Source organism: Anoplopoma fimbria, chromosome 21, assembly GCF_027596085.1.
Source record: "Anoplopoma fimbria isolate UVic2021 breed Golden Eagle Sablefish chromosome 21, Afim_UVic_2022, whole genome shotgun sequence".
Classification (NCBI taxonomy): Eukaryota; Metazoa; Chordata; class Actinopteri; order Perciformes; family Anoplopomatidae; genus Anoplopoma; species Anoplopoma fimbria.
Window position 1 is genome coordinate 20349417 of NC_072469.1, and position 72089 is coordinate 20421505.

At 39.9% G+C, this 72089-nt stretch overlaps 2 protein-coding genes across 2 annotated transcripts; one reads left to right on the plus strand and one right to left on the minus strand.

The window, feature by feature from the left end:
* Positions 1 to 248: 248 nt before the first annotated feature.
* Positions 249 to 8054, minus strand: fbxo15 (F-box protein 15). The gene is made up of 9 exons (XM_054623303.1): positions 7954 to 8054; positions 6283 to 6387; positions 4968 to 5207; positions 3436 to 3639; positions 3100 to 3229; positions 2903 to 2985; positions 1730 to 1875; positions 996 to 1120; positions 249 to 708 (listed from the first exon to the last, which is right to left on the minus strand). The coding sequence occupies exons 1-9, from the start codon at positions 8052 to 8054 to the stop codon at positions 442 to 444; spliced, it is 1401 nt and encodes a 466-aa protein (XP_054479278.1). The 3' UTR covers positions 249 to 441.
* A 2933-nt stretch (positions 8055 to 10987) lies between these two features.
* On the plus strand, positions 10988 to 13439 carry cbln2b (cerebellin 2b precursor). The gene is made up of 4 exons (XM_054623222.1): positions 10988 to 11117; positions 11466 to 11931; positions 12739 to 12858; positions 12929 to 13439. The coding sequence occupies exons 2-4, from the start codon at positions 11644 to 11646 to the stop codon at positions 13124 to 13126; spliced, it is 606 nt and encodes a 201-aa protein (XP_054479197.1). The 5' UTR covers positions 10988 to 11117; positions 11466 to 11643; the 3' UTR covers positions 13127 to 13439.
* The last annotated feature ends 58650 nt before the right edge of the window (positions 13440 to 72089 follow it).

Here is a 72089-nt window from a genome sequence, read left to right on the forward strand (position 1 = left end):
GTAAAGAGTATGCTTCTGACTTAAAATAAGTCAACAAATGTTCCAATTGAAATATCTTTCCAATCCTTCTCTGTTTAACTCTGTCAAAATGCGAAAAAAAAGAAGAGAATTACAGGTAATTACAATTGAAAGGAAATCATTATTTATTTTATAAATACAATCAAAAAGTATTTATTTATTCAGAATTAAAGACAAAATAATGATAAGAATCTGTGAAATCGGCTTTCGAACTGTAATATTTTCTGCGTACAAACAATATCAATAAATACATTTCTGTTTTCTTTTTTGAAAATGTATAAATTATTATCGACCACTAAGAGGGGCACACTCTTTTCTCCCTATAAAAAGGTAGATATGCTCATATAACATAATCCAAGAAGATCATGCGGTACAGATATATGTTTTATTGAAATGTTAAAAGCTTATTCATAGTATAAGGCTTCAGTAATGTGTACTGAAATGCTTGTTGACTTTGCAAACAGTCACGTAGACTACTAAACTGATGAGAACAAACTGCTTCTGTTCCTCCATCCATACAAGTTTCATCTTCACCTGACCGTCTGAGTCCTGACAGTGGATCAGGAAGTGCTCACCATCATAGTCATAGGAGACAGGCGTCTTCTCTAGCTCCATGGAAACCGGAGAGCTGACACACCAGAAAGGTTTCTTGAATTCGTCCAGTAGAGTCAAACTCATGATGCAGCAATTCTGGTAAGAAGTTGAGGAATAAACTAATGTCAGGACCTCTTTTCTGGACTATCGTTGTTGTGATTTCATTGGGGTTCCATTAAGTTTGTATTCTTGAAAAAAGTGAAAACTGTCAAAATGCATGCTGAAATCAGAGATAACGATTGTATTTGCCTTAGCCAGGAGATAAGAGAGAATTATCTTAAATGAAGTCAGTAACATACCTGAGATGTTTGAGGCATGCATTTCTTTCTTCATATAACACATAGTGAAAATAGTGTGTAAGTAGCCAACAGCACAGGCTGTACCTTCACTGAGCCCTGCAGGGCCTCACCGCTCCAGGGAAGGTTGATGCTGCTGGGTAGAGGTGTGTGCTGCGATAAGATTGTCCTGCTAATGGCAGTCAGCTGGATTAGGCCATCACAGATCTGAGCTGGTAAAAGACAAAAACATGTGACAAGTAGATCAAAAACATTTGAAATTAGTGTCAGGTCACTTGATTAGTGGAGGCTTAAAGCATCAAGTCATTCAATCTATGAGCTATATAATGAGCCTTAAATACAATTAATGTTTCAATGACCATAGCTAATAAAGGTTATCTCAAATTTAAAATGCAAAGGTTTTATTTGTCACATGCAGCAATGTGTGTATTCGTATATAAAATTTTTAAAATGTACATATATCAGAGTTGAAATGCATACTGTACAAATATGGTAATGTGCAGGATGCTATGGAGGATTCACAGAGGACAATGTGCTAGCTGGACAAGGCAGAAGATGTAGATGTTTACTATCCTGATGGCCTAGGAAACAATGCATTTTTAAAGTCTGTTTTGGGCTACAGAGGCATTATAACCATATGTAGAATGAGAAAAAAGACTAAGCAAACTGATTATAGACATTTTGCATTAACCTTGCTCCGTATTCCTCTAAAAATGACTGTACATATGAGTCCCACCTGCTCTAATTAAAAATAGTTTTTTAATGACCAATTCAGCCCATTATAGAGTGTGACTTAGTGAATATAAGTATAAATGAATTACTTCTTCTGCAGAAAATCTGGGGGAAGCTTCCGGACATGATCTCGCTTGCGGTGTTATGGAGAACAATGTGTAGTTGGTAACCATGGAGACCGTATTCAGAGTCAATGTCATCAGTAGGGGGTTTGATTATTGGCTCCACGTAGGGGCTGGAGGAAGAAAGAAAAAAAGGGAAAATGAAACTGAGACTATAGAGAATAATGAACATATTAAGGAAAAGGTAATTCATTAAGGAAGTATTTCAGAGGTTTATTACTTGTGTGTACTGGAATCATGATGTTAAATTAGTTCTCACATGAAACCAGAAGAGGGGGCTATGTCCACACCATGCTGAAGCGCTAACTCACAATAGGTGAGCACTATCAAGAATGCTGTGTAGTCGTGCTGATATTTTGTCTCTCCTCTCAGAGGATCAATGAAGCACCTTCAAGACTACACAGCAACTCCAGTACTAAATATCACATATGTTGGATAATTAATTCATTTTTATTTTCAGATGCAGGGAAAACAAAATATGGACACTTGTTTTTGTCCCAGTTCCAAACATATGTGGTTTTGTCCCTTTTAAATAATGTCTACGTGTGACTCCTCATTACAGGATTTCTTTAGGCTAGAGGGGTGATAGTATCCACTATTTCATGAGAAACACAGCAAAATATGAAGAAAATATACATTGTTTTGTTTAACAACTTAATCTGTTAATCTTTTATTTCATCCCTGGGGCCCTTCAAGTGGCCTACAACCTTCTATTGACAATGACTGATTAAGCCAATTGGCTTTTAATTCAAACTAAACACTACAGAAGCAAATTCTCCAAATAATTTCCCTGTGTGTTTAAAGCTCTGCTAATAATAGTCAACTGCTTGCAATTAACACCTGCACTGTGTTTGTGTTTCCTTCTGGCAAATTATTAAAAAAAGTAACTGGTGTAACACATAACTACATCTATATATAAAAATGAGGTATAGTCACATTATTCATTATAGTGGTGATATACAGGTGCCAGTGATGCTGACGCATCAAATCTCACCCTGCTGTGCATCACAGATGGGTCACATCAGGGGCATCAAATCAATCTCATCCTTTGAATCTGAAGCCCTAACCATCTGATAGTGATACACTGCACGCCATGGAACCATGTGAGCAAAAAAAGATGCCTGTTCAAGTGCAGCCTACCAAACTGAAGATCCCTGGATGCTTCTTTCCACCAGCCTGTGGAAGTGAAGGGTGAACATGACAAAGGCAACTGAGGACTGGTCCTGCAAAGAGAGCCATCACTTAAATTTCATGTAAATTCTTGTCATTTTTAAAAAAAACTACCAATCTAATTATTTCAGCTTCTAAAAAGCCAAAGCAGCCTGTGAAGTAGTTACCCTCCAGACACCGATGATGATGCCGGGCTGTAGCAGCTTCAGTTCAACCAGTCTGTCCTGGCCAATGACCTGCGCGCTTTCAGTTAGAGCCTGCATGTCTAACTTGGCCATGAGGGACCTCCAGCCAGGTCTGACAGAGTGGACAAAGAAAACAGTTGGATTCACTGAGAGAAAATAGGAAGCAGAGACATAGAGACATATATATATATTATATATATATATATATATATATATATATATATATATATATATATATAGAGAGAGAGAGAGAGAGAGAGAGAGAGAGAGAGAGAGAGAGAGAGAGAGAGACAGAGCGACGGACGCCGGCTGTCTCACTTCTTCAGGCCGGGGCAGTTGAGGGCTATCCTCCTGACACCGTGGAGTTGAAGGGTGGAAATCTGCTGGTAGTTGGGCAAGCAACCTCCTCCGCTCCAGCACAGAGTCACAGCAGTCTCACAGAACTGGGACCAGATCGGCTCATGTGTGCACTCGTGCCCCGACTTATCAGACACTGTCAGCTCCCAGGTGACGTGCAAGTTTCTAGAATAAGATAACACGACGCAGGGTTATAGCAAAGAAGATATGACAGATATTTCAAAATAAAAGCATGTAAAACTATTCATAATGTAGGGTAAGGGAGACCAGAAATCTGAAATTAACTCGCTTCATACACTCACTAAATAAAATGAAATGCAACGAATGAAATGAAAGCACAGCTGTTGTGAAAAATCTCTTGATCCAGTTCTGTCTGAAATGTGATTCAGGGCTGTCCCTATGATGCAGCCGGTGTCTTGCTGCGGCACCATCCAATATCAATTAAGTGGAGGAACAAAGCTAAAAACTGGAGCAGCCCAGGAGGCCCCACATGACCCTGGGGATTTCTCTCTGCATTGTCTGTGTGTGTGGTGTCTTGTGAAATGATTATTACCAAGATAAACTGCATGCTCCTCAGCGTCTCTAACAGACAAACCCCCCACAGGGAATTGTCTGAGTTGGTGGGAGGCAGGAGGAAGGGGAGGGTATGTGTACATGAATGTGTGGGTGTGTGTGGGTGTGTGTGTGTGTCTGTTGCAGATGAGGAGTTGGGGGGGAGCTGAGTAATTTATTTCAACAATTCAGACAGCTTCTGCAAGGAACACAATTATTTCGACTTCCCCTCTGTACCACAGCGACTGCCACAGAACTCAGAATTGAGTGCTGCACAGCCTCTAATCAGAGGTTATAAAAACACAGCAGAAACAGCGACGAGGGAGCTTTCTCCTGCGTGCTGGCATCCCCCTGAGCAGACATCTCGCTCAGACAGAGACCTCCTTTCTCACCTTTAATAAGAAAGTGTCATTAAGTGCGATATGAAAAACAAACACCGCTTTGTATTTGATAGCCAGCGGCTTGAACTGTCCTCTGGTCTCTACCTTTGAACTTTCTTGACAGGATGGATCTCCAAAGTTTTACTGTTTGCTAACCACAAACAAGGCAGGGGTTCGCATGATACCTCAGAGAGACGCTTCCAATTGTAAAACAGCAATACACACCAAACAGATGGCAGAATACGGCATACAAAGTATAATCAACTCCTTTTGGCTGAAATAAAGTAAAGCAGCACACTGTAAAAGATTTAACTACATGACAAGGATTCCCAGATAAATAATTATTTTTTTTTTTTTTCTAACCTCAGTAACTAAGGGACTCAAATGCTTCAAAATACACAGTAAGCACTCAATTAGCTTAACTCCAAGACAACACTTGACAGTCTACTCAAGTGTCTGGTAAGTGAAATCAAGTGCCTGGTACATATAACAAACCATACACCTCAGGTATTTCATCTAAGTGGTTTTCAAAAGCAGTTTCTTCCTCTCTCCATCTCTTACCTGAGGACCCGCTCTGTTTGGCTGGGCAGCCCAGTGTGACGGCTGATGAGTCCGAGATGACTTTTCCACTTGTTCATGTCATATGCGTCCACAGTTTTGAAGTGCAGCCACTTCCAGTAGCCCGCGGCCCGATCATGCACCTCCATTGTGGCCATCTTCAGCAGCAGCTCGTCCATGCACTTAGGTTTCCGCTTTTTATTCTTGCCTAACTGTGCTATGTATATCTTTTTCCACAGAACACTGAATTGATGGTATTGGAAAGTATAGAAAGGGGAGAGGTCACTGTGAGTGAAGACAACTTAAAATGATTAACAGACAAATTATTTATTTATATGAAATAATGCCTGATATGCTTATTTGTCACATTTCTGCCATTCTAAAATGACTTCTCTGACTTGTTCTTTTATGCAAATGTTCATTCTGATAAAAGCTTAATTTCCTGTTAAAAGTGCTTCTCAGAGGTTACATTTCTGACTATATGTATAATTAAGGTTTTGCCGAAATTATGCTTTGAAAAGTTAAATATGATTTTGTATGTTTTATAAGCCATAAAAGCAGAAATTCAAAGGAAAGTAGTCATTTTGAGCAATACCCAGAAAAACGTTGCGTCACATGACATCACATAAGGAAGTTGGTTTCCTGACAGCTCAGTGTGCAGTAGCAGGTGGCAGTGGTTCTTTTTTCACTGGTTTTAGTTCCAATGGCTCCATTTTCAATCATTATAACTGCACAAATTACAGCCTGTCACGACATAGAGCTGAACCTTGAACATTAGTTTCTATTGTAAGTATCATTACTCTTTTCAGTTTTATACAATTACTTCTATTTTTCACAGCCTAAAACATTTTAGAGAGTTAAGCTACCCACAAGCTACAAGTGTAGATATCTCTGTACAGTATATAATATATATATAATCCAGTTTCTACATTATTTTCCCAGGCGTCAATTCATGTGGGACGCCAATTTAAAAGGTAATCTGGCACCCTTTTAGCCTTTCTGTTTTTAGCTTCTAAAATGTAAATATTTTTAGTAAGTTAATAAGTTATATGATAGTAAAGTCAATGTCTTTGGGGTTTGGATAGTTGGTCACTTTGGGCTGTGCAGTATTTAAGACCATATAATTAACAGAGAAACTGACAAACGGATTAATCTTTTATTAAAATAATCCTTAGGTGCTGCGTTTTAGTGGACCGGCCGAATTTTCAAGTTTCAAGAAAATAAGCCAAAAATACTTTCTTTCTGTCGGATTGAATTCCTAACTGATGTATTTAATGTTATGTGTATGTTGCATTAACAAGACCTGGTTGGTACTTACTCATCATTGGCAAGCTGGTAGAAGAGCCTATTGACGTGGCCGATGCTGAAAAGAGCGGAGGCATCTAGGCAGGATAGAATCTTCATCAGGATCTCAGATGGCAGTCTATGGAGAAAGGTAATTAGACATCACTACAAGGAAGTGACACCGGTGTTTTCATGCCACCTGTTGTTCAACATGCAGTTCTTCAGAGGCACTGATGTATGAGACAAATGAGCTCTCGACAGGCTACTTGGCAATCTGATCATGTACTTCTGGCAACAAAATGAAATGACCCGTGTGTGTGTTCTCATTCAGTAGATTTGGGATAAAACAAACACAACATTAACTTCAGTATTCTCTGTTTCGTAAAGTGCTCATATAAAAAAATGCACCTAGATAACAAAGCAACAGAAGAGGGTGTTACACACTTTACACTTCCAGTAAGTCCATCACATTTGGTCGCATAAAATTCTGGCATCAGAAAAAAGACCCTTCTCAATATGCAGGACGTGATGAATTAAAGTGTGAATTACATTAAATCTCAAATCACAAGACACCAATGTTAGATCTTTTATCTTTTGTTGGTATAAGTATATTTGTTCCTTTTTAAAAAATGCTGGAAAAAAGTCGTTCTACATATTTTTTAATGAGAAATATTGATCTGGTGTGTCAGGTTGCACCTGTCCTGCTTAATGATGCCAACGCCATCTAATTCAGTCTCTTGAGTATGTAATCTATTCATGTTCACATTACGTGCCTGGTCAATCACTGACATTGCACTGCATATCAAACAACCCCATGAAAACACTTCTGAAATGAGACACAAAATAAATAAATAATGTTTGATGTCTATTCGAGCTTTAAAATCCCAATCACTCAAATACCTGTCAACATAGAGATATTGGATTGAGTAGTTTTTTTTTGTATTTCTAACAAATGTCAAAAGGTAGTAGAGTTGATGAAAAGCAACACAAATCACAAGTTATAGTATATCCACAATTTTGCAGGTCAATTCGGACATAAGACAACACTGTGTTCATCTTAAACCAATGTCCCTTAAAGTCTAAAATGAAGTCTAAGATTCAGACCAAGGCCACCTACGATTTAACTCAATTATAATAGAAGAGAATGGCTCGTAAAGATTTTATCTTTATGCTGTCTATAGACTTCATAATATCCACTTTTCATGCAGAAAAGAATGGAGCTGAAAGGAGCAGTCGATTGATTTATGGGGGGATTGACAGAAAATGAATCAGTGACAATCTAAACTCAATTTAAAAGCAAAAATACAAAACATTCTCTCGTTCCAGAGTCTCCAATGGGACAAATTTGCTTTTTGTTGTGTCAAACAGCAGAGAGTTATTTGTGCGTCTTGAAGTAGTTTTAGAGTTCATTCTAAATAAATTTGAGTCTTAATAAATAACAGACAAAGACACAGTTGTAGTGATTGTGCTGCTACTGTCCGATGGTGTTTAATCACTATATTTACTACATTTAATGGAGACTTAGATTGCTTCACTTGAACATGTAATGAAGTGTCTTCCACCTCTATTGATTTTTGTTTTTGAGGCTGTGCTTTGATTGTGTTTTGCTGCAAACACGGTCCATAAATCCTTTTAGCTTGCAGGGCAATAAAGCCTTGACTTGGCCCTCACAGGTGAACAGTATGAGCATGTTTTCATAGATCACCTGTCCATAGAGTTCAGAGTGGACGCTGGAGACGACCTGTCAGCTCTTGATGACGTCATCACTGCCCGCATTCTAGAACGAACTGCTTTTGGTGCCGCCATGTTTTTTTTTTTACTTGACCTCTTTGAGTCAGATACAATAATTTATATTTTTTATATATATATATTTTTTTTAATCAAATCAATAAACCGTCGTTATGTAAACTGCATATGTTAGATAAACAAATATCGTCTGTTTTTTTTCCCCGTTTTTGTAGCCATCCATATGTCAGAGAATAACGCGAAACGTCGAATTTCTGAACTGTCCGCGTCCAGTCGCCATGGTGACGTCCAGTCACTTCCGCTTGAGGAAACTACTCTTCCGGTGGCGATATTTCCCTTCAAAATAAAAGCAGACAAACGAGCATAAACTATACTGTTATATTGTAATGGAGCAGCTTACATACAGTATGTATGAAATAATGTTGGACATGGTCTGCCAATTGTCGTTCTGCAACTAGGTCAGATTTTTAAAAAACAAAACTCTTGAGGACAGATAGCTGATGACATAATCAGGGTTATTTTCTGTTATTTAAAGATATGTAAACCTAAATGATGAAAACCACTCAATGACTGTCATCATCCTGTTGCAAAACAACAACAATAGTGTAACATGTGGTTTCCAAAATACTCACCAAAAGAGATTGATTGCATCTAACTTAGATAAGAACAAATCTTCAGTTTCACATGACATTGTAATAAACTGTTTGCATATGAAGATATACACACAAATGTTGCACTTTGTCTGCCTATAGGCTCAACCATAACCACAATATACCTAACCCTAATTCAAGTCTTACCCTCTAAAATGTTATGGTTTACCCTCAGGAAAGCTTACTTTTTTTCTTCAAATGAAACTGTCTTTGGTCTGACTAAACACATACACACACACACACGCATACACATGCACACACACACACACACACACACACACACACACACACACACACACACACACACACACACACACACACACACACACACACACACACACACACAAATGGGCAAGCAGGCAGATGGACAGAAATATATTTGTTATAAAGTGGGTATTTTAAACCTTGTAAATCATATGGTCTTGTGAGCAAGCAGGATGGGCCTCTTCTGATGTTGAGGAAATGTATGCATAATATTGTTAACAGAAGTAGGACAAACTGTAATAGGTTGTGACAGCGAGATCACTAACAAATGACCCCTGCATTAAGCAAATCCAAGTCAAAGGTATTCTGCTAACATACTGTATACGCAAGTGTCATTTGTACAGAAAAACAAACAAACCATACTGCAGTCGTTTTCTTTGTAAAAGCCGATGGCTCCCTTTAAGACCCACCACATAATCGACCTCCCCGTTCCTGGAAGCCAGTAGGCTCTGCTAGCTGTCAGGGAAAATAACCATAACACTCTTCTCAGTCCAGCCGATCAGCTTGCCTGATGGAAATGAAGTCCCTTTTAGGGCAAAGGCAGCCCCTGGTATGGCAATGCCATGTACATGTAGGCCACATCCCTTTTCCTTGCATGTCCCCCGTAGTTGACATTTGATGTTTTCTGTAGCTATGTGTCCTTCTAAAGGCCTGGGGTCAGTTGTGGCTCTTGGATACCTGATGTCACTCTTCCGCATGGCTTGTCAGCCAGCTCTGACAGTGCAATGTTTGTCAAATGGGGCTGGGAAAGGGAGAAAGGATCCACACAATTAAGGCTAAAATAAGGTCTCTGCAAGTTGTGTATCATTATACAAGGGCGTTGCATGTACTTAATGGAGGAAGAAGGAATGATTTGGTTTTGTCCTCTCCGCCTATCAATTTGCTAGCATGTATTCAAAATGCAGCTTTGATTAATTATGTTCAAAGAAAAACAGACTTTACTCCCACTTCTTTCTTGAGCTGATGAAGTTGAAGACAGTCCATATACAGTGGCCTCCCCTGCAGATGTGAGTGCCATGCATAATGCAGCCAGTTAGCATATCTTTGCGTAGGTAAATGACAGCTCATTAAAAGGTCTAACGTGAAAGTTCACCCCTTATGAGGCCCACTCTCAAACTCTTCAGAGGTGTGGAGCACTGATAAGGACCCTCTACACGGCTCTTCAAAGGGATGATGACATGTCAAGAATTTTTAAAAGAAAGGCCAAGGGTGGTACAGTGAGGTGCAGGACATTCTCTGTGAAGTGGGCATTTTCTGAAGTGTCACCTGCTTTCAGCCAGCTTATGGAGTGTTTGTTAAATGTGATGTGCATGTGAAATGATTTGCTGATATGCCAGTACAAACCAAGTAAAAGAAACATGCCGGCCAGAACCCCCACATACGTTTGGGCGGCTGTGGCGTAGTGGAGAGCAAGGTAGTTCTCCAATCAGAGGGTCAGTGGTTCAATACCCGGCTTCAGCAGTCGATGTGTCCTTGGGCAAGACACTTAACCCCAAGTTGCTCCTGAAGGCTTGCCATCGGTGTGGACTGGATGATGAATGTTAGTTAGAGTCTGATGGTGGCACCTTGATGGTAGCCTGTCATCAGTGTGTGAATGGGTGAATGATATGTAATATACTACTGACTGTAAGTCGCTTTGGATAAAAGCGTCTGCTAAATGACTGTAATGTAATGTTTGTTATTTTATTCACACTAGTGCTTACATTTCACTTCTGGTAAGCACTCTGCAGATGTAACATCCGCCACTGGATGGCGCACAAGTATCTTTATTTGACTTATTATAAGCTCGCTTGTTTAAAGTCTCAAATGAGTAACATACAGCCTACATGCATGCTGAATGTAACATGCAACAGCAAGGTTATCCTCTGCAACCCGCATTCATTTCAGAGCAATCAGGGTAGAGACGTGAGAAATCCACAGCATATAAATGATATGACAGCAAGTGATGTCTGGCTTCCCGAGGGGACCCTGAGAACCACAACACCCAGCTGATTAACGTGTAAACAAACCAGTCAGTCCACACATGTGCTCTTAATTGCAGGATACTTGTGAGGAGTGTTGTTGCAGAGGCTACACACAGAGAATGGGCGTGTTGTCCCTCGGAGAGGAGCCCAGAGGAGAGACTCCTGCTTGTTCAGCACCGCCGATCTGAGCTCTCAGTTCACAGTCTGCAGACACGGAGAGCATACCAGCGGGATGGACTGCACAGGTAGGTCTGATTTACCTTTACTCACAAGAAATGACCAAAAAGTGCTTGTTTTAACATAAATACCAATTAGAAAGAGAGGGAAAGATAAGTGTAATATCATTTCCATTCCACACTATAATGTGTTGTTGCGCACAGTTATTGGAAACAACCTGCACTGGCACACTTGAATCGACCAATAATTAGAAAATATGTGTTACTACAAGATTGTAGATGTTGTCATATATATATACTGACATTATGATATATTTTTTTTACGCACATAGACATTTTACGCACACAAGTTTAATGACTAAACTATTTGGTTTTCCTACTGCTGTCTGATATGAACATTTTCATTTTTTATCTCAGGATTCGCAACAACAGTTGTCTGAATACTCTCCCAAAACCAACTAAGGAGGGAGGGAAGAGTCGGAGTGCGTCTTTTGTGTCAGAGGGTCTTTGAGAAAGAGAGAGAGAGAGAAGGTATCAAGTCTGGACCGGGTGATCTTGTACTAACAAACCTCCAAGGGGCTGAATCAGTCCGACCATGGTGCCAGCATGCTGCCCGGGACCCTGTGCCACACTGGCCCTGGTCCTCCTCTTGGGACCCGGCTTGGTTTCATGCCTCGGCCAGAACGACACGGAGCCCATCGTGCTGGAAGGGAAATGTCTTGTGGTCTGCGACTCCAACCCTTCTTCTGACGGAGGGGTCACCTCTTCACTGGGCATATCAGTCCGATCTGCTGGGGCAAAAGTGGCTTTTTCTGCCGTGCGTGGAACCAACCATGAGCCGTCAGAGATGAGCAACACGTCCATGACCATCTACTTCGACCAGGTCAGATGTTTTTTTAATTTTATTTTTATTTGACCTTTATTTAACCAGGAAAGTCCCATTGAGATTAAAAACCTCTTTTTCGAGGGAGTCCTGGCCAAGAGGCAGCAACAAATAACATATGTACACTCACAATATTACACTCACAACATATAGACAAAAATTAAAATGATAAAAAACAGTTACAAGTAAATTAAAATTCATAAAAAACATCTACAAGTAAAAGAAGTGGTCTGAAATGCTCTCATCGTAGATTTAAAAGCGTTCAAAGAAATCATTTCGGTTAATTTAAAATCTTTTTGCAGCCAGTTCCATGTGGTGGGAGCAGAGTGGACGAATGCCCTTGTTCCAGATATGGCCAAATATCACAGCTCCAAAACCAGTTTCTCTTTTTTTTTCCCTACAATATACGTGCCATATATTCTTGTTTAAGGTCATGTTTCATTGATTTCCCATCACTGAGATCTGAGTATTTCTAACCTAAAGAGCACAATGCTGTTTCCTTTGAAAATGGCCCCATTCAGGGATGTGCTGTCAAAACGAATGATCATCCAAAGCAGGATCATTGATTTAGGCCTGTGCCGGATTAACATGTGCATTGTGTTGCTTTTACTGGGATGTTCCATGTAGTTGTTTTTTGGATACGCATCACAATGGGAATCATCCCAAAATAAGAATGAAGCCTTAAAACATTTGGCATCCCAGACTGATGCGCCTCTCTGGAGGAGAAACAAATCCTAAAAGCAGATGTTGTGTTCAGTGAAGCATGCATGTGGAGAATAAATAAAGTTCTGCTCTTCTTGTTCACAGGTTTTAGTGAACATCGGCAACCATTTCGATCTCAAAGCAAGTGTGTTCCTGGCTCCAAGGAGGGGGATCTATAGTTTCAGCTTCCACGTTGTGAAGGTCTACAACAGACAAACCATACAGGTGAGCAATGATTAAGCAGTCAGGATTCAATAGAGAATAAGCATGAGCTGACCTCTGACCTCTCCTGCAGGTGAACCTGATGCAGAATGATTATCCGGTGATATCAGCCTTCGCAGGTGACCAGGACGTTACGAGAGAAGCAGCCAGCAACGGAGTACTGCTGATGGTTGAACGGGAGGACCGGGTCTCTCTGAAGCTGGAACGGGGCACCTTAATGGGCGGATGGAAATACTCCACCTTCTCAGGCTTTCTGGTCTTTCCTCTATAATCTAAACTGCGAGGATCCACGTCGCAGGAGACTCTGCTTAGGATGAGGAACAAAAAGAAAAAAAAAGAAAAAAGAAACAAAAAAAACATGCCATTTATTTTCAACTTAAATACCTGTCAGCCAAGGAAGCCGACGAATATCTGTATACCTACACTCGTCCACTATCTAGTCAAATATGAACGTTTCCTTGGAGTTTCATATATTCAAATCCATCAGTCAACTTTAACGCAATCTGGATGATTAAACTTATTGATCGGCCAGCTTGTCGGAAATGTGGATTTTTTCTTTTTCTTGCTTGGGAAACAAACTTTGCCAACAGACAAACAGGTTAGTACCTGGGAAGAAGTGGAAGAACTTACGTCCTGGACATGCCGAGTGTGTTAAGCTCTATTTTATGTTTGTATAGCCTTAAAGAATATATGGTTTTCGTCCAAGTGAAGTATATGGAATTATGGACAACCAGAGAAGAAGTGCTTTCACGCCCAAGGCATTTTTTTGCACGAATGGAAGTTTTTACTTTATGTTTTGTGCTGTCAATGGTGTTGCGTTTGGATGCTGAACATATTGAAAATAAGCCAAATGTAGGCCGCCGACGAGTTTATTAAAAAGAGAAAAAAGGCGACATATTTCAGCCACCGGAGACGCTTTAGAGACCTTTTATTAAAGGATAATGATATCATTTATAAAGTACATATTCACATTATTGTGTGTTCTACATTTCGGAATCTGCGTAGCTTTGACTGATTTAATGTTCAGTGACGTTGCTCACCCAATGTACATTGTGGAAATAATAGAAGAATCCCTATATGTCCCGCTTAATAAAAGATATTGTATTGTATAGGCTAAGCGCATTTATCACTGTTTATTCACAGGACTTTGCACTTAAAGGGAAAACAATGCTTGTTTAGCAGGAGTGAGAGTTTTGTAAATTGCGTTAAGCCAAACCAAAGGCCTCAGGAGGAAAACAGACAGTCGCTGTCCGAGGTGCTGAAGTATGAAAAGAGATGCACTGATGTTTATAGAGTAACATACATGGAACGGAACCACTGAGCATTAAGTGCAAATCTAGAAAAATACAGAGAAAACGCCTCCGTTGATGGAGCATAAACGCTCCCCGGATCAAGCAAACAAAACCATGTGATTCTCCATTACCGTGGATACGATTCATACGATAAAACAAGGCAACATAGTCTATTCTGTAGTTTAACAAACGCAGAGAGTCCTCACTCAGGTGCATTTTTTTTTCACATAATTGGCATTTTGTTTGAAAATCAACGCACGCACACACACACACACACACACACACACACACACACACACACACACACACACACACCACCCTTCCCACACTCCTTCATGCACTCTCTCACACACACACACACACACACACACACACACACACACACACACACACACACACACCACCCTTCCCTCCTCCTCCTTCATGCACTCTCACACACTCTCTCACACACACACACACACACACACACACACACACACACACACACACACACACACACACACACACAAACACCACCACACACAGACCTCCCCCCCAACTAAATTCTAGGCCATCTCTGAATCTGAATCAAAAAGGACTCTTTTAATAAATTATCAAAACAAAATAATTACTACACTGAAATCAATACAATACAGCACACAGTTTAAGATAAATATTTCATTTACAGCAATTTACGAACAATAATATATTCAACTGCCCTGTTTTAATATTTTATTATAGGTTAATCCAGGTGAACCTCTTTATCCCTTATTGATACCTGTGTTAAATATGTACCAGTCGCAGATGAGTTCGGTGATTGAGGTGTGGACTGAGAAAAAGCAAACACACAGCTGCAACTGAATATCAAAAAGTTGCCAGTACAGTTGGATACCGTTCTGGAAGTTGCATTTAGATTGTCTAATTTTGCAGGTCAACATGCAATTGCAACATACCATAGCTGATCGCTCTGATGTAATACTGTTGGATCAAAGGAAAAACTTTGTTGCCTCAGCTTTGTTGGGAAAATTCCAAACTTCAGAATGACCTTTTTTAAAACTGTTGAGGCAGGCGCTGTTGTATTATAAACTTTGTGGTGTTAACTCTGGGGACACAAGAGGCACACCTTTTAACTTCCTGTACGGAAGTTGGATTGCTTGCATGTGTCCTTACTGAGACCGGTGCATCTCACAGAGGACATTTGGGAAGAAAACACTAAAGAATAGTCGCTTGTGAATATAAAACATAGCTTTTTGTGTGAAGACAAAAAGAGGATATCCCGCAGAAATTTTGAAGATTGGTTTGAAAACCATGTATTGCTTTTCTCAATCAAGCTTACAACGGCTAAAGAAGTGAGGTTGTAAAGCTTTAAAAAAACATATTTTTAATTTTTTTTTTCATAAATCAACAAGTTTCTTGAGTGACTAAGCCCTCTTGATTGGTTCAACTTCAGGAAATCCTGGCAAAAAGTCATTTTATAGAGAAAATGTCTATTTGAAACAAAGCCAGCATGACATTGGCAGAAGAAAATACTCTATTAGTTTATGAGTAAAGGAGAAAATCTGCTTGAGGAGTTAAGAGCCTTATTGCAACACTTTTTGGTAAACTGTAGCTTGTTGAAACATATTCAAGCGTTGCGCTGTGTCAAACACAAACATGAGAAGACTGGAAGTGATTGTTTGTTCCTGTGGCGTAAGAATGAAATCCAACAGATGCTGATCCTGGGAATCATTTGCATTTATAATTGACCATATCTTACGTGTGAGCATATGGAAACTTGAGTTTGCTTGCTTCTTCTATATGGCCATTTGCTTTTATTTACATATACACACCTTCAGCTTGTGTGTACCAGAATGCAGCTGAGAACAAAGAGAAGGACCTGCTGATAGCCTGCTGATGCCAGCAATTGGAATGCACATAGCAGCAGAAACTGCCAGCGAATCAGAGTGATTCTGGAGAGTAGGCTCAACTGGCCTATAACGTGCTAATTGTGCCCATACTGGATTGAAATGTCTGTTGTTCAAATGATCCCCTTAGATAATTAAGATAGTCGTTAAACATGTACTCCTGCACACGGCAAATGAGGAATTGAAGTCAAAACACTTTGGTTATTGCTTACTATAGAATAAAAATAGATCTATTCCATCATGTAAAGAATATAATTTCCATAGATGGGATTTTTTTAAAGTGCAAGATGAGAGATATTTGTTGATATCCTTATGTCTTATAAGGAAAGACTGTTTTGCACCATGATACAACATTATTGTATAAACGTTACCATTAATCTTCCAGTTTGCTTGGCCCAAATGGTATTTTTTGTTGGTAGCTGTAAATAGATTAACCCAAGTTTTCAGCCATGTTGGAGAATTAAATGTGTCCACCCCAAAGTACAATTAGCCTTCAAATATGGGCTCCATTTTTTATGGCAGCACAGATGGCATTTTTACTGTGCTTTGTAGGCCACACGCACAAAACTTGGGGTCATTAAAAGCCATTAAAAAGCCCTGAACTCATGTGGCCTTTTGCTTTTTAGAGCATTATTTGTTCGTCTTTGGTCTCTTCTAAGATTTCGACCTCATCCTTTGAGGATTGCTCCTTTAATTGGTACGACTCTAGGACACAGCACACGCAGGGAGAGCACAAGCTGGTTGCACCGTGGAGGTGTTGCAATGCTCTATGCATTGGGATCTAAATTATGTAATAGACTTATCAGACAGATGTCATCTTTGGTTCCAGACTCTTGTGGCGAATGTCATTTATTTGTTAATGAGGTTGTTTTAGAGTTTAAACACCCACGCAGGCTCAAACACGGATGCACATCCACACTTATAACCATTATGTTCACGGAACGCACACACACCCAAGTGTAATGTCAGCTCATTCAGCCTTGAACAAAGTGGCTCATATTTGGAAACAGCTAAACATATCTTCAATTTGCTGCAGAAAAAAACAAATTAGAATCATTTTAGCAACAAGAATTTGTTGTTGGTGTTGATTTGAAAGCTGTCCTCTGAAGATCAAGACAGCTTTGACATTCATTTCAGCTCCTCTTTTGGTCTCTAAACATTTAATTACATTGCCTTTGCATATTTTCAGTGGGTGTTTTGTTCAGTTTTAAAAAGGATGATAGTTGGCAGGTAATGTGTCATCTTTTCTCTGTTGTTTTACACTTCGACAAAAAAATGTATTTATCATTTTTGCAAATGCCACCCTCCTCCTCCTCCTCCTCCTCGCATCAAACCATCACCACAATTTTTTTTATTTGTTGCTATTGACGAAGTCCTTTAGTTCAGTAACAAGCAAGAGCAATGTTTCATTTTTGTCACTTCTTTTTTCCAATTGTTATTCATAATCTTGCTTTTTGTGGCACAAACAAGTGTGATAACACTTCCTCTCTTCATCCACCCAGACGTTATGCACCTCTCGTGTCATAGCTTAGATGCTAATCACATTAACAATTTGGTTTCACATCAATTAAATATTTTTTTCCCACACATCAATAATGTCACATAAAATATCTTGTTTCAGATTCAGTGCTAAATACCCCGACATCTAAATATCTTAATTTGTCTAATGAAAGTATGAAGAAAAGGTAACTTCACCTTGAAACATCCCATCACTCGTTTGAAGAGCTCAAACCTCACAGACTTCAGTATTAATGTAGCACACTGAGGATAAACTTGACCTCGACTATAGACATTTATTTTCTATAGCAGTGAGAAGCAGTCTCCTTCAGAGCCAACATTTACTCTTCCATTCAGAGACCCAAGGTCAAGAAAACATGTTGATACTGCTGGCACACTGTGAAACCTTTAAGAAATTGTTTCCTGATCCGTCTTGAGCATACTTGAGCACTTTGCTTTACTCGCTTCCTCTCCGAGCCACAGGAAAAAAATCTAACGAGAAGCAACACTTAACAAGTCATTATCTCTAAATGTCCATTTCACGGGCCGGCCAGTTCAACTAATGAAGCTAATTTCGATGCAATATTTGTGTTTTTGATATTTCCTCAATTTTCTATAGCTCTTTCTTCTTTTCAGGTGAGTGGACGTGCACTGTCATTCTCAAGACAGGCACTGCCAAAGGAGAGAGACCCTAACAAGATTTTCAACCTTTCCTTTTGATTGCAGATGAGCTAAATTCATTGGTATGCATGAGGGGGGGGGGAAATCCTCAGAAAAGGTGTCTTTTGCAATAGACTCATTTTCTCCCAGTCCTTGTCCCTGTTATTGCTGAAATTGCCTTAAGTGTGATTGTGTGGGTGAATAAGCCTTTCACAGCATTATTTTTATTCAGGCTGTTCCCAGGCAAACCTACAGGCAGTTCCTTTTGCGTCTGAAATGACGCTTAGGGGCCTGCTCAATCTAAGATCTAATGTGGCTTCGAGTTAAAAGGAAATGCATACTGAATGTCAGGATTTATCACCACTTTTAATGGTCCAGACCTCTTTATATCATCTTTAAAACCGTCTTCCATAGGCCTCCTTCCAAATGAGTCCTGCTTAATTTCACGGGCCATAGTAATGGTGGCATTTTGTCGTCAAAGCATGGAGACATAACCTCCATGAGACATAAAACCACCTGTGCCCTCTTCTCCTGGGTAGAAAAAGACTTAAGCACTTTTTGCACATTGGGATATTTTCATTCTCAATCACAAGACTCTATCAGAAGACATGGTTTTCACTATAGACTTTGGTGTCACAGTTGAGGCAGTGCAGTGACCCAGCTCATTTGCACTTGAATGGAAAGACACTGATGCAAACGGAGAATACACTGAGAGGATAACATGTGGCAGGGTCTTGTTAATAATACATTTGTTTGCGAAACAAATAAATAGACGCATAACACAGACAAACATCAGTCACAGAACCGCCTCTGTGAACAGGCCCATCCCTGAAGAAAAAAAAGGGGGGGTCTGTTTATTCCTTCTGCTACAGCCTGCAATATCCATACTGCTGAAACACGCAATTCCCCAAAGAAAATACTACCTCGTCCAAGCCCACCCCTCAGCACACCCCCCACTGCACAGACAGTAAGCAACTCGGAGCCAGGCAACCCAGGCTCATATGAACAACTCCTTGATGTGATGGTTCCAATACATCATCTGTCTGCACATTAGATTCAGGCACAGCAAGCCTGAGAGAAAGCATCCCGGACCCAGCTTTATAACCAGTTTAACTACATTCATTAGAATGGGAAAAACTGTGCCTCAGCACAACTATAGCTGGGGAAGATGACAAAACACACACTGTGAGTTGTTGATCCTTTGGATCAGGGACACATACGGAGAAATACACACACACACACACACACACACACACACACACACACACACACACACACACACACACACACACACACACACACACACACACACACACACACACTTGTGTAGCATGAGCATATTTACAACAACGCGCACATACATCGCTGCAGCAGCAATAAGACTATTTTTACAGGTGTAGGTGTGGATTCTGGTTATGGTAATTTTATAGATCATTTGGAAGGGATATAACACTGGGTTTAATAAGGTTACATTTCTTGCCACAGCAATTGGAAATAAACTATCACCAACCACAGCCAAGAAACCAATATGTTAAATTGCTAATGGAAACCCATACATAACTCGATAGCTGCGGTATTTCATCCATCGTTTGTAGCAGAAGGGACCAGAGAGACCAAAAATCAGGTGACACATTTGTTTTTGTTTCTTTATTATATGCATCAATCTTTATATTTGTAGTAAGAAATGTGTTTTTTGCATATATATATATTCAGCAAAAGACACAGTTAAAACGAAAAAAAACTCTTTGTTACTGTCTGTTCTGCTTTATAGATAATTACCAGCTCTAAAGGTTGAACACTATGACCATACCAAAAGTAATCTATTCATAATAGAACACAAGGTGCAGGGATAATTAGTATCTAGAGAATTATAATTACAAGTATATGGGTCAATATTGATTATGGCTCTTCGGATAGTTGGTTGTTTTTACATGTTTCATGTCACATTCCTACTTAAAAAGGAGTTACATTTTCTTATTTAAAAAAAAAAAATGGCAAAAATGAATGCAAGAGGAAACTTATTTCCATGATCATCATCATTTTCAGGAGCAAAATTTAGTTCAGTCTGTCAGTCTGTCAAAGGAGCCTCATCACCTTATGAGTGATTCTCTTTAAAGAATGTACCCGGTGTAGCATTTAGGTTAAGCACAAATCTATGGGTGTTGAAAATAACTTTTTTTACATTTACATTTTAAAAATATCCCTGTGAATATGAGATGCTACATGAAATGTTGTAAACCCTGGAGTTGTTTCCTAAATCGATACTCTTTATATTATATTCTACATTCTGATTGTCATTTACTGTTTTAGCAAAAAAAAAAAGAAAAGAAAGAAAAATACCGTATTCTGCCTTCTTCGACCGTTCTTTAATAAAACTTAGAATCAGTATGTTGCTTGGATTTGGGAAACATTCATTGATTTAATGAGTGATGCATGCTTGTGCATTTTTTATAGAGTCCGTTACATTAACTGATGTTTTCTGACAGATATGTAAAGCTAAATTAAGACAGCCTAGTCGATATGGAACTTTTTCATTGGGGGCTGTAGTTGTGGAACATCTTGACTAACAGACTGCCATGATACTGAAAGTCATTCAACCTACTGAAGCATAAAATATAGTGCATGTGATACTGTTGTTTTCCTCTATATTTCAGGGCCTTAGTGGGTTTAATTGCAGCTGCACCTGGTGCTACAACAGCTAGCTAGAGCTTTGTTGTGGTTACTTCTTCTGTGCTGTACACATTCTGCAATAGAAGATACTGTAAGAAACTTTTAACGGGTTATGAAAAAGTCTAATTTCAATACTGATGACTTTACAGGTCTGACATAAGTAAACGTGACCATCAGTGGGAAGATTGGCTCTTTGTATATAGTTATTTTTAATTCCAGTTATCAGTGCCACAGGATTGAGTCAACATGTAATCAGATGAAATCATACAGGTTAACCGGAAACTCCTTCAGTTTAGAGCCCAGAGGGGCCTCCGGCAGTGACCAGTCTGCGGCAGACGGACCCAGATGTGGGTTTGCTGCTACCTTAAACCTGCAGTCGGAGCTCGAGCAGTCGGAGGTGAGCCCCGCAGCCAGCAGCTATTGCTCCTCATACAGGCGAGGCAACACATTCTCATTACACCTCGTTGCTTACTGGTGCTATGTCAGACCCCTAGGCTTCATTTTCTAACACATTGGGTAGCTCAGCACACTGGTACAGAAAACAAGTGGGTTACGTTGTGAATTTAGACAAAAAAAAAAAAGCTTAGGTTTAGACAATAAAACCACTTGGGTTTAGGAAAAACCTCATGGTTGGGCTAAAAATGTTGGCTATAAGTTTGTGCACAACGCAACATAAGAACGGAAAACACGTCAAAAACTAGTGTAACAACGTTTCAAATAACTTATCACTTTGGGAATATGGTTTCCCTGTTTGTTGGACCCATCCACCTCCACTCTCACCCACTAACTCACTGTGTGTGTGTGTGTTTTTCATTATACTACGTCATCACACTTCTGTTAACTCCAAGACTCAATTTAAAAACTAGAGATTAAGGTAAATATTTCGGACAGGGGCTTTAATTGATTTATCCTAAACAGAGTTTACGTATATAGATTTATATATATTGCTTACATATAGAGTTTTCATAATGATGTAATCATAGTGAAAAGACAGCAGGGCCGGTTTATTTCGTCCCAAACATTTTCTTTTTCATTTACAATAATTAAATTGCTGCATGGTTATCCGACAATAAATTAGAGAATGCTTGGAGAACGAGGTAGGACTTAATTATTACATTTTCATCATTAGAATGAATAATGACATCCAATCAGTAGCATAGATGGTCAACAGAGTCCGGACTCTAAAGATCTTATGAGGAAAGATGTCAGCTGATTGGTTGAGACCGTCCTATTAGGTCATAACTGGTGACAAAACAGTTAGTATAGTGTATTGTTGTTTGTTATGCTGAAGAAACCAAGCAGGCGCTGCACAATCTTGTAGAAATATTGTACAGCAACTAATAGTATTGCCAGCTAGCAATGAATTAGAGGAGCTGCTTTAAGTCCTTTCACAAGCTCCCACTAACTCTCCTCATGTACTGAACATAAAGTATACTTTGACCAGGAGTGGTGCTGAAACAAGATGTCCTCATACACAGAGCATCTTATCATGTGGACAACCTCAGGCATCATTATTTCTCTCTTTAATAAGCCATTGTCCAGGACTTTTGGATGGTGCAGCCTTTTAATAATGACACATACATGGCCTCTGACTGCTGTTTTTGGGCACATTGTCAGTCACACCTGCATGTGGTGTTTTAGACAATAAGACAGGTTATGAAACATAGGGGATTTTCTACACAACTTTACAGATGTAGTAACCAAACCTAGAAAATGTAATCGTGTCCTGGAAATATACAAGAGCTGTTGTCATGTAGAGACCCATTTATTGGTAGATTCTAGCTTCACAGTATACTCAGAGGTATTGTAAGAGGCAGGGAAAATAGGAACGATTCCAGGAGCCCCTGTAATTCTCAATTAAATGTTTTATATGGAAAGTATACATTTCAAGAGGGTCAGTGTCATATCTTTTCATGGGACCTGGAATTCATGTTATTATTCTCTGCCTATACACCTTCTAATAATGCCAATATTGACAAATTGCATGTTGCTGCAGGTCAGATCAATGTCTCAGCTGGAAAGGAAATAAAAAGCCTGAACATGTCAAGCTCATCTCATCATAAACATATGGGTGGAGAGGCTTGGTGGGGGGATTGAATTGAGCTCATATTCATCGGAGTTTCTCCACAGCCTCAGGCATCACGGGGGCCTTTGAGGAATGCTACAGGCACATTTAAGGGCAAAAGAAAAGCGAGAACTTTTTCCGATAGGCTGGAGAGTTGAGGTCCACCACGGTGAGGATGGAAATTCATCTCACCATCAGTAATCACCTTCATTTTTCCCCACCTGACATGAGAAGCTCAAGGAGGGAGTATGAAGTGAAAGAAAGGTCATTGTTTTTTTTATAGTAGCCAAGAGAGCTCACTGCGCTGCATCAGAAAACACATGCAAATAGAAAACAAAGCCAAGGAAGAAACATCTTCACGAGATGACAACAAATACGCAGCATAACATAATGTGCTGCAATTACAGATAACGCAACCAAATACAAAAACACTACCTCCTTCATATGAAGGACTTGCTTAGCTTAGCATAAAGACTATAAACCAGGGGAAACAGCTAGCCTGACTCTATCCAAAGGTAACAAAATCATCCCACCAGCACCTCTCAAGTTCACTTAATAGAACATTATATCTTTTTAATTTAGTCCATTGTACAGGGGGTCATGTGCCAGAATATTTCTTGGCTGGAAGCAGTTGCCAAGCAACCAGCAAAGATTCCAGGAAGTATATAATGGAAGCTATAAAGTGCGATTTTGTGAGCTTTAGAGGTGCTGAATTGTGGAGTATTTTTTTCCTATTGGACAAAGCCAGGCTAACCACTTCTGTCTCCACTTTTTATGCTAAGTTAAGCTAACTGGCAGCTGGCTTCAGTTTTTAGCGTATTTAGCGTACAGACATTAGAGTGGTATCAATCTTCTCATCTAAATCTATATGCAAAAGAAGAATAAGTAGATTTCACCAATGTTGAACTATTCCTTTAATTCATACATTTTACAAGGTTTAAACCTGAGTGGTGACCTTCTGTGTATATTATTAATGTTCTGGTCACTGAGTCAGAGTGCTTCTTTTTAAATTGCAACTGATTAAAAATAAAAATAAAAATTTAGTTTGAACACCCTTATCCCACAACATCTTGAGAGTTCCTCCCTTGGCTTGCATATGAGCTTGTGTGTTTACTCTGTGTGCTCTATGGCTGACAGTAAGAGCCTCTTGTTGGAGGCTCGAGCGTGCGTTGGCTCAGATAGCACGTTTAAAGGATGCGTTAGAGCCAATCCACTTTGGGGAGAACCTTATGCAGGATCAATGCTGGCATGCTAATGAGCTTTGCTCAGGTGTTGCCAGAGGCACCATGATAATGGTCAGAGCATGCAGAATCATTTCAGGAGCACTGATGGCTCAGGAGGAGGAGTAATTAATGAAAGACACACCCAACCACACACGCTCACACAATACAAAGGCTCACCATTGGTAATGCAGTGACATCACTCTCTGTCCAGGAAATTAAAAGCAGCCATCACGACTGGCCCCGAGATTGCAACTCAAGAGCTGAATCATCCGCACAAAGCGACCCTCTACAAAGTCAAGTAAAGTAAAGTACAGTTCAATGCCGAATTTCATCATTTTGTATACTTTAATATTCAGTTTATTGAATAAAAACTTAATTCAGAATTATTTAAAACCATTCAGAATAACATGACAGCAGTGCTTAGGAGAACAATTTTGCTCTGATGCTACTCTCTGGTTTGTGTTGAGATTTGCCCAATCACAGTCCCTCCCCATCCCCTCTGCCCCAGTTCTCGAATAGTCCCCATCTGGTTTGACAATCTGTTTTGATGGAAATCAGTTGGTTTTTTTTCTACTCTCTCATCTACACTCTCTGCTCTTGTATTTTTTACTTGAAGTTTCCCTGCGATCACCGCTCAGACGCTTCAAATGAAACTTGGGCATGATCACAGTCTCTCCTGCATTGCCACCAGAGGCTCACAGTGCTCGCCTTTCCTTGGGGGTATAACGCCTTGTACAATAGGATCGCTTAGCTTTCACCTAAAATAGGGCTCAGATTATTGGATGGAAATGTAAGTGTCGGGTCTCTGTGCCACTGTAAAAAAATAAAAGCCTTTTTTACCATCTGTTAATCTTTAGAATCTTGATTTCTTTTTTCACAAGCTGTTTCATCTTATTCATCTTACAACACCATTAGTCGGGCTAATGGTCTTGTAGATCTTTATATCGGAGCTGGATGATTGATGTGGCATTTCATTTTCTTCTATTTTTCTCTGAAATAAAGAAAGACATTTTTCTCTTGAATAGTTAAGTGTCTGACATGTTAGCTCTTAAAAAAAAGGACAATTTAAATCTCTGACCCATGAATTAAAAACACAGAAATAAATGATGATCTCACTGTCTGTGTCATTGAGTGCTAAAGGTGACAATACTAAATGTAACATAGTTATTAATGTTACAGTGAATTATCCAATTCGGTTTAAATATTTTTCTGGATTAAATACTAAATGAACACTGTTTTTTGTGCATTAATGCTTTTCTAACCTTATATTGCTTCGGTGTTGAATTTCAGCTGGCAGGAAAGTTTTATCAGCTCTGCATACCTTTGGATGTCAGTGTTGAAAGAGTAAACACAGTTAAGAGACTGAGCAAGAAAACAAGAGAGGGAGTCGACTCCCCATCACCCCTCCCTCGTCTAGCTCTATGGAATAACTGTGACTACCATCACAAACTCTGTCTCTGTCAACAACTGCCAATGCATCTTCAGACGGTAAATCGTGATCAACGTGGAGAGACTCTACCCTGGCAGAGAGGCGAGGAAGAAGAAGAAACAGCGTCTTTTTTTTTTTTTTTTTTTTTGCATTGTGAATATTCTTTTGTGTCCTGCCTTCCTACTCCTGCCTTTTATATTGCAAAGTTTTGGAGTGTTTTTAAATGCAAAGGTGGTGTGCTTTTTCTACTCCCCAAGTGCATTCCCATTCCAAAACACTTTCTGTGTCTACGCCTCCACCCCCACCCCCCTTCCCATCTCTCTTTTTCCTCTTCCACCCTACACCTCTTGATTTTCCATCTCCCACAGGTTCACCAGATGATACCACCGCCTCATCGTATTTTCTCTACCCCCCCTCCCCATCTCCGCACACAGAAGTTTTTTAGGTTTACTTCAAAGAGGTTTTAAGGCAAGTGGTTCCACCTTTCCTGTCTTTTATCTGAATGTGCATGAGGAGGATACAGCCAGACTGAGCGTCTGTGCACTGAAACGTCAAAACGCCTCGCAGTCTACAGCTGTCTAACCCATGGATATACAGGACATATGCACATGTATGCAAAAACAATCAAAAACCTCTCCAGTAGGACATTTCTGGCATTCTTTGCCACTGCTTTCATCCATCTAGAGAAAGGGAAAGCCAGGTTCCCTTTAGTCACTTCTAGCCTCCTTCAAGCCTTGTGTGCAGGAACAGAGGGATGAGGGGAGATAACACACCACACGTGAACCTTAAAACATGTCCTACATCCAAAGATCCGCCTGTTTTGTGTTGAACCCCTTAGATTCTTAGAACACAGTAAAACAGTTCAGTTAGCGGTGGGCAGGAAGGAATGAAAAGAGCGCTTGATCCATGTTCGACAGTGTGGGCTGTTTTTAATCCTTACCACAGACTATACAAGAATCCTGTTATATCCACACATCATTCTAAATAGCAGGGTTTTTCCCTCCGTCATGGGATGTCCCAGGTGATCTCGCATTTATGTGACTTAACAATTTGAGAGAAAAGGAATAAGTGCAGGGGAAGAAAGGGAGTCCTTGTGGCCACTCCCCGCACCCTCAGGCTGCTCCTCTTTTATTGTACTTCCTTTGCTCCACAATGTGTCTGATGCTATTCTTTACTTCTCTGCTGTATGGGCTGTTCCTGTTCAACTAACAACAGTCCCCTGGTGAATCAAATCAGGAGATTATAAGAACATTCAAACAGATCAAATTGGCTTCCAGGAGGGCTTAAATCAATCTAAACTTAAAATTGTAGAGAAAGAAGCCTTTGGGATATTTATAGGGAAAGGGGGGAGATCTAGACAGGGAGGGTGGAGGTGGAGGTGGTGGTGGTGGGGCCAAGGCTGTTTTGGGTAGTAAGAGTGTGAAATGCCACAGCATCAATTACTGAGTGATTGAGGGCTATTCAACTGTGTGCACTGCTTTTCAGCAGGAGAGGAGGAGGATATAATGGATAAACAGTGATTATGCCAGGGCCAGATTGAGAATGCTCATATTTGCAGTGTGACACTGGGACAACAACAGCTGTATTACCGCCTGTCCTTTATGCAATATGTTTTGCATTGTACATGTCTGCAATTACCTAATTCGCGTAAGGAGCACAATACAGTGAAACCTGGCTGATGAACCTGAAAGATTGTGGTCTGTTTCAGGAGTCACGTTGTCATTTGTCATGATCTGTTCAGTTCACAGTGAAAGATGATGTTGACTTATTTTCTGTGAATAAAAAACAAATGTGTGCCACATTGCTACAGCAAGTCATGTTTTCTTACAGCATGTGTCAAATCATGATTTTAAATCTGCCACACTTCTGCTTGAAATTCTGAGAAGGACAGCCTTCATCTGCCAGGAGCCAAACCTGCACAATCCCACCTCTGTCTCCCTCTGTTTCTGTATTTGTCCCCCCTCTCTCTCTCTCGCTGTCTGTCTGTCTGTCCAACCCACCACCCCCTGCTTAGTTAAGCTTGCTAAGTGATAGGCCATGGCATGGGCTTCTTCGTTCAAAAGACAGGCGCATCATTAGAGAGCTGAAGAGTGCAGTTCCTGCCCCCTGGGGAGGGATGACAGTCCGTAAGCCCTAGGGCTTACCTTACTTTGGACTATGGAAATCAAAGATGGCGCTATGAAATTTGAATAGAATAGGATGAGATACTCACATAGCCCTTTTTTTCTCTGTCCAGTTTTAATTCTACTGTTGAGGGAGAGGTAACAAAGCTCACATCATTTTGAAGTCAAATGATTAATCATTGAGCGAAGGCCAGGCAGCTTCACAGTGAAAGTGTGTCTTTGAGGTTAGTGAGAGTAAATACCTTGAAACCTGAGCAAACGAGCAATAGCAGGTAATGACCGTGACAGAGGAGTAAACATATTGATAATTCACAAGACCTAAACACAACTGACATACTTGTACACACCATTTGTCACAAGAAACGAACAAACTGTTTTGATTTTGTCTTTTGAGGGTTGCTTTGAGTTAGCACGGTGCAGCATCTTTAGGCGGTAACCCTGTTCCGTCAGTGCCATAGTTTTTCTCAAGCTCGTGCAAGGTACAGAACTGATCTGCCGCTATTCATGCCAAACAAAGACTCTCATTTCAACTGAATTGTAGCAGCACAGAGAGCAACAGTTTAGTTCATGCCTTGAATCACTTTGCTATTGTACGGCTCCCTTCACTCCAGTTACTCAAAGCACTTACTAGATAGGCTCATACATATGCAAATATGTGTGATATGAGAATGTAAGTGCATTTATTGCTATCACACTGCAGGTACTCACGTGCCTGAGCAACTGCGAGCTTAGAAAATAAGACAACATATGGGTGTACTATATGTGTAAATGTGTTTTGAATGTGATGAGTTTTTCTTAATTTCTGCAGTCTCTGGTCCGAGCCAATTATATCCTAATGGCTCATTGACAGTTGGAACTCAAGCTACTTGTCAGTTTGATAAGATGATGCGTTGCTTTGCTTGAGCAGACATGTTAATGGTAAGTAATGCTTGTTATCTTAATATGATGCACCACTAAAAGAACAAAAATGTTAACTATAATATTAAAATGATCATAGTTTTTCTTTATGTGCTAACTAACACCTAATTACACATATTGTGTCCCTAGCAATAGTTTAAGGAACTAAGTTGATTATCACTAGGTGGCTGGAGCAAGTTTTCTTTTCCTTTTTTTTTATCCCATGAAAAGTCTAAAATCAACAATGAATTGGTCCCACTGTGTTGCCTGTGAAACCAAAACCTGATGTAGTTGTCAGAAACTGTTAAATACTAATCTGTGACCAAACTGTTGCACTAGTTTATGAGTTCCTTCATTACGACCAACGGGGGCTATGGGGCCCTGCTGTGTCTCGAGCCAGCCCCACATGCACCACCCTGTTGCCACAAATACTTATTTGTTAACAAAATTCAAATATATAAATCAGTGGCTAGAAAATAAATAAATAAATTAACTTCTTACTCCTCTTTGAATAAAATATTCTAAAACTACATGGAATGCAATATCATTCAATATTAAATAAATAAATAGGCCTACATAAATAAATAAATAAATAAATAAATAAATAAATAAATAAATAAATAAATAAATAAATAAATAAATAAATAAATAAATAAGGCTATGAAATAAATCTTGAATTCAAAAATGAGGCCATACATATATAAATACATGTAAATATATGAAAAAAATTTTTATTCAAAAATGACATTTTCAAAGGATTTGTTTCAAAGGATTTTTATTTCCTAATGCTCCATTTATTTTACAGCTCTTTTTATTTGGGTTTAATTTATTGGTTATGATTGATTAAATGAATGGGGCGTGGTTATCTAACATATTCAGACCAAAGCACAAGAATTAGCTAGTTAGCTACTTTTGCCTCAATCCCCAGAATCCCCACCACCCGCTGGGAGTCTACCTTGCAAGTAGTCGTTTGCTGATCCAGCGAGGAGTCGGGTAGGTCCAGGATGTACATGTATATGTTTATGTTTGTTATATTTGTTTTTCATAAGTATTATTTTTATGTTTACAGGATTTATTTTATAGCTATTTGTATTTATTTCACAGTCATAATATATCTTAATAAAGTATAGTATATACTGTTGTGTGATTCACTTTTTCATTCAACAAATTAACATTTTCTTCAGGAACAAATTAGTTGAGTCTCACAGACAGGCTGGGGAAAACTTACTGCTGGTTGGTGGTCATGGACTATATATATATATATATATATATATATATATATATATATATATAGAGAGAGAGAGAGAGAGAGAGAGAGAGAGAAAGCTGCCAGCTAGCAGCATTCTACAGGGCATTTAGTTATCCCGCATAATATAGTTTGATAAGGCTACATTGCTAGCATGACAATTATGATGGTAATTTATCCAAACATCTATGCACATTTTTCATCATTAGCGAGTGCACTACTAGTCCAATAGAGGATCACTCACCTTCAAATCTGTTCTCCGTGCGAACCAATATTCCCCCTTATCTTAGAGTAACTGCTGAGTTCTGCAACCTTGGTGCTACTCTGCTGCCTGCTTTCAGAAATGTACTGCCAAATTAAAAATGCATATTACTGCAATAAATGGTTAAAACCTTTACTAGAGTGTCCTGGCTTAAAATGACTATATAATCCTTAATTACAATTGTTCAGGTTCTATTTTCTAATAATCAATTAGCAAACTCTTGATTGTTCCTTACATTGGTAGAAGACATGTGTACACCCATGTATTCTCACTCAAAATATAAAATGTTTGCACTACAGACTCACAAGCATATCTACACATTAATGTAGCAGTCCACAGCACTATTACAAACGTGTGCGCATGTAATTAAACAAGGTGTGCAATGGTAGACAGCAGGCATATGGATATGAAGGTTGCTATCCTACACCAGTTTCTTGATTTAAAACCATTATTCAGTGGAATGGTGGGGATTAGAGGACCCCCCACAGTGCGATCCATTTTAGCTCCTGAACAGAAATGTGCTACCTGGGCCTATACACGCGGGAGTCTTTCTCAATGCTAATTGGCCAGCCTACCGACTAGCGAAGTGGAACACAGCTTCCCAAACACATCACGTGGTTTGTTATTGAGTGAATGCAAGAGGTTCTATGCCCGTGGCACTGTGGAAGCCACCAGCAGCTCCAGGATCTGATAGGGGGGCTTAACCTGTCATTTTGTACCTACATGCGGCACACTGGTCATGGGGAAGTCGTCACTTCACTGATTGCAGGTTGTAGAGAGAGCAGCTCATCCTCTCACGCACTAATAGCAAAACATTAATTCACTGACATTCAATTCATCTCAATTTATTATATTTTGTTTCCATGGAGAACCTATTAGCACATAGCTACATGCTCATTCTAACTGCCAAAAAAACACAGTGAAAAATAGATTCCTCTCAACTATTCTGTGTTTCCCAGCGTAACTGTCGGAAGCGGCTCGTTGGTGGTGAGACAGCGAATGCCCCCATTTAATGTGTAGTGATTCTTACTGTGGCATTTTGCCTCCTCCTGTTGTCTCGCCTTTCTTATTAACATGCACTTAAATTCCCTTTGTTCTCTCAAGTGCTCATTAAAGAATTCAGTGCCTTCTGATGTCTATAGTTTTACATAATTAGAACCCAAGAGGGTTCCACATGTGCACTAAAGTTCTCCCATTTGTTTTACTCTGCATTAGAGGAGCAATTTGTTTAATTTCTCTGGAGTTTAACCTTGCTGACTGTGATGGAAAAGCACCTGCAAATCTTGCATTCAGTCAGATCACTGGTGAGAAAACATTGCTTGCGAGTGTTGTCTTCCTTGTAGTGTCTGTGGGATTTTTTACATCCATGGCAGTTCTACATTATAATTTGCAATATAAAAGTGTCATGATCTTTGTCTTAAAAGCATTAAGAATATTTAATCAATGTGTGTGTATATCTACTACAAACTCATAAGTATGACACATTTGAAATAATTAAGAGGCTTTTTACAAATAATGGACTTTGCTGATGTTATGCTGTAATTATGTCTATTCTTGTGTGAAAAAACATTTGTTTGTCTGTCTGCATCTGTATTGGATGACAAAACCCATGCTCTTCACTGCTTCAATAAATAATATAATTTGGTACCTGAAAACCTTGTATTTTCAAAAGGTTAAAGGAATCGGTTGACATTTTGGTAAATATGGTTATTCACTTTCTTGCCCCGTTTGATAAGAAGATCGATACTTCTCTCATGTCTGTACCACAAATATCGAGCTACTGCCGGCATCTGATTAGCTTAGCATAGCATAAAAACAGGGGATACAGCTCGCCTGGTTCTTTCCAAAAGTAACAAATTCTACCTACCAGCACCTGAAGAGCTCACAAACAGTAAGTGAAGTGTAAATGTAACCATTCACTGTTTTGAGGGGTTATGTACCATACTAGTTCTTGGTTGGGAGCAGTAACTTCCTGGAGTCTATGCTGGCCGGCTGCTTACTGTTGCAATATATTCACTCTACAGACATGAGAGGTATAGAACTTCTCAGCTATATGATCTAATCTTCTACTATATAACTCGGCAGATATGCTAGGAGACTTTCATTTCCTAAGCCAATATTGCAGACTTTCTTCTTTCTTTTAAGCCTGGAGACTAAAAGTGTGTGTTTTTTCTACCCATATCTCCTCATGATCCTGCTACAGGAATGAAAGAAAACATTTGGCAATATTTGCCATGCAACCAATGGTGCCAACACGAGGGGAAACGACAGGGAATTTATTCAAAGCCATGCCCCCCTCTGCATCTTGTCCTTTTTTTGTCATTATATTCCTTCCGAAGATCCAAAATGCAAAAGCCCTTTGAGCCTATTCCTTGTCTTACAGCTTTACAAGGCCAAGGGTGAGGAGGATAAGCGTCTTTGTGTGTGTTAATGTGTGTTTATGTGCAGTTGATCGTGTGTACACAGTTTGACTGTAGTTTGTGTGGGTCTGGGGTACAGAGAATGTGAGGTGGGGAGGGCTTGATGTGGTGTTCCAATATGAGTGGCCCGCCGAGGAAAACAATAAAGCACGACTGACAGGAACAGATGGCGCTCTTTATTGTCCCCTGAAATGCAAACACTGAATATCTTTGCTTGGTGGGTGGCATTATTATATATTTATTTTCTCCCTCCTGTCCCTAATAGCGCTGGTAGCTGGCACCCACCCATATTTAAGACTAAAAGGCCTGATAAAGGGTTGGGGCCAGATGCTAACATTGCTTAAGATTTAATGGGCAGTGACACAGAACAAAGATGACGAGGGTGTCCAAGCAGTTAGATAATGGAGCAGTGCATTTAGGGCTTCCACATGCAAAAACAAATGTTATTGCCTTGTGCAGTATATTTTCTTCCTGGACATGATGGTGAAGCGGTCCAAAATGTACTCCTCACTAAAGATTAAACTATTGTGAATGAAGGAATGACTTCAGACAGAACTTCAGGTTTGCAATTCATCCCAGCAATCCTCTGCTTCTCAAAACTATTGAATGTAGGCTATCCAAAATTTACATCCAAATTTACGTTTAAAGCACATTTAAAAACAACATCTTGACCAAAGTGCTGTCCATATATAAAAAAAACCCATGAAAGCAACACAGTAAAAACAAAGGCATGTTTAAAAGACAATAATATAAAATGGCAACTCTCATAGTGAGTAAAAAGCCAGAGAATAAAATAAATGTGTTTCAAGATGGGGTTTAAAAACAGGCAGTGTAGGGGCCAGCCTAACATACATTGGCAACTCCTTCCACAGTTTAGGGGCGACAGCTGGAAAGGCCTGGTGTCCCCTTTGTTTGTCCCTTGATCAACAAGGAGCAACTATTCAGCTGACCTGAGTGACCTTGATGGGACGTATGGCTGTGAAAGGCCGGGGAGATACGTTGCAGGGGAACAATAAAACTTTAAAATCAATCCTAAAACATACAAAGAGCCAGTGAAGGGAGGCAGTATTCTATACCAACTGCAAGCGTGAGAGGGAGGCCTGGCTATAACTAACATGAAGAGCATTACAGCAGACAAGCTGGGTCGAAATAAAAGCATGTATAACCCCCTTCCAAGTCATTAAATTATAAAAGGACTTGACCTTAGCTAACAGGCTCAGCTAGAGAAAATGATGGATTTTATCACTGCATTTATCTAAATGTCCAACTCTTACTCAAGTTGAACTCACCGTCCATTATCACAGACAGATTTTTAGCAGTAGAGTCTAAACATGGAAGTTACATCTCCACGACTTCTCACTCCGTTATATGCACAATGTACAGTAAAGCCATCCTTAAATGATACTGTAATGAAAATAATTACAGACAGCTTTAATTTGGATTAGGGAGATTACTAGTTTAAGCTCTTCATTACCACATCTTCTACCATCCATTTCACTGTGCTGGTCTGAAAGAAGGATCCTCAGACAAAGCAAAGTTCAGAAAGTGACATTAATACTTTTCTGAAAGTTCTGCCCTCACATTGCTCTTTGTTAAATCATTGCCTCATCTGTCTCCTTTACTCCTCCTTACCCCTTACTCATTTCTCTTCCTCCTCTCCCTTTCTTTTTGTTCTTCTGCTTCACACAACAACCCCGCTCTCTCTCACTTTGTATTTCTCTCTCCTCCTCCGGCTCTTATCCTACACCAACTCTCCCCCTCTTATCTCACATGCCTTCCCGTTACCCCTCTCCTTTTCCCACCTGTCTTTTTGTCACTCCCCCTCCTCTTACACCTTCCCTTGTTATCTCTCTCTCTCTCTCTCTCTCTCTCTCTCTCTCTCTCTCTCTCTCTCATCCACGACCATAATACAGCCGTGGCCGGCTTGGTTTTTGCTGGGTTCATCGCTCCTCTCCCTGATAATTCCCCTGTATTAACTGGCTGGAGTTATTACCCGTTATATGAGATGTCTATGTTGAGAGCGCTTTATGAGATCCTGGTCCCCTCGGATAAGATGATGGAGTTGGTGAGTGCTGTCATCCCCCAGCCGTATAATGGCATCAGTTGGGAAATACACAATGCCATGGATTATTGATAGAGCCATATCTGCTCTTCTGCTGACAAATTCCGGGCCTGGGTTGAAGGGGCACATAATCCTGAAGAATATCTCTGCTAATATGGCCGCCTCCATGCAGTAACACCTCTGCTCTCTTTGGGGTACTTTGGTTACTCTCCTCCCCTGTGACAAATCATCAAGCATTCCCGGTGATTCAAATGAGAGGGCGAAGATTTATTCCAACAATAGGCTCTCCCACACCGTCTCACAGAGAAAGCCACAATCAGAAAGTATCACCCGACTGAATAGACTGTCTTGCTGCTGCTGCCACAACTCCCAACACCGAATATATGATTGTATTTTACGACAGGAAGCAAGAGAGGGTGAAATCGAACGGGGAGGACGCGCAGAGTTCAAAGATGCATCATGAAAACAGCTCTTCGGCTCTCACACGTAGATTCCAACATACGGTACGTACCGGAAAGTGATACAACAGTATAGCAACGCAAAGATTCCTCTTCTCATTAGCAGTTCACCACCCGCCAAAACAAGTAAGAAAGCAGGTAAACAATCCTGCACTCCCTATAAATAGAGTGCAGGAATACTCTTGGCTCTCATTATGCCTCCTCCCTTTCTATTCCTCAATCTGTCTGAAGTGCCGTGGTGGGACTCAGGCTCTATAGCGTTTAGTCCGCATGAGGACCACAGGCTGCTTTCTCAGTTTACGGCCTTGATTTTTGATCCCAGATGCAAGGATTACTCATAGACGTGTGGGGGAAGCGAGAGACAATAACTGATCAAATGCAAGCGGTTAACAGAGCCACCAAGGGACACTACGGGTCCAATAAAAGAGGCCTCCGTGGATGGTGTGCGGATACATAAGAGGCTGCTGTGTTTACACGGGTCTTGCAATACCTCCACACCAAACTAGTTGCTACATATTTGCGCATTTGTTTGAGAAATTGCATGCAAATGACCAAACAAGCATCTTGTTGTGAATTGCTCTCCGATGCTCATCTCGAGACTCAAGCCGGAGTAGCCATGTTGCTTTTCAGAGGAATATGAAATTACTATCACATTGAGGGAAATCAAAGTCTTGTTCTGCTGCAGTCCTCTGGGCAGCATTGTGCAGTATTGCTTTGGAAATGGGCCTAATTGGTATGTGTGGGCCAAACTCACCCCAATGCCTGAAACTAGCTGGCTTCATGTTCACAACAATTGGATTTGGAATAGCTGCCCTAGATTGTTTGTGTTTTGCAGTTAGGGTATGTGTGTGTGTGTGTGTGTGTGTCTGTGTGTAACATCAAGAGTGGAAAGCTAATCCCAGGCTCTCCTCTGTCTATCATATTAGAATGCATGATGCTTGTAATTGCTTGATGTCTATAGCCAATAGCGTCAACCATGTATTTTTAAAAGTGGGGGGTGGTTGTGTGGTCTCCTAAAGAAAATGGACAGCTTTGAGCTGAACAATTAGTGGCAGCTTCCAGCTGAAGGAGCGTATTTCTGCCTTTTAGCTCAGCGTATGGCCTGGCAGTGCACCAGAAAGCGTAGAGAAAAAAGGAACATTAAGTCACCTATAATTTGCTATCCCACAGTCGCAATGTCAAACAGACACATGACAGCTTAATGATTCATCTAGTCCATCCGCCATGTCTGCCTCCTGAACGATGATTGGCTCTGGCACAGGGCTTGCCTCCTTCATGCGAGCAAAGCGTGCTGCTTACCGGGTAAAAAAATGGTGATGCTGTCTTCTTCACTGTATTAAACGAATATCCAATTTTGAAACATAGAGGCTGAGAGTTTTGTGTCCGCATGCTGCGATCTCAACACAACCTGCCATAAGGGGGACATGTTGAGTGAAAGCTCCCCTGCCTGCCTCTCACCTCTCATCGGAGGCAATAAATGCACAATGTGTTAATAATTCGGGGAGCATATTAACTCTTATTCTGTTGTTCAGCAAAAACCCTAAGCACTGCTGCTAATGTGCACTGTGCTCACCTCCAACATGGAGGTTTGCCGAATTAGCTTGCGCCAGTAAGTTTTTTCCTCCCAAACGCACCATGGTGCAATACAGGGAGGGAGAGAATGTGATTACAAACTGTAAGTTATTGCCTCGGGCACAATTAAAACTTTGCAGACGAGCATTCCTGATTGCAAACTGAATCAGGGATGGTGTTGGTGGGGCATGTTGCTTGTTAATTGGTTAATTACGGTGCAGGAAGGCTTGCTGTACAAGTATTAAGTGGGAAATCTGTTCTACATTTTCTGCCAGTCCCACATGTAAACCAGACACTGGGGCAGCCCCTCGACTAAAAATAAGCTCATCAGCAATTTGGAGCTGTGTGGGCTGTCTCTCATCATGATGGAAGAGCTTTCACAAATGGGCGCTTGCTGCTGCTCACACACCACAATGCTCTCCTTCAAAACATACAATCACACTAGATGTAATTGTTGCCATAGAAGCAGTGATCTATTAGAAAAATGCCTTCATCTGCATAATTTGGCAAAAAACGTTAATAATAGTTCTATACCAGTCTAGTCGGGTTGTTATTGCAGTCATTTTGAATAAAGTAAGAGGTTTGAAAATGCATCTTGGAAATTATTGGAGGTTATTTTTATTTTTTTCACAAAGCTGTTCTCTGCAAGATAAGGAATAGCTCTGGTTAACCATGGACTGGCCTAAGGACTGTGAAGTGCGCAGCACCAGTGACTTAACACCATGACTTGCAGGTGTATTGCTTCACGCCACATGTTTCTGACAAAGTCAGGGAAAAACAGCCCAGGGCACGGACTTGCCACAAGGACAGCATGCACACACAAACACACACACACACACACACACACACACACACACACACACACACACACACACACACACACACACACACACACACACACACACACACACACACACACACACGTATATGCACACCTCGTACCTCTGGAGGAAATGTTGCGATTTCTTAGTCAATGCCCTCAACGCCACAAATCCTACAGGTCTTACTCAGAGCCAGTGCTCACTGTTCCTTGAGTTAATCAGAAGTGTTTTTTGACTGCAACTGCATTTGGCTTTTATTTAAGCAAAGCCACGGGCTAAAAGCTGTCCACATCTCTTTATGAGCATGCTTTTCTGACCTTTCTGTTCAGCGAGTCTTCTTAGGACTGAGGACTTGACACAACATGACATGTTGCCAGGTCAGTAAACATGGTGTTGGTGCAGATGAAACAGCAGCAAGCAGAAAACAAATTGGAGATTTGATGCATGCTTTGATTTCTTTTCATCAATCATGTACAGCCAATGTTCCTGATTGAATCTATGTGCGGGGGTTGTAAATAGTGGAGTAGATTTACTGTAGGTCATCACTTATATAACCCAATATCATTGCCAAAATGAGCCATGATCTGGATTCTGTTGTTAAAAATGTTATTATCTTGGCTTTTTTACCCCCATGATTAAGCTTTGTTTATTTGCTCTTTCTGGATTTAGATTTTCTTGTCGGTAAAGGCTTCAATTTCTGACTCATAGCTTTTTATTCATGCACCCATTCACAAATTAAGGGACAAAATCAGTGTAGTTAATCTATTTGAAAGCATGTCAAACATGTCAACACACTTCGCACATCAAATTTGTGGAATTATTGAAAATTACAAAGTGAAATTATGCTGTTTTAGTAATAATAACATGGCTGGTAGTTGTCCATATAATGTTCAGGATTCTTGTTTTAGCTAGACAGACTCATGCATTGCAGTCCTGTTGAGTGTTTCCAAATAATTTAGCCCTTACATACATAGACGATGAACCTACACTTTTACATTAGTGGGTCAAAAGGAACTCGCAGAAGAAGAATACATTTTGTTAAAAACAGCATATGCTAATATAAGCTCCTCACAAACAAGAGTTATTTTAGAAATACCTGGATTTTGTTTATTTCTACTATAGTAATGGAATGATTATTATACTAGATTTCATTATATTTCACAGTTGTCCAAGTCATTGTTTGCATCCCTGTACTAATAGGTTTTACAAAAGGAACACCAGTTAATTGTAAATCTTTTACCGGTTCATTACCGTTACTGACCTGCAAGTAGGTATAACGCTAAATAATTGATCCTTTAATTTTCCGACATTGATTCAGAACAACATACCAGCAGCGACTTGCATCTCTCCTCTAATGCAAGTATCCACTTGTCACTATCTATTTTCAGTTACATTACAAGTAAACAGATCAGTAATTGCAAGTAAATAATCAAGTTATTTAGTGTAGCATCTGTTTACTTAACTTTATTTGTGATTAATCTGCCTGTAATGTGAGATTAGTGATAAATGTAAGGTTAATGAGGCATAGCAACAGAACATTAGTAGCCAGTAAATGGAAAGGTTAGTCTTAGTGTTGAATGCTGTGGGAGGATTGCATTGCAGATTTATGTGGGGGTACAAAGACGGATGTACTGTCTGGTATTCACGGCACTTTGGCAAATACTTGTTTCTGGAAGTTGGCAGCCAGACATTAGTGAGCAACCAGATTAATACAGTAACCCCCTCCAACGCTCCCAGCCCTCTCCGTCTCGCTCCTCTGCTTCTATAGATACCGAGCATTACTTCTGCAACTAACCAAATCAAAGGTTCTGTTTTGTTTTCTCTTTCCACCTTGGAAACCACTTTCTAAGCTCATCCTAAACATGATGATGTCTTTGCCAATAGGTCTTCAGTCTGGGAATGTTACCCACTGGCCCATCGAGCACGGGGTTGCACAGGTATGCCAAGGTGCCCACCACCCACACATTCCTCTTATCTATCGCCAACTCAGCTTGGACGGAGTAAAACTGCTGTTATTTCACGAATACAAGCCTGGAGGTGCTGGTAGGAAGGAGAAGAAAAAGGTAAAAAGATGCTTTCTATAATGAGGGAATAATTTGGTGGTTGGGATTTTCTTTTGGCAGAATACACACAGCTTAAATTCATGCTGGAAAGCATTGTCAATATTTGCACAATAAACTATTGTTTGGGATAGGTAAGTCTGAACAAATAGTGTTACTAAACCCGTACAATATAGCAAATAGACACTATTCTTGTGTTTGATAATCATCATTTGAATTATTTTTCCCTTTAAGAAATAGCGGAATCATTGTCCCCTGTGTTATAAATTAGCTAAATTGACCCCCTTGCTGATAAGTAACACCGTATACACAGGTAAAAAAAGGCAAAACACAGCTAACTGGATTTAAAAAGGGTGTCACATGAATGAGTGCATTGTTTATACAATAAGATGTGACTATGGTTGGGGGAGTACTGGCTGGGGTCTCCAGGTTTTAAACATTATCCTTTGCATAAATCATAAACCCTGCACAATTACAGTCTTGTACACAGTTTTGTTGTCTGATTCCCTCCCCCCCTCACGCACACTCTTAATCACCGTGCTAACACTGCCACAACAACAGAATCTTAAGCTTGGAATCACACAACCCACACAGAGTGCTACCATCAGATAAAAAGCATTGGCTGATGTGAAGTAATTTATTGTGGCACTTGCTCATACTGGCACAGAGGGTTACATCATTGGCAGCATGAACTGCTGTCTTGCAGCTAATATCTTCTAGATTGATGGGACATTTTCTCCATATCTGTCTCTGCCTTTGCTGTCTTCTCTTAACAATGCCAAGAGGGTATAGACTGTTTGAGATTTGTGCACACAACAAATCACGCTGTTGTTCTAGTATTGTTTGACAAACATCCAAGAACTCGGGGTGGATTGACTCAGACTTGCATATCATTCTGTGGTTTTGGAGACTAAATGGAAAGTGCCAGGGGTGAAGTCGAGGCAGAGGACGCCGGGAATGGGCAAACTGATTTAACAAGCACAGGACAGACAGATGGTGTAGCAAAACGAAAAACACAGGGGAAAAAAAAAAGACAACAAAAAAGGTAATAAGAGCGAGAAGGCTCACATCAGAGGGAAAGAATGGCAGAGAATCCCCCTGGTGAAAAGTTGTTGTGCACCACAGTACTCAGATCTGTCGTCCAGAAAACATCTTCAAATACAACAGGAATAGCAACAAACGACAGTCTCCGAATGTTGGAAACATTTATCCTGATCTCTCACTTTAGCAGTCGGTCGAGTTCAAAGTCAGCGCCCCTGACTGGGGTTAAAAAGTTGTGATTAAAAACAGGAAACAGGAAAAATAGTTCTTATGAAACACAGCACATTTTTAAGAATCCATAACAGGAAGTCATGGAAACCCACGGGATAACCCAATAGGCTTCACGATTCATAATGAGCGTTATGAAATCAACCAATGGGGGAAACAAAAAGTGGCTTTAATGAAGAATTCAGAAGAAAACTATGGCTACAGTGGACATAAGCTTTCTCACATAGGAACCATTGTGTCCTCCTAGTGGTTAAAGCACAGAGAAGGAGACCTTTTTACAGACACCTGCTCAGTTACAGCGTGTGGTCAGTGGAGTATATCTTGTGTGGATGTGTATCCAGTCACAGGCACAACATTTTTCTTGAATCTTACCTTATAGTTGATATCACTGTCACCAAAATGTTGAGGCACCTGGCAAAAATCTTGATCATCAGTAGGACAATGAGGAAGTCTAGCCAGGGGGTTTAGTGGCAGCAGACTCTGAGATGTGTTCCACGACTGAACAAAATGTTACTTATTTAGTACACTTGACTTGTAACAAATGTGTAAAAGAGACAAAACAACAAACTAGCCAACTTTGCTGAGCTGATGAAACTAGCTACACAACCATTCTTCTCTCTCGTGACTGACAAAGAACTCCCCAATTAAATAGGCCTTCCAATCTGCAGCACAATCAGTTTATGCAGAACCATAACACTTACAGGGGTGTCTGTCTCATACCTAAAACAGGAAAATGACAAGTATTAATTTATACTGTCAAAACAAGGCATAAACATTCCTAACCATTTTGCCAAAAAAAGAAAAAAATGACATAACAAAATAATACAGTAATCAACTTATCACCGTGGCATATTAAACCAAATAAGAATCCTCCATACTTGGTATAGGCCGTGACATCATTGATCACATCAGGAAGAGCATAAAACCAGGAAATGGTATATTATTTGATCCATACTCCGGAGCAGAAGGTGGTGGTAATGCACAAAAAAGCTGGATGCCAACTGCCGTAAAAACCAAAAGAAGAAGACGAACCAGGAAGAGTTTGATTGCCACCACCTTTTAGCTCCTGGAAAGCATGGTGAGTAAGAACATCTCAAGAACATTTGAGGTTATATTTTTAAGATTTGTTTGTGTTTGTGTTTTAACTGTAGTTTTAACCAGAAAATGTTGATGGTAATTGTGACAATATATATTTCAAAACTTGGAGCTTTCCTTCTTTTTGGGTGAAAAAAAGATCTGAAGTGTCAGGGCTTCACACACAGCAATCATTGTGATATCTGGTGGCTTTCAAAACTCATAGCAGACCTTCAAGACTGTAGCCGAAGCTCAACGAAACCCTTCTGATATGTGTGCAATAAAAGGCTGCATTTTTTTTATGGATCTGGAATACTTTTGTTAAAAAGGTGCTGCATTAAATGTAGACGTTACCTCCGTGGTATCTATTGCATACCAATAAATGACAGCACAAACTGGGAATAGTGCTAGCAATGCTACATATAAAGATGTTATATAACAATCATGCTTTCAAATAGGATTGATGTCACACTTAGTTTGTGCTTGTTGATGTAAAGCACATTGGGAGTAGAGCAGAATTTCTCTTTATTGTTTTTCTTTAACATCTGTAAGAATTGTTTGCCATGCAATTTGCAGGGATATTGGCAACTATGATCAATCCCTGTCACCTGAAAATTATATTTATATCAAATCTTATTCTCTGATGCATAGGCATACATGCTGTCTGGATGAAGTTCCCTTGCAAAAAGCTTAGTTAAACCAGACATGAAGTTGACTCTACAGTGTTCGTATAAGCTTTGTTCTAAACTGACAATAACAGCCAGAAAATGCAGCACACCTTAACTCTCAGTGAAAGGAGGTTTGAGCACATTTAGATTGTACTGTGACACATTACCCAGTGAAATGGATATTTGAGCAGTGCAAAGTTACAAGACAGATTTGAATCAAATCCTTCGCATTTGATTGGACCACAAAAAAGAAGACAGGCTTAGAATGCAGTGCGACACGGCGCTACAGAGGATTGTGGGCTCCACACACACCTCCTCTGAGGCTAAAAGTTGAGTTGAGGTAAATATATTATTGGTTGACATTTTTTGATACTACAGACGCATACTTCACATTTTGTTTTGCAGGAAGAAAAGACAATTGTATTTTGATATAAAAATGCAAAGAAATGTATTTTTCTTTTCTCAATGCATTTATAAGTAAATGCACAATATGATTGGGATGAGTTCTAAAAGGGTCAAAAATACATTTTTTTTATTTCATCTCGACTTAAATGTACCGGTGAACTGAAGACAGAGCTGGCGGTATGTGATACGTTTGGAAAGTGGACAAACTACATAGCCAACGGCAACAACTTTTTGAAGTTATCTGAATGAAACCATTAGAATCAGCAAGAATATGTTTTCAACAAAATATAATATGCTCAACCAACTTGTATATGGAAACAATATTGGGTAGCAGGTGTGTCCCGGTACAGGTGCTGATTGTTGGCAGCATTTTCCTTCTATCACCTCCTCCAGCCTGGTGGTTTATCCCTGGTGATTTGGCTCTCTAAGGGTAAATAATAATATCACAGCTATTATTTCAGCATGTGAAGTAGGAGAACCAAATTATTAATGGCAAGTAGTGGCGAAGAGAGTGGGCAACAACACATGTCCAAGGATGCTGCCATAGATTGGCCCGCTCCAGTTGCTAATGGTTGTGTTTGTATTCAGCTCCAACACATGCCCCACCATTTACCCCACCAGAGGCATGTGTGTTCAGTGCTGGGTCTACTGAGAACCATTAGGGCTAATTTGGATCCCTATGTGCACCGAGAGCGTGCACGCGGGTCTGTTCAAATGCACATGCAAGCTAATTTGGATTTTTTACAATGCGCCAGTATGACACTTCAAAAGGATTACTGTGTCGCAGCCTACATATTTTCCGTATATGGACTGTTTGTGGCCTCACAGTATCGATATTTGCATACTTGAAATATGAAATTGCTCTCAGCATAATTGTACCCGTGGAGAAGTGGCGCCTATGAAAGCGAGTGAAGAGGAAAGTAAATGGCATCAGACCAACTCAATAAGATTTTCTAGGTTCCGTACATTCATTATAATATTTTGACGCATGAAATTGATTATCTTTACATATTCATCATTTGCACACACGACTGGCTCTTGCGTTGTAGGTCTCAGCCCTCTACAGAGTGACTAGTGACCTTAGGCTTGTTCCTGTATAAGTAAAAAGTGAGCTATGACAGATCTTGTCACAAACACAAACACACACACACACCCACACACACCTTGATGCTGACTGTGGAGATAAATAAATGAACATCCGTGGTCCCTCTCCACCCATAAAATATAACCCACAACCCTTCCCCAGGTTGTTGTGATTTGGAAGCAGCTGTTGTTGTGGTGGATTCGCCCCTCTCTTCCAGATCACGTTTCCCCTCTGCTTCTCCCCAGGGAAGCTCTGGTAATATTTTCGCGGTTGGGAGGGGCGTTGGAGAGAGGGGGAGTGTGCGGGGAGAAACCTCGTCTACAGTTCTCTGTCAGAGCTTTAAAGCCCAAGGAGATACTTTAAATAATGGAGCACCTGTACCCACTGTCAGTGCACACACACAACACATGCTTGCACATTCCCACTCATGTATGTGCCTGCGTTCAGGGTGTAAGGTGGAACAATGTAAACCCGGGACAAAGAACTTTATTAAATAAACATGTTTATCAAAGGGTTCTGACTTTATTTGAGCTACATTTTATATTTAGAGCCAAAACACTCATTACTTTGCTATTAAACTCTCATCTAGCACAATTTGCAGATGCATGTACTCTACCATCTCTGGAGATGTCACCGTGAACAGCACATTTATATATTATCCATTTGTTACAATGTGGATTTCTCTGTGTCTTTCTCTACCCACCCAGCAGCTACCTCATTTTGGTAAGCATCTACATTATTGCTAATCACCTGCTCTATCTCTAAAGATATTTATTTTTTGAATAAGAGGCTATTATTCATCCGCCGTTGCTGAACACTGTTTTAATCGGTTCCTTCTCAGACTCACACATAGGCACATATCTGCAGTCAGTGCAAAGTCTGTTTTAAACATTTTGGGAGATATGCTGAAAATGGGGAAATGGCTGGTCTGGTCTGTCCAAAGACAACTAAATCTGCCAACCATTATGTCACCAATTAATACATTTTATCTAATTTGTTTAATCTATCAACTTCACTTTTTGCACATTTCAGTGAAGTAATCTAACGCATTATAGTGAGCTTAAGTGATACTGCTACGCAGATTTTGTTCTCAAGACAGAGCCATGCTAGCAGTTTCCCCTTGTTTCCAGTCTTTGTGCTAAGCTAATTTGCTCCTGGCAAATCGTAAAGACATGACAGTGGTATTCATCTTCTCATCTTCCTCAAGAGAGTGAAAAATAATATTTTCCCAAAGTGTCTAAAAGGTCAAACTATTCCTTTGATGGTCAGTGTCAGTAAAAAGTGCTTAATTTTTCATTTAATATATGATCTTATGGTCTTGCTAATTGTAATAAATAAAATGAGCCGTAACCTGGAGCAAGGGCGAACATGTTCGCATTTGTGTATTTGTTTTAGGATGTGTTTGTGTTGTAGCATATTTAAGTGTGCACACAGCATTCCCCATTAATCCAAGGTTTATGGTTATGGTTGGTGCAAAAAAAAGCATTTTCTTTCCCTAAATAAGTCATTTTGAATTCAGCACCCTGAATATGTTTATTGCCATTGTCTGTGGAATACGCTGCAGCTTTTTTAATAGCCTGCCCGGTGTGCACTCATCAATCACAGAGCAAGAGCAGCCCTCTCGCTCTCTCCACAGTCACACACTAACTGAGTTACAGGGCTCCGAAACTAACTCCAAGTTTTGAAATGTGATAAAAGTAATCACATTTCATCCAGTCAGTATCCTTACAGATGTGAATCGATGACATTAATTACTGCATCTTATTATACAGCACAGATGTGTTTTTGTTCATTCTTATTTATGAAAGAGGCCCCGATAATTTACCTGGCGGGATGGGTAGTAGGGTAAAGCTTGGCAGGATTTGATAGCTTGGCAGGAGGGTCATATCCAAAAAAAAAACAACATTCAGCCCCTACATTAAATTCAAAGAAAAGCAATATTTGAGTTTGGGCAATACTGCTTTTTCATTATTTATTTTATACAAGATGTAATATCTGACATCAGTTTGCCGTGTAGAGAAAAGACTTCAGGTTGTGTAATTCATTGCCACTCTGTCTGTTTTATAGACAGATGTGTGCTCACGACAGATTTCCAAAGATCATGTGAACTCATGGGACCTGGAGACTCCCACATGTGTGCCAAGAGACTGCATCTGCATGGCATCAGAAGGAAAAAATAAAATAAAGTAGAAACCTCAAGGGTCATAAAGCAACAGTTAACAGACAGGAATCCAGGGGCCCGCGGTGACAGAGCTTCTAACTAAGACAGAATACTTCCCCTAGCAGACAAGTGACATTATCAAGGCCAGCGATGCGCGACTAAACCTCATAATTGTTTGGGTTTCCTTTATTATTCACTCTTTACCGCTAAGCGCCCATATGGAAAAGACATTAAGCTCACTCAAAGACGTGTTATGAAGTGTGAAATAAAGAGAAGCACTCGAATTCCGGGCCAGTTCATGTGAGCATTACGACAGAAGACATCTTTGTACCACCAGTGTTTAAAGGGAGGAAGACTCCCTAGAGGGTGCCACTGTGTCTCAGCCATTTATCCTTGTTAAAATTTCAATAACACAAGCCTTTTGCACATGACACTTTTCTGTAGGCTCATCAGTACAAATGGGATTTGTTTGAGTTTAACTGTTAAAGATAGTTTTTTTTTTTTTTTTTTTTTTTTAATTAGGGAATATCACTGGATCCCATTATTCATTTTCAGAAGTTTCCTAGTGCCAATGTTTATTAACAAGCTATCAAAATACTACTTTTTGTCACTCTAAATAATTAATGTGTCCGCTTTACTGTATGATAAAGGCCGGATCGGATTACACTGATGACAGTGTCAGGAAAGGTTAATTGGAAACACAATATTGAAACAAATTACAATACAAATATGTTGTTTCCAGTAATTTATCTTGATGTTTCAAATGGACTCATTACAGTAATGACACTATCTTCTCGTCATCGCTTTGATCATTATATATTCATAAAAACATTTACACCTCTTTACTTAACCTTAAAACAGCAATGGTTATTCCTCACCAACTGTAGCTTTCCATGACATATCAACTCTAAAAATAATCAGAATAATGAGCTTCTTACCAAATACACTCGTTTTGAACTAGAAAAAAGGAGTTATTTGGCAGTCGATGTATGATAAGACAGGCTTTGAATTCATATTCAGCAGAGGCACGAGGTTGGCTGGTGAGGTGAAGAGTGGACAGGTTAAGAGGTTCCAAGCCACTGAAGGGGAGATGCAGGCTGTGATGGCATCGAATGAGAGCGGCGGCTGCATGCTGTGTGAGTGTCAGGCTGGCACTTGCCACAACTGGCGGTATTAATAAGACCGGGCTAAGATGAGCTCTGGGACGTAGGTGACTCAACATGTGCTGCTGCCGCTGATGGGCAAGTGCAAATGAAATTAATGGGTAAGGGAAATCAAGTGAGTGAGCCCGAAAATCAAATTACCAATCCAGCCCTCAAACAAATTAGTTTGGTGCCAAAGTTGTAATTGATAGCAACACATGAGCATGCTATTGGATCAGACAATATGATCTAGCATGCATTGCCTCTGATGTGATTTGCTGCTGTATTATCGTGATTAAATATTAAAGATGTGTGGATGACAGTGGCCCCCTTGGTATGTGGCCTCCTAGGAAAATATTGGGGGGGACTAGCTGAATTCTGATTGGCGCTTTGGCTATTGGCAGCAAACCATTCTTCTTTCACCTGGTATCTTTAATACAAATAATTCAAAATAAATTCAGTGTCCTGTCTTTACCCATCTAATCTGGCAGTGAAATGAAGACGTGATCTGAAGAGCTACCTATGCAGGAGTAGAGTGTGTAATATCTGAAGAGAAAGAGTAAAACTCTGACTGGGTAATAGCACAGCGATAATACATTTAGTCTGACAGCCACAGCGGCTTTGTGGTAGCATTTATTTGTTTGGTTCATAAATGTGTAAACTCCGATACATATTAAGGGCTTACTCTCCCTCAGTTCTGTGTGAGCCTTTTGATACGAGGCTTTTTCTTCCCAATGTTGGAGAGGGCTTTTTTTGTATAATGAACTGCGATGCTTTTAATAAAATATAATGATCAGCTAAAAGTTGGTTGGAAATCAAACACTCCACTGTGGCTCAGCAAAACGCGTATCTCAAGGCACATCCACTCTGCCTGCATAACAGATGAGAGATGGTTTTTTTCTTTTTCTTTTCTTTTTTTTTTCTTTTGAGATTTGCAAACCTTCAAACCCCCTAAAACATCAAACCTTTACTGCTCTATCAAATTCTTCGGCTTTGTCCTCACAACTGCTGTGCATATATGAGCAGATTCTTTATGATGTGGAAAATATTTCAACAGCAGCTATCGGCTTCATAATTCATAAAACATTGCATACAATTGGGATACCAATTGGCCTATAGCATACAAAGACTGCAAAGAATTGTAGGTCATTTGAGTTGATTACTAATTTAAATACTGTTCAAACGGCAAGTAATATTGTCTTTTTCTCTCTTTTACCTATTTAGAAAGCAGCTTCTCAGTGCAAACAACAATAAAATGGAATCTAAATTTACCGAAAGCAACACACGGAGGCATAGTGAGGCTGCAGCAAAGTAATAAAACTTAGTCCTGTCTTTGTTTTCCCTTTATGATCTACTCTTGCTAATAATGGATTATTTGAAAAGTTCATCCTAATTAAGTAGTGCATGCAGCACAGTACGCAATCGCAACAATCCATTTGGGTAAACCTCAGAAACAAATAATGTATACTGCGTGCAAAAGCCCACACAGTATTTGTCTTGCACACAAGAGGATAACAGTACCCAAAAGTACACAAAAAGCCTTTGAGTAGCACACATCAAATCATCCACCCTGATATACTTATACGACTGAAGCCCAGCATGACATTTAAAGAGACTCTGTCCTCAGAGTAGTTTGTGATTTTGCTGTATTCCTACTAACTGGACGCCCCATGCTGACACTAGTCTTATGGTTGGATACAGTGGCCACTACAGTGTAATGCATTTATGTATCATCTCGCTTTGTTATGTGTGTTGCTCGTGCATTCGTGCTTGTGTGCATATGTGTCTATGTCCCCGTTTCAGCACAGAGCTGCTCCTTTGAAGTCTGTTTACTGTGCTGATGCCTTGCTGAGAACACTGGGATGGCAATCTGTGACACCACTGACACCTGGCATGTAAACATTGACAATAACTCAGTCATAAAACCTCCTGCAGGTTTGCCCTTTCTTACCTTCATAGGCTTTGGCTGCAGACACAATGCCCCCTCTGTTCCCTGCAACCTCCTTTGTCTCTCAACTTTAACTGCTTTTATTTTTACTTGAAATGCGGCCTACTTTAACAACTTCTGTTAGTTTCGCAGTGCAGTCGCTCACTTGTTGTCCATGGGTTTAAAAAGACCATTAAAAATCAACAGTGGGTAGTTGAAGTACTCATATCTTCTACATGAGTAACAATACCACAGTGTAAAAATACAACCCGTTCTCACAACCATTGCAGCAAATTCTGCAGCTTTGTCAGTTCCCCTCACTGTCTGACACAGAGGCACCTTGCTTGCAGCTAACTCCAATGTATACACACACAAGTTCTTTTTACGCGCTCAGAGCAACTGAAGTTGTATTGAGAGCGAGATAGTTAACACAAGGGCGGGTGTTAGTGAAGGTGGATGGGCCAAACAAACAAAGGAATTTAATTCAGGAAACCGCTATCTGTGTCCCGTACGTAACGTAGTCTCATAAGTCAATGTTCACTCGGTAGGCACATGAGTTAACGTTAACGTTAATGTCAACCACACTTGTTTCCTGAACCTAACTAAGAGGTTTTGTGGCCTAAACCTAACATCCTGTGAAGATGGAAGTTTATTCTGAAAAGACACTATGCATGTAACTAGCTTGTATTGACATGCTGCTGCTGACACGTCAAAAGCTCCAAAGTCACTCCCTCAAAATGATCCTTATGAATTGTTGTTGCTGTCCAAGGTGGAGTGAGTTTGTACTACTTCATGTACTGTTAGCTAGTCGCAAGTTCCAATACTAGATAAATCTGAGGGGCAATGACATGATAAATGGGATCCAAAAAAGGAAGTTCAGCTTTTTGGACTTTTCTTTAATCTTTATTAATTCTGTGAAATACTGTATAATTTGGGACTTAAAGGGTTATTAAAATGAATAAAACCATCTGAGAATGAGTTATCTGAAACGCAAAGGGCCTCAAGTAAATACTACTTTTTTGTATGGGGTAACGAGTCAAAAAAGTTCTGCACTTGGCTTTGACAATGTGTTTTATTTTCTAAGTTTATCATACCACCCAATCCGCAAAGTAAACTAGTAGCTACAGTTGTCAAATTAATGCAGACTAAAAGTGCCATATTATCTCTGTGAAATGTAATGGGGAACACAAAAAAGTAGCATCGAATTGAACTAAAAGTCTAAATTGTTTTTCTGTACAGTTGCCTCCCAACACTGTCTGTAAAATCTAAACATATTTGTAGCACTGTGAGTGCATCTTCTCATTGATTTTTGGGTGAATAAACACTTTACAGTTGACAGTTCCTTTTTGTTGGATCAGTCTCTCCCCGACCCCCCAAAAGAAGACAGGATTAATGGTTTACATTTCACTGTGAACTTCACTAACCACTTCTCTCTCATGTCACTTCCTGGACCAATAATCCCACACTCACCGCTGTCCTTGCTCACACTGAGGGCTCTTATGAGAAACAATTTACCTTTTGAGCATAATTTGTCAGCGGAGCAATGCTGCTTCATTATCATATCATCCTGCTAACTCTTGCCTTTGTTTTGACAGATAGCTTTCATAAGTCACTGGTAAAAACCTTCAGCGGACGTTTGGGATTTTACTGTCACATAGGCTCCATCTGCTCGGTTTGGTGGGGTTTTTATGCTGCGCCATCATTCACCTCCCACAAGCAATAAACACTATCTCTCTCACTTTCCCCCCTGCACTCATTTTTTCTCTCTCTCTCTCTCTTGCATTGTTGGAGATCTTTTTTATAATTCTCTTTCATGGGAAGGAACAACAGAGCAAGACAATAGGCAGTGTATAAGTAACACAACAAGGTTTGATCCGTCATCTGTGTTAAAGCTCATGCCCTTATTCTTTTCCGTTTTGCATCAAACATATACAGTGAATGACACTGCGTTAGCCTCTTCAGAGGAAAAAAGAATAACTTCAAAGATCTTCCGAGGAATTTATTCTGATTATAAGGCTGTAGTCTGTAAAAGAAAGATCAACTTTCGACTCCTGCTTTGTGGAAATATCACAAAGAGGGGTTGTCATGTGAATAGCAGCCTGTGCAGCTGCTTCATTTCAAACATATCACTGATGAATACGTGACATAATCCATGTTAATTTCTCTCTTTTGATATTGCTGAATTTACAGCACCTATCATACATTCATACACAGCCAGCGGGGTGATTTATGAACCCTGCCCACGACAGACATTAGGGATGAGATACAATTGTTTTTCTCAAATCAAAATAAATGGGTCACACAAGGTTCTCATATCGTCAAATATTTTGCAGTAGAAAGGCAGCCCTGCAATATCGACTGTATAATTGAATCGTGTGAAAGCACAGCCGATTTGAAACAATAGATTTGAGGGATGAGGAAACTGTCAAGTCATGCATCATAGTCAGCATTTCACCTTAGGTTGAAGACAAGATTACTTTAGTCAATCTCAATTTCTCTTTTGCTAAATAGATCCTCGACGTAACATTTTTCACAAAGAAACAAGCTCTGGGGGAGATTTTTTGTCACTTAAATGATTTTACAAAAATATGAAAAGGTGATGAGGATATAAAATAGCTTTTAGAATCAATGTAAAGCAAGGCATTAACTCAGGGCAAGATATTGAATCATGATAAGACATGAATGAATGGCTTAAAATGAATAGAAGACTTTTGGTGTTTTTGTCACAAAACTAGCTCCTCCACAAACCTCACCTATTTAAAAGATCTTTTTCATTTATTTTCACTGCCATCAATCTCCCCGTTTTTCTAATTTCAGCTTTGTCATGTTCACTCTGTTCGATTAGAATCCACATACAGTGTGACTATATCAATTTCCTCCACCTGAACCAATGAAATTACTTCCTTCAACAATTTGGTCTTTGCTGGATTTTATTGGACAACCATAGCCATTTCTGCCGTGAAAAAAAGTGCGCAGCTGTATGGCCAATTCAACTGTTATCAATCACCAAACTCGGTTGCCGTCATACAGTCAGAGCGCTCTGTTGTTTTGACAAGAAGTTTTAATCAGGAATAAAGGTTGTCTGAAATACTGGTCTTTTTGTGCAGGGGGCATGTGGTGAACTAAGGTGGGTCCTATTCAGATGTGAAGGCCACTGTAGGTGTTGTGTTGTTGTTTTTAAACTTTGTGATCATGTTTAAGTGAACCTTGAGTCTTCATGGACATAAATTTAGCCTTTACCGTTTTAATTAAAACAAAGGATTTGCTCTAATCCACATCTGTGAAACTGGCCGGTGAGGTCGTTTAAATATGTTAACACAAAGCCGGTAATACAAATGATCTAAGGATAGAATAAGTGAATAAAACTAGCACTGACAGAAAGGGACAACAGTACATCATTGTATTAGGCTGAGAATATAAGTGAGACAGTCGTATAGGTTGTCAGCTATATTTGCCCATATGCTTTGAGTCCTCCAATGTTTTATAGTCAAGCCCTTAATTTAATGTTTCCTCATGGATATTAATAAAAACAAACTGTAAAAAAAATACATGGCCTGGCTGTTAACACTTAGAACATTGTTAAACAGTGTGTAGTTTTCACTCTTTTCACACTCTGATTCCCAGGACAGAGCATTCATTTTATTTTCAAGCATAACATTTTAAAATGTCTAGACAAAGCATTGTATTCCTCATGCACACCAAGGGCTCACTGTCTTTCAAGGGCTCGTTATATGCTAAAAAGCGGTAATATTTGTGGTCTGAGTGAAAACTTTTCATTAAATTCAAGGCTGCTATGTTTCTCCAGCGTTCGCCTGTGGCATCGTTGGCTCTGAACCGTAAAGGCTGATCTCCAGCATAATTTCCTGAGTTCCCTGCACAGGATTATTGATCCTTCTATGATGAAAGAGAGTACTGTACAATAGTTGTCCAATTATAGTTTCAACACCTGCACACGGCACAATCATTTGTTTTTTGATCATTGTGTCATTATTAGTTATTTGCTATCCATCAGCAGTCATCACGACTCCTGGAAAACAAGTTAAGATCCTATTTAGCCACTTTGTTATGTGAAATAAAATGTTATAAAATGGGGTGAGTGAGACATCTTAGCAGCTCGTCCAATATAACTGCTTTAAAGCATTGCCAATACCAATATAATACATGCGTGAGCCAATGAGGCTTTATATTATCATGTACAGACATAAAGCCATCATCAATTAGTGAGTGGTTTGTGTTCATTACCAGAATTGCCACATGGCAATAGATGCAAATTTGCCAATGTAATTAGATTAATTAGCTGGTAATTGAGGGTGTGCTGGTGTTAATGTTTTGCAGAGAGATAGACGGACAGCGGCTGGTAGTGTGTCCGAGCCCTCGGATGACTCTGAGACACTTGGTAAAGAGACAAGAGATGGCACATCTCTGATAAATACCTTGTATTCCCTCTGGCTATCTCCGCCAACCACACAATAGATGTGTTGATTCTGTGCATGACCGCATTGATTTGCCTTAACAGTCATGTTGTCACGGCACGTACTATACATACAGACTCAGTCACCAGAGAGGAGCAAGAGACTGACAACAGTAAAAGGAGATGAGGTGAGAGGTGAGCCATGTCTTCAAAAGGAGCTGTTGTAGTTTGTGTATTTGTGCACTCTATCAATCTTTCCGGTGTCCATTCTCAATGGCAGCTTTATGAAAGATTCACAAAATGATAAGATATAATGGCATGAGTCCCATAAAAAGATGTGGTCACTATGACAACAGTGGTGGGCTGTTAACATCAATAAATATATGAGGAAATAAATGGGATGTGTGCGCAAAGGTAACCCCCCTTGTTTTTTTGTTTTTTTTGACCAGCTAGCACCGAATGAAAAATGCCTCATTTTTCTTGTGGGAGACCTAACAACTGATACTGGTTGGCAGTGGAGAGGAGCGAAATCTACCTCGCTGTCAGTCTACCACCTGCATTGTTATGTTATGACACTTCAAACATCTGGAGTGCACTTTATGTTTTGAAGCATCCAGTTTTCCACAGGAGGAAATTACCAATCAACAAGGAGGGCAGCTGTGGCCCGAAGGCTTGTAAGGGGGGATTTGTGACTGCAAGGTTGCCAGTTTGACTCCCCAGACCATCTGGGAATATCCAAGATGGGGGGGAGGTGAATTAGAACCGCTCTCTCCTCCCTTCAACAACTGCTGCTGAAGTGCCCCTGTGTAAGGCAAGTTTCCAAATGATCCAGTAGAAATAAGCTTCCTGTGTGTGTGTGTGTGTGTGTGTGTGTGTGTGTGTGTGTGTGTGTGTGTGTGTGTGTGTGTGTGTGTGTGTGTGTGTGTGTGTGTGTGTGTGTGTGTGTGTGTGTGTGTGTGCGTGTGTGTGCGCGCCACTAGACAGATATGATAATAGGGAACATGGTCTTTATCATCATGCCTGGTATGACATTAAAATTATGAGAGCTTTAATGCTGTTCCCGTAATAGTTTTTGCATTCAGACATCATATTTGTACATTATAAAGTTGAAATGAATAGTAATGATTAGCATAATAATAACAATGTTCCATAAGTTAGTCGAAAAAAACATTACTCATTCCATAAAATCCCACCCTCACCCTAGGTTCACATTTTTTCAGGTCTTTCTTAGCACCAATGCCCATACGAACATTAAAAGAGGATTTTGCTTGCTATAACCATTCTCTTGTTGCTTTAAAAAATCCTTCTCTGATGCACTTCCAATATACTGTAAGTGATTGGTGTCCTTTTTTTGTGCAAAAGGGCATTGTAAAGTTAATATGAAGCTTAAGCAGTCTGAGTTTTTCAAAGTGAATATCTTAGTATCAAATTGCCTCTTTGTGTTTCCCAGGACGGTGTTTTCCTGTCGAGCTGCAGTGAAGGGATTGTAATAAAAGAAGGAATGTTGCACTAAAAGGATGTAACTTTGGAAGATATCCACATGATTTAACTCATTTGGACAGCTGAAGCCTCATATTAGAATCAGTTAAACTTTTGAATATATTTTTACACCAAGGAGGACTGTGAATTATGTCCCCCATGACTGAAGGGATCCTTTAATGACAGTATGCAATTTAAGTTTCCCAAACATAATGCAACACACATGCAAGACAACATTTTACAGTAAATCAATGACGAACAAGTAACGAAGCAAACGGAACAAAACAAAACAAATCAGGCCACACATAGTAGCTTATCTAATTAAACTAAGGCAAACCAACTAAATAAGCAGGGACAGACAGAAGATGGGGTAGTAACTAAAACAACAGTAACTGAAATAAATACAATTTAATAGAATTAATAAAAGATTAAGGACTTTACCTTTAATTAGCATTATGCCGGTGAGACCTGAGTTTTATCATAAGATACAATATTCCTATCTGTCAATCTAAGTTGCTGTGAATTTATAACTTCCCGATGAGTTCTCGAATGGTATTACTGTACTTCAGACTTGCACAATTAAATGTGTAACCTGATGTATTTTCAAATGTCCCTAGTAAATAAAAGAATATAGAGGATGAAGAGGCAGGGTCTGCAGAGTTGTAAAAAATTGTAATTCAATATGGTTCTGGATATATCCCTTTAATCCAATATGAGAACCTGATTCCAAATCTTAAAGATTCAAGAGTAAAGACTTCTACTCCACCTGATCATCAGGGGAAATGTAGTGATAACCAGATTGTAAGAGGATGACCAATTGTACCTGATCTGGGTGAATGTATTGTAGTCAACACCTGCCACACTAAGGTCAACCGAGTCCTTTCCATTTTTGAGAATAACTGAAATTACTGCTTGACTGAGTGTACTAGGCAGCTGACCTTGAACATAGCTTCAGAATAAATCTGTGTTAGAATAGGTACCAGTAGAACAATTTAGTACCTATAAAATACAGAAAAACATCTAACTGAAGAATCCTTCCTTATTATGACTTCATCCTCTGTATTGAACTTGTAATAATTTGATTATGCAACAGCTTTGCAGGATCAATTCTGAAAAAAACATACAATAATTTCTTTCAAAAAAAGAAATGTCTGAAGTATACAGATGTGAGTAAAACATTTGAAACGCTTTGCTCATTGTCCCTAGGTGTAGCCATCACGTGCCAGTTACTGTATAATGTTATATTATAACATAATGGCTTCCTTTTGCTTTGATTGGCAATTTTATTTTATTTTTCCCCTAATTAGACAAATTCAACTTCCTTGTTGTGTATCTCATATGTAATCTCACATATCTATTTTAATAAGGCCTCTGTATGATGTTCAGATAATACTTTTTCCTTTTGTTTTAGATCAGTTTCCACATTACTCACTTTCCTCTATTTTATTTCTTCAGCTTTGATGTGTGGGCATTGATTTTTGCCTCTGATAAGGCCTCCCAGACAGTGCCTATCTCTTCAATAGACCCAACATTTATTTGGGGAAAAAAAGTTCAGCTTAGCGCTTAAGCAACCATTCTCTAGATCCATTATCACAAAGCCTGCTAGCTCCAGTCTTTCAAATATAGCAGAAATATACGAGCTAACTTTAGCCTGTGAGGTTTTCATTGAACCTCTTGCAGATCTTTCAGAATGTTGCTGAGTTGCGACATCTCTCGCATTGGATCGGCCATTCCTGCAGCTTTCTGCATGTCCAACTCAGTGCATAGATGAACTCTTGCTTGGATGTCTAAGATTTCCAACGTGATGTAGCCAGCAGGATAAACTATTTTTTATTTAAAAGGATACCAACAAGATTTACACATCTGCTTTTAGATGGCAAAATCAGGCATTTAGCTATCAAAGGGCAATGGGTGTTTTTTTGGAATCAATATACCTAGTGACTCTCTTAGTGGCCAATGAACAATAAATCAAATGAAGGATATAATTAATCTGAGCTCACTCAATACTGAAGGAGGGCATGTGCCTCTGTCTAAATATTGTATTTACGGTTATTTACAATTACTCAGTATAATTTATAGTAAAAATATGTATAGATTAAGTAATAATTATAGTAAAAGATTAGACTCGGCACAACATTTTTGGGCAAGAGCAATGCAAAACAAGATCAGGGCAATAACAGTTACATAGGCAATAGACAGAGACTTGAAAATATGAAGAGCTAATATTGTTAGTTTGTGGGAATAAAATGTCTGTAACAAACAAAACATTATACAGCGTGTAATGACTTGTTACTTGTTGACTTGTTTTTAGTCACACAGTACTTAACGTCATCAATTTACATAAGGCTGTTTTGTAACTATCAAGCAGCTGCAGTGTGAATGCTTTGTTTTCCAACTGTCTTCTAATGTGTTAAGCCCAATTCATTGTTCACCATCTGTGTTGTTTTGTTATATTCCACATGCTGATATATGTATACATACTGAAATTGCAGTGATTGAGTAATGACATATTGGTGCAATATGAGTAATTTATCTATTGATTTGCACAAATGAAGTAATGAGCTCCAATGGAAAATATATATATATATATATAAATATATATATATATATATAAATAAATAAATAATCAGTGGCTGGACCTGCTTTCAGTTGGCACAGACAGGAACTACATTATGGAGCATGAAATCTGGCTAAGAATATACCAATGTGTTAAAACTGCGTCACACTGCTGACATACATGATGAACAAGTTGTTGTTTATAGTGTCATCTGACACTTAGCCCTCCAATTTACATGAACTACCAAATTAGATTATCCCATTTGTGTAACAGTGTGAGGGTGTTAGTGTGTATGTGATTTGCAGCCACGCGTACAGTACGTCAATGTATTCAGTTGCACTTCTATGTGTGTAAGTAATGCTTTGGATTTTTCATTCCAACACTTTTGAATTTGTTGTGTGGCTTTACATCCAAAGATCCATTATCATAAAGTTGTAGGAATATAACTGGTAAATTTTAGGGGCTGCAGTGCTGAGACTCTCACCTTACACTCTTATCTAAAACACTACAAATGTTTTGACCTCAGACCTTGAGGCAAAGCAACTATTTAAATTGACCTTTTATCACATTTGATTCAGTTTTCTAAGTCTGCAAGTTGGAAGAGAGTGGAACCAAGAGACAGATAGAGAGAGTTAGGGTGGTGGCCCTCAGCGTTTATCAAAGAGCTTTTCAGAGCCTTTGACAACTCTTCCTCACTTGCCACGGCAGCATACTGATCTACAGGAGCCCACGCAGTGGCACACAGATCTCTCCAAGGTTAGTGTGATGTGTGAAATGCCAAACAGAGCTCTTTAGTACTGGAAAAGCTGTTTAGCTGGGGAGCAGGTATAGGGCTAAAAATGGAAATCCAAATGAATCTGTTTATTGCTTTTTCAGAATGACAAATTCATGAATCAAATATAAATTGACTATCATTTCAGCACTTCATTTAAGCAAACATTTTGTTCTCTCATTTGACGTTGGTGGATTTTTGCATGGAAGTTTAAAACTTGCAACTTGTGCCAATAGTGTAATTCAAGGTAAAGTTGCATTCATGAAATTTGTTAGTCTTCATCCTCAAAGCCTTTTTGTGAAACGTCAACGAGAAAAACCTTGTTTGGAAAAAGTTTTCCTGATCTAAAATGCACTGCACCCACAAGAACAATGCTGGTTCTTTTAGATTTTAGCAATTAGCATTACCGTTATTAACCTGTTGGGACACTTGCTTTTTTGCCTGGGACATGCGATTATTTTAGTCTTTAAATTCATATCTTCATGTTTCAGTTAATTTAATAATATAATATAGCTGCTTTAACATACTCTTATTTGTATACTTGTTTACAAGATTTGATTGTATATTTTTATATTTCTATTTTTAAATTCTGCCTTTAGTATTGCACTGTGTTTGTTATTTACTGTACGCACCAATTAATCACCAAACCAAATTCCTTGTATGTGTAACGTACTTGGCAATAAGCAGCTTCTGATTCTGATTCTGATATTAAAAACCTGAAAAATATTATTCCCTTATACCTTTTATGAAAAGAACCAAGGTATGTGATTTGTTATTACTTATAGGAAAATAAGAGCCAAGGTTCTGAGGCGGCTATTGTTTAGTACCGTTGTGTTACATTTAAAAACAGTGAAAGAAGTGGAAAAAAATGCTGTTTTTTTTAAAGGTGCATTGTGTAATGTTTGGCCACCTGCTCCAAACAAATAGGGGGCACATTTAACCTCCACTACTGGATCCAGACATTATTCTAGATTATAGTAAGAAAACAGCCACATCAAAACCACATGGACCTCATTTGGAATGTTTTTCATTGAAGTTTGTGTTGTCATTTGTTACACAAAACACAGATCAAGTTTATTCATTTTTTGATTTTTTTTAAATTTTGGGGGATCTCAACATTAATAGAATCAAGGTCCTGATTTTATTTCTTGAGAATTGGGGAATAATTTAGAGTTTCCAATTGGTTTAAAGTGCATATCTTTTGATAGTGGGAGGAAACCTGAGTTCCAGGAAAAACCCACACAGACACAGGGAGAATATATAAACTCCACACAGAGACACAGGTGGAGGTGTAGCTAGCCACAGCTGATGAACCCTGCAAGACCCATTGTATGAAAAATGACGGTGAATTTTACTTTCTAAATCTGTCAACATATGTGGTAGAAAGAGTAGCAAGAATAACTATGGCCAGGTCTTGGTGTATGGTCAAATCTAACACATTTCAATCTATGTCCACGTGGCCACTCTCCCTCAACAGGTATCCTTCTGTCCGTTTTTAGCTCGGTCTTTCAGTCTAACTATCCCCTTGCTCACATGCAGTACGTACAACTCACACACACACATTAACATGCATCATTTACATTACTGGCCCTGTTTTCCCTCCAGCAGCTTGTGGCCTAACAGGACGCTCCCTCAAACAGTGTTGCAAATAGCCGCCCCAGCTGTCACCTATCAGGGAGTATCCTCGATGAGTACATAACCGGCCGTGTCCCACCACTGCAGCCTACGTCTCCCTTCATTCCCCATTACTGCGGGTGGGAAAGCATCGGTGGAGGCAAAATAATGGGCCTGCTTAGATATGAGGAGGAGTAATCTAGGACAGGAATTAAACTTTCATCTCCTCCAAACAGCATTTCAACGACTCGACTGATTCGTCTCTGCGCAACAGTGCCATTTGTAAACTCAGAGCTGAATTATTAACAGGGGAGCTTTGCATATCGTTGAGACTCATCGGACAGCTTTTACATCTTGGCACTCAGCGGGCCGCAGCATCACAGGTTGTGATGAAGAAACAGAAATAATGGAGCTTATCACACTTTAGTACACAAACTTAATAAGAATAACATTTATTTAAACTAAGAGTCTGAGGAGCATGGAACAGCATGCTTAACGCAGATTAACATTATTTACAAGAGGGACCACAATTATTTTGAAATATTGTTTCTTCTCTTTTTTTCCCCACCAACCAAAAACAGACTGGAGCAAAACTCTCAAACTCAAAACTTCATTTTGTCATTATAGGAAGGCAGCATAAGGCTCCAGTTAAGGTTTCTGCTGCCTCTGCAGTTCCACCTATATATATTGCCTTGTGTATACGAATTGCCAACAAAGAGACGATAGGAACCATATGCCACTCATTTATTGCGCTGTTTTTATTTTTTTCACAACCAGCCCCTTAGATGCAGCCTTGTCATTTACATATTTGCATGCAAGACAAATTGTTGATTACATCTTTTTCAGAATGTGCAGTCATATATCAATACACCACACCTTTTGTAGGCAGGAGAACAATGTTTTCGGTGTTAACAGCGGAAGCAAGTGTTACCTAAAATGTCTTTGACTGTTGGGGTTGCAGTTTTTACACAGACACCACAGATACAGCACTTTATCTCACACCATTATATGCAGTCAAACAAGCATGATTGAGATTGATACAATTAGGGTTCCAGCCTTTTCAGCCTTTGCTCTATTGAGAATTAAAGTTCGATTTTATGAACTGGTGAATAAAATAAATAGCAAGATAGCTATTAGTACAACAGGGACAAAGTGTAGGTCATAAAAACTGCCCCAATCCATTAAGCACGAGAGAGAAAAAAAATCTCAAATTGGCCTTTTAATCTAACTTTATTGCTGCTGCATATATCAAATCAAAATGCACAAATGAATATTTAAATATTTCACATAAGGTGGCCATAAAATGTGTTTTGTGTTGTTAGCTATACGACCCTGGCTTGTGCCATAGTCAGGAACTGCAGCAGCAGACTGGAGATCAGGTTTCTGGGGTTTGCGGATAACCATTGACCTAATTAAATCAAAGACAATGCGTCATTTCTTAGAGCTGCTTTCCATTTCTCCATCAGTTTGTTTTTTTTCTCATTCAAAAATAAGCTGCTATTATTTATTCAGCTGTGATTAAAAATTGATTAGCACTTATGTCAGGTGCCAGCGCTAGAAACTCCCTGTGCATCACTGCTGTTTTGTACCTTGGAGCATTAACTGCAATAAAAGTAGATGACTCCAGAGCCACCAAAGGGCCGACCAGGGCAAAAGGTCCAGTTCATGGAGGAAGGGGGGAGGAAAAATAAGCAATTTATTGGAGAGAAAAGAAGCTCACCTCTAAAACCTCCCTTGGCAGCAACTCAGAAAGAGCTGGATACTGCAGCAATATAGACACACCGCTGTCAAATGGACCATGTTCAATGGCATATTTGACAATATTAAAGCAATAGTTCACCCTGAATGCAGCTTGTAAAGGTTTGATGGTACTGGACCCTAAATCCAGTCACTTGGAAGATGTTAAATGTTTATCCTACTGTATCAGAGATTTTAATTTGGCACAGTTTGCAAGTTTTTTATTCAGATACCAAGATACAGTACAGGGCAATGTGCTTTTTTTTTTAGTTATATCCACATACAGTAACTATTTGGAGGGGAGGATAGTTACATACGTTTGTGTGTATGTCAGTGTGTGTTTTCTTCCATCTGTTTCTACAGTATGGTCATTGCTTTGGGCAAAGGGTCAAACTGTGTGTGTGTCAGGGATGTGTTGGGTTATGACGAAGTGTCGTGGCTCGAGGAGGTCAGAAAAGCTCGGAGAGATGGAAGTGGTTGTGTTGATGGCGTGGTGGTTGTTGTGGTGACGCTGTGTCACTGAAGGTTAAGCTGGATAATAGTTGTCCTGGATACATTTAACTTTACGATTAATAAAGATGCTTCCCTTAAAGTCAGCCACATAATTATGACAATATAATATATATTCACGCCAATGGACTTTTTAAACATTTAGTTGTTTTGTGTTTATTTTGCTGTTTATTTAAAGCAATATTTGCATTAAAATACATACTTTGTGAATGTGTTTAAATCATGAAAGTTTAATCAATCTAAATTTAGCCCCCAAATCCATTAATGTATCCAATCAACCCTCTTGTAACATAAGAAAATGTGCAACCGCTCAAGAAGTAACACTCTTGATACAAAGTTAAACATACGTGTAGGAAGATTGCTGCATGTGAGTGCCTCCGTGGGCCCAGGAGCCTGTATGACCGTGCACAGATTCATGTGCCCGGGAGCTCGCTGCTGCAGCAGCAGCCTCAGACAGACACAGCGCTGCTCTAATTAGCTGACCTGTCACCATCGACACCCACAGCTGTGCAGCGCTCTGGGAGCAAGCTGAGCACAGAAAGAGGCTTCAAGGTGCAGACAAAGCCAGCAGTGAAAACACAGACATTGATGAACACATCCAAGACTTCTGTCATCACCTTCAAGACAAAGGACGCCACCTTGTACTTTTGCCTGAGAGGGCATTCTGCAGCTTTACTAAGTCTTTGTGATTGCATTGGGGCTTTTCCCCTCAGGTTTCAGCTGTAGCAGTGCACACAGGTGAACCCAATTGAACTAAATTTGCGACTTCTCAAATTAACTGGCTGCACCAGTGATCATTTAGGTGTGTCCTAATAAAGGACATGAATATCATGCAAACAAGTACTTTGTATTTGATATTTTTAATTAGTTTTTTCACCTTCACATTAAAGGGTGTTATCCTGTTTATCATGCCGCATTAAATCCCCTTTTATTCAATGATATAAAACAATGAATACTTTTTACAAGCACAGTGTGTTTCAATCACAGAAATCCACTTATAACTATTTGGCATTTTTAGTGGTAGTTCTGGCTCATAAGTAATATCAAAACTTATCGCAAAACATTTGAAATCCACTAAAGGTAACTATATTTTATAGCTAGGAGTACAGCAAAGGTAATAGGTAATCTCCCGTATCAGACTTCTGAAAAAACTCATAGTTCATAATCGGGTTTATAATCAATTCACATAAAATTAGCAAGATTTATGAAATATAAAGTTGCTGTAAGATTTTTTTGAGCTGTTGGAGAGTCTACAGTCTCTAGAACCCCAAACACAACATGAGGTACCCATAGTTGGCAGCAGAAATGACTCAAAGCTTGGTACATATATACAAAAAAAGAGGAGCAGTTGTGGAAAAACACTGCTGGCGATGAAGCATAAAGTGCATGTTTCCATCCACGAAGTTCTGTGACCTAGCCGCTGCTTCTTGGCCCTCTGTTGTTTGGACCGGCGCTGCGTGTGGGAACATGAGGGGAGATGACACTCGGGTAGAGATTTAAGACACGGTGCGCTGGCTATCGGAGGTCTCCTGGTAGGCCTCAGACACGGCGCTCTGTGCTTCCCTTCCTCAGCCCAGACTCATTCTCAGTCTTGCTGCCACGCACACACTTAGGCAGGGCAGAGAAATCCCTCATCTTGTATCTGGTTCAAGGTCTGCTGCCGTTGATGACAGTTGATGACAATCCAGAGGGAATATCACCTGCGACTGGAAATGGAAAGCAGTGAGAGGAGGAGAAAAAACGAGAAAAGGATGCACTGGTGGAGCAAATAATAAAGCCAAGGATTTTGTACACTAATTTAAAATATTGACACACTAACTTTTTTCTGACTTTCTTACACTGATTATAGATGGATCATCAATTGTTTCTAAAACTAATCAATCACAAATGTGGTGATCATACATTTCCGACTGTAAAAGCATTAGGCGTCTGTTCAAAACCAAGCCCAGATATTTTATAGTGGCAGAAACTAAACCACAGACAAACAAAACGATCAATCTCCCGCTCACACATTCCCGGCTCCTCCTCTCAGACTTGCACACACTCTTCTAAAATATGCATTGTGATTCCGAGTTTGCCGAGAGTTGTATGCCCCAGCATTACGCTTGAGTGATATAATTTATATCATTTCAGGGAAAAGATAGGAAATCAATCCGATTCAGTTGGCAGCAGGGCCCGATAGATAATTCTCAAGGTTTGATTAAAATATGTGTCTAATGAGGGAAAAATGTTAATGTTGTGATGTTTTACTTGAAGCTAAGCAGCTCAGACCCCTTCTCGTAAAAGTCAATAACCTGTCTGTATCTTCAGTATTCTTTTTAATTCATAGTGTTCCCTGAAAAACTTGAAGGAATATGAATGATTTTATACTGAGTCGTCTTCTGTTGCATGTATATAAACTCACCTACAAATACTGGCACAAAACACAGTACATTTCCAAAACGTCTTTCAAAAACATCATTTTAAATCACTTTAAAGGGACAGTTTCTCAAACTTCTTACTGGTTTGTTTAGAAGAACCACTATAAGTGAACACTGTTTAAAATGATGCCCCATTTTTGGGCCTTTCAGCAAAGTAAACTGTTTAAATGAAAGGGGAAAAACAACTACTGATGTTTTCAGACATATTTTTCTTGGATAAATATTAAAAGTCATTTGAAACTTTGATCTAGGTTCTTCTGAGCCTTTCCGACATCAAGGAAAATACCCACTTTTCATTCCACCTGTCAACTGCCACAATCTGTTTTTATTTCCAGCTACCATCTCTGTGTGTCTGGGCTGGAAATCTGCTTCCCAGACTGAGTTACCTGCTACTGAGCTATTGTCAAGTATGTTTGGGACATGAAAAGTGCTGTGAAGTAACTTTTGGTTGTGATTTTTATTTTTTTTATTTTTTTATGGTTTTGCGTTATTCACTGAATCCAAATAAAAATAACATCAGAGGGGCAAGGTATTTCTGTAGGAATAAAGTCACTGCAGAGAGCCTGACACAAACATGATGCAAACCGTCATTCTCTAGTGATGTCTTTTACTGTTTAACATAATTAGTGGACATGTAAAATTATGGAATTGTAATCTCAATACTGCTCACTGCTCACGTCCTTCATCAAAGTCACCCTTCCTGCGTCGTAATCAACAGACCAAGGACTTAAAACTGCTGAGGTGTGATTGAGACGTGCACTAGTGGCTCCCAGAAGCCAACTTCATGGTCCATGTTCGAGTGTGTATCATGTGTGTATGAGTGTTTATGTATGAGTGGTGGTCCATGGGTCTGTGAGGGTCAGGGCTGAGTGAGGAATATACTCCTGGGAGCTGGAGATTCACGTGGAAGACCGGGAAGAAAAGGGATGGATGGAGGCCCGGTGTGAGGGGGGTGAGTGGGCGTGTTGAGGTGGCAGGGAGGAGCGATGTGGAGGAGGAGAAGGTAGAGCAGTGGGACCCCACTTAATCTGATAGGAATTCATCCAGGCAAAGGAGCTGAGGAGCCGTGCAGAAAGGCAAAGGTGATCTATGAGCAGTGAAAAACAGCCAGGATGCCCATAAATGGATGAGAGCCACAATGTGTATGCCACTGACGTTAAAGGATGCGTTGGGCCCAAAGTGGCTTTTTCCCATTAACTTCCATTGGGAAAGAGATGTCTGTTAATCAGTGGATAATCTTTTTATGTAAATCAACTTCCCCGTACAAACAATCATACATCCATCATTTAAATCAGGTCCTAAAAGTTGTAAAATTCACTAATGGCCAAACCTAGAGTTAGTCTCCTAGTTCCCTTGGAATAATGAACTGCCCTTCATGTGAGTGGATATAGAGCAGCTGGGGTTAAAATAAAAGCTCATGGATGCAGAAAAGGTGCGGAAGATCTGGGTAATTTTGTACTTGACAGTTAAGTCATTTTGGCCTCATGCGCCGATAAGCAACTTTTAAGAACGGAGCTGGGCCTTTAATGGACTTTTAATTGGCCCTGATATTTCTGTTGGAGGGACTGCATCCATAGTTGCATCCAAATTATTATTTTTATTGTTTTGTGGCTGCCATGCAATCGTGTCTATTGAGTCACCAAAGAAGAGCAGACTCTAGAGTGGACGTGTTCGATTGATGTATTACTTTACACTCAGATGCCAACATGGATTTAAATTACAGTAAGTGAAATATCTTTCAAAAAATTTTTGAAATCATAAAACAGGCTGAGAAATAAAAGTTACATTGAACAAGCTGTTACTTTAATAGTGTTCAACATCCGAATGTGAGCTGGCACATCTTTCTAAACAAACTTACCCAACAACTCTGTGATCTTCTCGTCATTTAAGCAATGTTTCAATTTCCTTCCAATTGTTTTTATGTGCCAATCAACTAACTATCTATCACCATAGGGGCCGATTAAGATACCAAAGGGAACACGAGTGAAGTGAGAGAAATTCATTAATGAAAATAAAAAATGTATAGGTGTGAAACAGCATCGAAATGCCATGATGCATCAGAGTAGCTGGTACTTGATTAATAATGTAGTATTTTGCATAGATTTGAATATATTTGCATAAAGGTACTTGATGAAAACACAGACTGAATCACATGTAATTTGCCAAAAGTTTCTGATATTTGCTCAAAACTTTGAATGGAAACATAACGTACTGTTATGGTTTACTCTCAAGGCTCTCATCAGCATCATTTTCAGACACAGCAGCCACTGAACACTATCTGCCCACCAAACAGAAGGCAGACAAGGTTAGCTACCAGCTGGTGAACACAGTTGAGCATTTAGCAGTTAAATAGCCAGATATTTCCCTCAGGAGTTAGTGGAGACCAAAACAGAGCTAAAAGGAGAGTGAATATTCAAGAAACCCGATCATCTCCAAATAAATGCTAATGTTGATCCATAACTGCTGGATATGTAAACGGAAAAACTGTTTGCTTACAGGTTCGCTTTTCACCTTGAGGAAGTGTTATTAGGATCGTGTTGTGTTCACAGCTTGTTTCCACAGCCCAAAGTGGCCTGAAAAAACAGTTATTGCAGGTTTAAATAAACAGTTACTGTGGTTTTCCCATTTTATCAGTTCATTATTAGTAGTTTATTTTTCTCCTGAATTGTGACTTATTTCCCTCTTTCAGTGTGTCACAAGGTCCTCGACTGATTTAGTGATGCACATCGTTTCAACAAATATATATTGATGCATTTAGTGATACAATAATAGCTCATTCTATCTATAAACTGTCAAAAGAAACTCCAAGGGCCATGCTGGCATGCTTGCAGCACACAATTCTTGTGTGAGCTGTTGCATATACAGGATGTAGAGTGTTTTCATCTCCTTGATGTTCCACAGACTCGAGCAACACACGGAAAAGGCAGGCAGGCAGGGAAGGAGATGTTGCTTTGGGCCTTACAAATGACCTAGATACTGGAGTATGAATTTCATTTACCTCTATCCCAGCATCTAAGTGTACCTCACTTCTCTTACGCATCCGTATGGCAACCATGGAGCTGGAGCGGATACAAAAAACAGCCCACAGATAGGCTTTTTTTTTTTTTGATCAGCATCTACTCGCTCACTCCTTCACTCACTCACTCACTCACTCACTCACTCACTCAAAATAAATGAGAGCGACCACCATGTTTCTAATCCCAGAGAACTTATCTGCTCAGTGGGTAAAATGTTTTGCAATAAGCAGGATTTGGCTGTAGCCAGGATAAGTTAGATGTTTGCTATTCTGCACCAGGACTGAAAATTTCCCTCCATGTAATGCAGAGGTTACAGGTGTTAACCGCAGCCAATGGAACTATTGATTAATCGGAAAGGCAGTTTGGCAAGCCTTCTTAGACCACAAAGTGGCTGATCAGAATTCTGGAGCTGCTAGTTCCAATAGCTTCTTGCTGGGCACGGAAGGAGAGGGGAAGCGAGGGTGGAGAGGGGGATGAGACGAAGGAGCATGGCTAGAGATGAGGGCAGTGGAGGTGGTGGGTAGGGCACCAAAGAAATATGACTCATGGGGTAAAGAACAGATGGGGGATGATGGAGTGTGAGTGAAAGTGTGGAAGGAGAACAGGTGAAGAAAGAGAGAGGCGAGAGGGATGAATTGTGAGGCAAAAAGAGATGTGAATTGAAGGCCAAGTAGCGTGGATTATCATATCTGAAGTGCGAGACATGAATCTCAATCCATGAAAAAGGGCACATTTTGATACAAAATACCCCTGCCGTGCCCGGTCTTAATGGATGATGTGCCGTTGAATGCGTCATTTTTACTCTTCCCCTGAAATACCAGAGAGAGAATGGGTCCCTCTCCATAAAGAGATCTGGATCAAGGTCAGTGATGCTTTTCCATTCTGATGAGGAAATGTGGATTACAATTGTGGTGGCAGATTTACTTAAGACACATGCAAAAAGTTAGCATTTATGATCCATGTAGAAGAGTGTAAAGAGAGCTCATTAGTTTTACATACTTGGACAAGCGGGACAGAGTTTAAATTTCACTTTTAATCTTACAGGAGAAAGGGCTTTCAGGACAAGGACCAACTAATCTTGGTAAATTAGTTTGGCTGGAGTATAAATATCCCCAAAATACGAATGATTGCAGCTTTTGTTAGAGCCGACAAATATAATATTACATCAATTCCTTACACTATTTGGGGTTTGGAAATGATAAAGAAAAGAAACCACCATTCAAACTCTTTATACAGCTCTTACTACAACCTTCAACATGCCCTAGATACGGTTGCTATGCCATGATTGGACAGTCACTTTTGAGGGGAGGTGTTTAGTGACGATTTCACAAATGTTTCTATTGATGCTTAAACAGATATCATTTGTTTGAAGTGTCTTTAATGCTGTTACAACACTATTTTATTATGCTCTGTCACACTGTTCTTACCACAAGCCATTGCCACTATGACCCAGTCTTTTCAATCACTAGTGCTGTAAAGGTTCAGCATGCTATATAATGCACTGGTGCTTCTGCCCCTTGTTCCTAGTCAGCTTTAAACCAACCTCTATTAGATCATTTTCTACATCAGATGCTCAAGACACATCTAGTCAACTCACACACACACACATACACACACAGATTGGTGCTATTGTACTCTAAACCTCCCGGTACATAAAACTGACATGCAAATACAAATTGCGTTACGACATCTGAAACACTATGTCACATCTCTGAAAGAGGAGAGAGGAAGGCAAACCAGCCAGCCAGGAGCGACGGGAGGATTTCATGCTAGCTTAAATTTAGGCACGCTGTTTGGGGTCTTTATTGTTCCTCAGAGGCCAAACTTTAAGTGAATTTCTCCACCAGGGGGGTTGTTCCATGAACGCTTGCACCACGCATACTGGAGTGAGCAGAGGCAGACATCTGCAATCTGCCAACGCCCCCCAGTAAAACTTTGTCCTTCTCTGTTCTGATCTCAAATGAGCTTTTCCATCCTGCGCCGTAACACTTCCCTGTCAGTGAAAATAATTCAAAATGGGTCTGTCATCTTGTGTCTAGAGACAGCTGTACAATGCTTTGTTTAAAGGCTCTATTACACTGACGGGGAGAGTGAAGGCTTTGAGAGATGATTTTGTCTCCCTCATAACTTTTCATCTCAGATATTGATTTGATAGGCTTTTTTTCCCACTTGGCAAGCAAAATGATTTTAACAGCTTAGCATGCAGTCTTACCTTACAGAAAATATAAAATCTTACAGTTACTGAAAAAGGGCGCAGGAAAACAAACACTGCAGAACATACAAATGCACCAGAGATTTCATCGTATTCAAAGCTCTGTGATGTGCTGTGACCTAGCCAGTGCATGTTTTCTCATGACTTCTGCCATGTTTCAAGGGGTAGTGAGCATGTTCGCTTTAGCGAAGCATTCACCGAAGCAGAAGTAATCAGCAACGCGGGAGTCTTTGGAGGATACTCTCTAACAGGTTTGCAGGCAGACATTTTAGAAAGACATGATACCAGGAAAGGGGGCATAGGTGACGGCGAAAGGTCCCTGTGGGAATGGCAGGTAGCTGACCTGGTGGCCTACAAGCTCAAGCTTGTGTTGCCGTTTCACACTTTGTGTTGCAGAAAAGATTAAAAAAACAGTGGATATTATTCCCTCTGCTCTCGACCCCGCTGAGGTCCGATCAAAGATCCGAGCCTTTGATGTTTTAACCCCTGGCTGTTTGTAGGGGAAAAAAACACCCCTCCTCTGAACCAGATGGTGCCTGTTGCATGCTGGGAGCAGCCAGGCAGTGTTACGGGTCCCACCTGTGGTTTTAATTACAGTGCATGACGAGCGGGACGCAGTGGAGCGGAAGGAGAGGGGAAAGTCGGGGTGACCCTCGCTGTTCGGTGAGGGTGGAGGAATGAAAGGAGGGGGGGGACTGTCTGTTCACCTGTATGGATCACAAATCATGTACCTGTTTGTCTCTATCCGTCACAGTACTTCCTTTTTCTTCCCCTTTGTCTCCGTCACATACCAAGCTATTCATTTAATGAGTAGGTTTTGTTAAGCAGAGGAGGTATACCTCGCACATTTACCTGTGCATGACTCCAGCCGTCATGTTTTCAAAGCACCCCATGATGCCTCTTTTCTCCGTCTTCCCTCCTCCGCCACAAATCATCTACATTCCACACACACGTCCATATATTTTCCCGTGTCTGTCTTCTCCTCACCGGTGTATAATTTGTGCAGATCGCTGTTGCTTCTCCGCATGGTTCTCCAGCTCCTCTGCATGGATGAACTCCTATCAGATTAAACTGGCACTCGCTAATTCTGACCTCCCCTCCCGTGCATATACCACCCGCACCAGGATCCCCAGGGTCCACACCCTCCTCCTCTCTCTCTTCGCCAACACCTCTCCTTCTATCTGTCTTTTGACATTTCGGCTTCTTCTGTCATCTGAGAGTTCCCGCTGAGTGCTGAGGTGCCTCAGTGGCAGGAGGGGGGGAGCAAAAAAATTAATCCCCGCAGGCCCTTATGTATACATTCACAAAGGTCCTGAATATTTTATAGTTTTAAATTTCACTCCAGCATGAATAGCCCAAAATGCTGCGTTATAGGATTTTCTCAGGTTCCTTTTCTTCATAAGATTATGTATCCAAAAGCAACAGGGTGTGAACACTATTTGAAAAACAGAAGGTATAAATTTACTATCTCAAAATCATTGAATTTTTTTTTTTGCCATGCTCTTGAGTATATTTAATGCTTTATCTTTACTTATTTTGACCCCAGCTTTGGAAAAAAAAAAAAACTTGATAAAGTTAGTTTTTATATTTCTGTAATGTATTCAGCCATGATTCTTGGGGAACTGTATTTTTTTTCTTTTTTCCCTTCCTCTCTCTTTCTCTGTGAACGTGCAGAGCTGCGTGTCAGATCTGTGGGATGCCTGTAGGCTGCTCCCAAGAGAGGCACGGTGTGCTCATCCAACACAAACAGGGTCACAAAACAACGACTCAGCCACTTGTGCATAGTTTACTTCAAATTAGCCCAACTCTTGTACAAGTACTACATCGCAGCCAATCAAGCTGATCTCATGTCAGACAATGAGCTGACGGTGGGGGACAGAAACGGAGGTGATGCCAAAGGTAGAAACTGAAATAGATTGCATCAAAGTGATGTGAGGAAAGCCTTCATTCAGTTATTGTGAAATAACGCCTGCACAGAGAGGAGCCAGAAACAAACTGTTAAACACACCTGTAAATAACAAGCTGCTCGTTTTGTTGCCAGTTGTAGTGTCTGATCCGATAAAGCATTCTGATTGCAGAGATAAAGCTTTGATTTTCAGCTAGTCTAACCCATGCTTGGGAGAGACAGTCATCAC

Coding starts and splice junctions, on each gene's coding strand:
- fbxo15 (XM_054623303.1), bottom strand. CDS start 8,054: ATGGCGGCACCAAAAGCAGTTCGTTCTAGAATGCGGGCAGTGATGACG. Junction 1,876..2,902: donor ATCCAGGGATCTTCAGTTTG/GTAGGCTGCACT, acceptor TTCTTCCTCCAG/CCCCTACGTGGAGCCAATAA. Junction 709..995: donor CCCTGCAGGGCTCAGTGAAG/GTACAGCCTGTG, acceptor ACTTCTTACCAG/AATTGCTGCATCATGAGTTT.
- cbln2b (XM_054623222.1), top strand. CDS start 11,644: ATGGTGCCAGCATGCTGCCCGGGACCCTGTGCCACACTGGCCCTGGTC. Junction 11,932..12,738: donor TGACCATCTACTTCGACCAG/GTCAGATGTTTT, acceptor TCTTGTTCACAG/GTTTTAGTGAACATCGGCAA. Junction 12,859..12,928: donor ACAACAGACAAACCATACAG/GTGAGCAATGAT, acceptor CCTCTCCTGCAG/GTGAACCTGATGCAGAATGA.